Here is a 72,089-nt window from a genome sequence, read left to right on the forward strand (position 1 = left end):
AGAAATCTGGCATACCGGAGTTTTCTAGGTCTGACAGGTTTCAGAATGTTGCTCAACCACTGGATAATCCAAACGCTGGAAGACCAGTAAGGCCTTATGAACTAGGACGCTCACAAAGATATATGTAACTACAAGAAAGCTTTATAAGAAAGGGATCATCTATAGAATATTATTCATTATAAAACAAAATTCAGGTTGTTTCTGAAAATCTTATTTTGTTTCCTGATTGATATAGTCCTAATTTTCTTTCTGAAGACTTGATTATGCAGTTGAATAGCTGTTTCTAAGTAGTGCCCTAACTGTTGCATATCTGTCAAGACAAAAAGATCTTTTGTGTTCATTAAATGCATTTTGTGCATGTGTGACAGGAAAGGCCACATAAGGCCACATGCTCCCCTCCTACAGAAAAACTCATGAGAAGGAAAAAGGTGCTTTTAGGTTAACCTAAAAATCCATGGGAAATCCAACATTCTTCCTTTGAGAGGAGGATCTAGAGTCACATGCAGGGCCAACTCTAGGTTTTTTGCTACCCCAAGCAGAAATTTTTTTGGCTGCCCTCCCCCTCCCGCCAGCCCTGGGCTCTCTCTCCCCCCCACCGCCCCCAACTGCACCCTCCTGCCGCCCCCAACTGCACCCTCCTGCCGCCCAAGCCCTGGGTCACTGATAACTCGCTCCCAGGGCGGGTCATTCAGCAGGAATTTTGGATGTGCACAGAACACAGACAGGATTGGTTCCCATATAGTTACAGAACTGCAGTAAAGTGAAACAATTTTCAGCTTGTGTGATTGAAGGCTATCTGGATGCATATTATAAGACTGTCCTACATAAATGAGGAAAAGTTGAGGTGCCTTTATTATTCTTTTGTTCCATTCTTTGTTTCTATGGGGAATTTGCCAATGCAATATCACTGTCTTCCTTTTAAACAAATAAAACTAAAACTAAAAAAAAAAAAAGCAATGGCTGTTGAAAATAGCAATTCCAGTCCTAATAACCACTGGGAAGCATTTCTTGCTCAATTTATTCTACTTTTTCTACAGCAAGTTACAGTGGATCAGTATATTTGGTTTGGGAGAAATGAAGTAACAGCTGCTCAAATTGAGCTTGAGCACTCCTGAATTTTGAGGGTGTTCAAATCTGGAAGGCAGGTGCTAGATTCCCTTTCTGAATATTAGCTAAATCTGGAAAAGAAAAGTCAATTTCTGCTTCCATGGCTCAGAAGTGTAAATCCTCCTACGTGCCTGGTACTGTATCTAAAGCTGCCCAGGTCCTAGTAGAGCCTCCCCTCCCTTACTTTTCATTTTAAATTCTAGTGGGATCCATGTACCTCCCTTGCTAGGCTTCAGATAGAGAGGTGCACTGTCCATTTAGTCCACCCAATTCTTTCTTTGGGGGAGAGCCCAGGGCTGGGGCGGCAGGAGGTGTGGGGAGGGGGGAGCCCAGGGCTGGGGCGGCAGGAGGTGCAGGTGGGGGCCAGAGCTGGGGCAGCAGGGGGTGTGGGCAGGGGAGAGTCCAGGGCTGGGGCAACACTGGGTGCGGGGGGAGCCCAGGGCTGGGGTGGGGGCGGCAAAAAACCTAGAACTGGCTTTGTCCCTACCATTCACAGCAAGCTGCAGCATGAGGTTTCAGTTCCACATTCCTTCCCCCTTCCTTTCTTGTTAATTGTGGCAAAGGGAATGCTGGGAAATGTAGTTCTTTCCCTGCTCCAGGGCTGGCTCTATAGGCAGGGAGCTAACCAAGGAACTACAGCTCCCACGGCCCCCTGTTCGTTCTCAGCTCCCATGCTGGATTCTTGCGCCCCTGCAAATTTGCCACCCCAAGCAACTGCTTGCTTCGCTGGTGCCTAGAGCTGCCCCTGGTCACATGGAGGAGACAGGGGTCATGGCGACCAATCAGCCCATTGTTCCACAAGAAATCCTGTCACTAGCTAGGGAGGTTGGAGCAGACACACAGTGGTCTGCATCTCAGTGCCGCTTTCCATCCCTCTCTTTCCTTTGTAGAGTTTGTTCCACAGCCATGGTGTCATAAGGTGCATTTCTACTCCCCTAAGGGGGACTGAAGACATTGATCAGAAGTTAATGTACTGTGATGGGCATTAACTCCCATAAGATTTTGTTTTCTGAAATTACACAGGTTCCTCAGGACAACATGGCATGTAGAATGGCTGCTCCCAGACTCTCTCCACATTCCTCATTTCCCTTACAGCAAAAAACCTAATTACAATTTGGGATTGTAAATTAAACCTTTAATTTTGTACAATCTGACTACTTACAGAATTGGGGGGCCAAATTCTGTTCTTAGTTACCACGATGCAACCCTAATGACTTCAGTTAATTTTGCATGAGTGTATGTGAGAGCAGATTTGGCTAGAGATTTCAGTAAATGCAAGATGAAGTTCCACCAAAATTCTGTGTAAAATCCCCACTTTGTTCCATGTTTATGGATCCATTATTCCTCTCCTGGTCTATCACAATGGGCAGATGTTTCTATAATCCAACCACTGCTGTGATTTTTAGGGCCATATTCTCTCCACCAACATGAAGCTATTCATTTCAGAACCCCAGGCAGAGTTTCCCTCTACTCAAAATCAGTGATGTCAGACCTCCATAGTAATTTGGGCATAGGACAAGGAGAGGGTAGAGTTGGGGAACATGTTATGCTATAGCCTCTACCGCTATCTATTTGGAAGTTAATACTGTTTCAGAGTTGACATTAGCTCTGTCTGGCTCCTCTCTATGGTTGTTACTGCACAGCCATGAAGGAGGCAAGTAATTATGGTCCAAATGCATGATGGCATGAGGAAAGCATCATGTTGAGACACTGAGCTTCCAAGTGTCCTAAGATACAGTCAAATCTTGGGACATCCACTAATTTAGGGAGCTGAACCATCTGATGTTCCATTGTGCTGCCCAGTCTCTCTTGTACGGTCTCCCTGACATCAAGTCAATTTCCCTGATCCTAAATGTTCAACTCAAAACTCTTCAGTTTTCCCTTTAAAATATGGCTTGATTTTATTTGTAACTTGTATGAAAGACATCATGAAAATATAGTAGTGTGATTTCAACCCTTTGTTTTACCCTTTATAATAAATCATGCTCTTCATTAACTTTATGAAATCAGTAAAACCATAAGGTAAATAAACAAACTGCAGATAAAAATGTTGACATTTCTTTTGTGTAGTCATAGTGCTTTTCTCTCAACAGCATACACTTGTCTATATTCTGGCATCTTGTGTGTTTTCTCTCAGCTTTCAGTTATGGCCCAGTTTGTGTGCATTTCCCTGCAACTGCATAAGTAACAAAGCCAGAGGCATATTCAGAGTCCCTCACTTCATTTCCTGCTCACTTGAAAGAGTTTAGCTGAATAGGCATAGTTTCCTATAGGGGGGAAAAAGAAGAGTGACCATGAGGTTGGCAGCTTTTCCTGTCCATGTGATGCCTCTCCCCTTTTAGCTGGCAATCTCCCCTGCTGCTATTGTTTTCTCTCTTCCCCACACTTTTCTGTGCTTCATGCGCCATCAGCTGGGGCAGTGTCAGTTTTGCTATTCCTGCTTCTGCTGGTAGAGCAGACAGGTGATAAAGGATATTTAAACAGCCTCTTTTACGCATCACCTACCTCTGGGAGGCAGACTGGCTAATGCAGTTGAAACAAGTCATCTCATGGCATCTTAGTAAAGCCAGTACTTCTCTCATGTGGCTGCAATCTCATGCTACAGAATCTAAGATTCCATTAAAAAGAAACCAAAGTCTCTAGCCCTTGTGGTTGTGAAGGAAACCTTCCAAATGTGAAATGAATGTAAACCAATGCTGCAATGTCTGTTTGAGATTACAGATAGCCTGAAATAATAGCTTTGCATGTCAACATTAACAATTTCAATCACTGCTGATCAAAGTACACAAGAACAGAGAGGATCATATTGCTTAGATCTGCACAGAATTTTGAGAGAGGTATTTTGTAGGCATCCCTAAAGGGCAGAGCTTGGTTAGGGACAGAGCTTGCATGAGTGTCGCTGCTTTTAGTTTTGTTTCGGATCTTTGCTGGCCAATCTTTGCTGGCCACCATATATAACTAAAACATACTGATGTTAGCCACTTGCACTCCCAACTCCCCTTATAAATAAGAGAAAAATAGACATCTTTCAGAACTATCAACATTATTCTTGGATGTGTACAAACAAGGCAAGGAAATTTGGTTTTGGTATGTATGTTATATTTGGAAAAAATAATTGAAAAAGTAAGGCAATTTGGCAGTCCTCACCACATAGATTTAGGTCAAGCAACAGAAACACAAATTGTCATGACTCTAAAAAGTCAGGTCCTAATGTGTGGGTGAGTTTCACATCTGTTTGCCCCTTTTTTCCCTCTCATTCCTCTAAACCAGTGGCTTTCAACCTATGGTCTGTGGACCCTGGCGGGTCCGCAGACTAAGATTTCCAAAGGGGTCCACACCTCCATTTGAAATTTTTTAGGGGCCTGAAAATGAAAAAAGGTTGAAAATCACAGCTTTAAACAGTAGAGCGATCTGCCCATTAGCCTGCAAGCAGCCAATTGCTATTCCTTAAATTCATGAACTCTCAAAATGCCTCCAACCAATGAGCTGCTATTGGCCTTCAGATCCACCTACCTGTTGGTAACAGTTGGGACAGTCAGGCTTTTTCAGCCCCACCACTCAGTTGAGAAAGAGACTGACTAAGTGGGAGGAGGAGACACTGGGTAATCCTGCCAAAGGAAGGGTAAAAAGGAACAAATCCTGAGGGGTTAGTGCACATGATAATCCACAAGGTTGAGAAAGAAAAAGGGCTAGGAGTAACAATGATGGAAGGTATCTGGGACACAGTAGTGAGACTAATAACAGGGTGAATGTAGTTTTCCACAGAATGAAGTTTTCCTCATCAGACTTCATCTCTTGTCCAATATCCTTAGGCAGATCAACAATTGCAGGACATCAGTCCTGTGTGTAAGTACTACTCCAGAGAAATTTAAATACTCAAGGATCATCACGGGTGAGAGAGATATTAATATGAAGAAACTGCATGATATACTGTGACTGTCCCTTTTAATACTGAATAATAGTTGTGGAAAGATTCCAATTCACTGAGAATCTCGCTCTTGATCTTTGCCTCTTAGTTTGAAACCAAGTGAAATACTATAATTCATTAGGTCTTTTGCACCTCAAGTAGCAGGGTGAGGCGCGATCTAGGACCTCTAATGGCTTTTATATGCCACATCCCTGCCAGCCATAAATGCTGCACACCACACATTACTGTCAGTTCCTTCTTGACTAGGTTGGTCAAAAAGCTTCCTGAAGGTAAGTAGTTCTCATTGGTTATTGTTCCTGTTCATTCACAGATTTCAATGAAACAAGCAAGCTGTCCTTTTACCTCTGTACCCAGCCATCCAACTAGACCTGCTTGGTTGTTGAGGTGTTTACCTTGGGCACTTTGTCACATTTCCCATGGCGCTCTGGCTTGTTTTTTCTTGGGGTGCTTCAGAAACTTTTTTTGGTATTTTGATGCCTTTCAGTGCTTTTTCCTGTGCCTCTTGCCAATTTTTGCATGGCATTTTCCTCTGTTTGCTGTCTGACTCAGCAAACTTGAATGTTGTCTTATGTTGTATGTTGTGTCACACTGTTGGCAGTAGCCTTGTTGCTGCTGTTCATTGCAGCTTTATGCTCATTTTGCTTTTGAGGCATCCCTTGAGCTACTTCTTCTCCAGAAGTACGAATACTGCACAGATGGGATTATTTTAGAAAGAGATAATTAATCATTTTGTAATTGTGCTCCTCCGAAAATATCCTCTTGCAGGACTCTCACTCACCTGCCCAAATATCTTCAGAATTTGGAGATTTACCTATTTTTGAGGTTTTTCTTTTAAACCTCATTTGCTGATCACTTTGAATTGACTTTCCTTCTGGGATCTTTGTCTTCAGCCTAGCTGACTGGAACATTTGTAAGGTAGGGTATATGATGGTCACTAGCTCTACCCCACCACTGCTACCCTCCAGGGTCAAAACAACTTCAGAACTAGAAGAGTTCTCCTAGATTTGCACTAAGAAGCTAAAATCCAGAAGTGAGAATCTTGCCAGATTCTCTTCAGAAAAGGAAAACTACATAGTAAGTAATGTTCCCATTTATTCTGTAACTATTTTTTTTAATTGTAAATTAAATTAAATGGTAGTTTTGTAGTAAAAGATTAAAGAGATATTAAAAACTTACATTTGTTCCAAAATATAAGTTTTTTTTTATAAAGACAAGCTTTCACAAACCTTAAAACCATTACAAATGTTTCCATGATTAAATACAAAAACCACCTCTTCCCTCCCCTTCCCAATTAAAACAGTTCATTAATAATTCCTTCCTGGGTTGAAAAATAAACATTGTACCACAGGGCTGGTTTATACACAGTTTGTGTACTGATTTTAACTAAATTGGCTTAAGAAACTGATTTAGTTAAGTAGGTGTAGCCCTTTTGCCTTAAATAAAATTAAACTAAATCATCATAAGGCATTTTTTGAACTATCACCGTTTTTGAGATAAAGGTACCTCTCTTTTGTTGCCTCTATCCACCACCTTTTTCAGGGAAGAGTCCCTCGATTCTCTTCTTCTAGGCTGGGGATTTAGGGTGCAACTTCCTCCCACACTTCAGTGTGATCTAACAGACACAGTCACTGCGTCTGACTTAGTTCAGCATCTGCAGTCTGTTCTGTCAGTGACAATGACAGGGCTAACCAGTGACCAGACAGCCTTTATTAAGCAAGTATTATTTGTTCAGAATAAAAGCATTACAGAGGAAACATTTATTTAAAATTATATAGAACTTACATGCAGTCCTTAGTTTACCAGGTAGTCATTCATTTTCCACATGGAGATCCTGATAGGCACAAAGGACCTTTCTACAGGGTCTATGTCTCTTGGTCAGTTTCATGTCAGTTCTTGAGTGAGTGTGAGCTCCCTTCCTATGTCAGGCTGATCACTTTTATTCAGTTTTCAGTTCTTTGGGCTTCAGATTTCTTGAATCAGGTTAAATAAATACATGCAATTTCCTCCAGGAGCTAAGACTCCTTCAGACTTGCTGCCTGCTTAGGGATTCACACTGATAATCCCTCCAGCCCCCGCTCTCAGTGATTTTAGTTCCTTCTGGAAACACCTGTAAGTCCCTCATGGACCCAGAATACAAGCCCTAGCCTATAACGATACATACAACATTTATAAAATTGATACAATAGCCTTTGAATATTCCATATTGCAATATAATCTGTTGTATAAACCAATTTAAAAGTGTCCACACAAAGGGGGTTGTTCCAATTAAGTGAATTGGTTCTAAACCACTTTAGTTAAATCAGTGCAAAACACTGTGTATAGACTAATCCAGCGTTTCCCAAACTTTTTCAGACACGGAACACTTTTTAGCCTATTATGGAACACTTACAATATTATTTTGTAGTCATTTGGTTTTCAAATAAAAAATTGTGTTATTTATGCTCAAATATATTTTATTTAATAAAACAAAGCAAAAATACAAATTTAAAATAACTTGAACTAACAATTTTTAACTGGAAAGCGTGTATAAAGTAGCACAAAACTCAAGTGCAAGAATCAAAATTAAAAAGTGTTCTACTTAAAAAAAACCTGTGTTTATATATACACAAACACCAAACAAATTAGATTTTTACTAGGAAAATCTATTTTTATAAACAGAAATACAAATTTGGATTTAATGGGATTGGTGTTTCTGCGTTTTTCTATCACAAATTCGCTTAATTTTAGGAATAATGCTGGAAAGTTGAATCCTCATGTCAGGCGCAGCATCAAGTCTATTCCTATATTTGGTTTTTGTTGTAGTATAATACGAAAATCCCGTCTCACACAAATAAGTTGTAGCAAAAGGAAGCAGCACTCAAACTGCACATTTAGCCACATTAGGATACTCTTCTATTCGGCTCCTCCAAAAATTATTCAACGGAAGATCCTTAAACTTTTGTTTCAAATCAGAGTCAGAAATTAAGTCATTTAGGCTTTCATAATTGTGCGCAGTAAAGCCGACTGGTTTGGCTGTAATTACAAACTGATTTTGAACCCAAGCATTATCATCAGTAGTTGTAGGAAAATATTCTAATAAAGAGGCCTGCAAGTCATGTAAGTGCTGTAAAATGGTGCTGGAAACTTCTTCATGGACTGTAGAATTTATTTCAGTCAGAAATTCATGTACTGTAGGGAAGCAGTCGAAGTTATTCTGTTCTACAGAAGATGCCCAGAATTGCAGTTTCTTTTTTAACGACAAAATTTTATCCATTGTAGTAAAAATAGTCACATTCTTTCCTTGCAGCGACAGATTAATTTCATTTAATTTTGCAAAAATATCTGCAAGATACGCAAGTCTCATTAGCCACGAGGAATTTGTCAGACAGTCATTAAATTTTCATCCTGAATTATCTGAAGTGAAGAATACCAGTAGTTCACTACGAAGCTCAAAAAGCCTCACAAGCACTTTTCCTCTGGATAGCCACCTCACTTCCATATGTAAAAGAAGCGCTTTGTGCTGACTACCTATTTCCTTGCACAAGATTTTAAATAACCTGGATTGAAGTGGTCAAGATTTGACAAAATTGATAATTTGTACTGCTTCATCGAGCACAATTTTCAGATATGCTGGTACACCTCTACCTCGATATAACGCTGTCCTCGGGAGCCAAAAAATCTTACTGCATTATAGGTGAAACCATGTTATATCGAACTTGCTTTGATCCACCGGAGTGCGCAGCCCCGCCGCCCCCCCCACCCCGCCAGAGCACTGCTTTACCGCGTTATATCCAAATTCGTGTTATATCAGGTCACGTTATATCGGGGTAGAGGTGTATTGTTTTTAACTGCACGTGCTTGTCTGCGTAGAACACAATGGCTCTCAGTGCTTTCTGATGCCACACTTATGATTCGCGTTACAGCTCCCGTCATCTTCCCAATCATTGCCCGAGCACCATCAGTACATACATCAATACATTTTCCCCAACTAATTTCATGCTTTCTGATAAAATTGTTGATGCAGTTGAATATTTCTTCTTCAGTTGTGTTGCTTTGCAGAGATTCACATAAGAGCAGGTCCTCTTCAATAATATTATTAAATCTATATCGGACAAATACTAGTAGCACAGCAAGTCCTGAAACATCAGTGGACTCATCTAGCTGCAATGAATACTCATGGCAAATTTTCAGTCGGCAAACTAGCTCTTTTTCTATGTCATCGGCAAGATCTTTAATACGGCGTGCAACAGTATTATTTGACAACTGTACAGCATCAATTTTTTTACCAGACTGCTCGCTCAACATGCACGTTACAGTATCTTTCGCGCAAGGCTTGATAAGCGTTTCTCCAATAGTGTGAGCTTCTCTGGCAAGCGCTATACAGTAACTTACTCGATAAGATGCCTCTGTTGCACTTTTGTTGTCTGTTTTAGCAATTTTAATCATCGAAAGTTTACAATTTCCAAGTGAGTCACGCTGCCTCTTGAAAAAACTTATATCTTTGTCTTTGTATTCAGCATGCTTGGTTTCCAAATGCCTTTGAAGTTTAGCAGGAGCCAATGAACTGTTTGCTAGTATTTTGTTGCACACGACGCACTGCGCATCAGGAACATCTTTATTTCCAACACATGTAAAACCAAAAGACAAATAACTTTCATCATACTTTCGTTTCAGTCTTTTAACACCTGCTTCTTCTTGTTTTTTGATATACTTCGGTGGAAATTCTTTCACCTTGGATAACTCACTAGTACTAACAGATTTTTCGGCAACAAAAGACTGTAATTGTTCATCCTCACTTTGAAGTGTCACAATATTTTGCTCGTTTATTTCGGCCACAGTTGGAGTACCAAAAGAACTTGCTTTTTGTTTCAAAGTTCCTTCTTTTAGCCACAAATCCATGGTGATTAGGTTTAGTAAGAATATTTAGAAATACTGATTTTTGTCAAATTTTGTTTGTCACAAATATTTATATTGTTTTGAGCGAAGCTAGTTTAGTTGTGCTTATCGCACACACAGTAAAGACCCACAGGTTTGAACGTGTTGAGTGAATATGTTATATTCACCATGGCGTAAAGAGAATGGTGTGTGCATACCGCTGCAGTTCGCGCAGCCTCAAGCAGAAGGGGTTCGACATCACTAACTGAAATGTGCCCGAAAGGGGTAGACGTCAACATGCTTGCATGCCATGTTCTCTTTACGCCATGATATTCAATACAAGTTGTAAACTATGCTTCAAATATGCCAAATTTAAAATTTTAAAGACGCTTTTTTTTTTAATTACGATTCTTTCACGGAACACCTATTCACATCGTGTGGAACACAGTTTGGGAAACACTGGACTAATCCTAAAGACTTATCTACACTGGACAGTTTTACCAGTATAGTTATAGTTATGAGTGGCTGTTTTTTTTTATTTTGTTTAAACCCCTTCTTAAATGACATAACTGAAAAGAGGAACTCCTATATTGGAATAAGAATGTGTACATGAACTATGGCTACATTTACCCTATGAGTTAAGGATGATTCCCAGCATGCATACACATACTTGCACTAGCTTGATGTGAGCTAGTGTGAATAAAAATAGCAGCGTCACCAAGGTGACGTATGTTCCGATAGGGTTCGGGTGGGTGTGTAATGGGGGCATCTATCCTGTGCCACTGCTGCCTGGTCTACAGAGGCTACACTAAAAGAACAGGAGTACTTGTGGCACCTTAGAGACTAACAAATTTGTTAGTCTCTAAGGTGCCACAAGTACTCCTGTTCTTTTTGCGGATACAGACTAACACGGCTGCTACTCAGAGGCTACACTACTATTCATACCCGTGCTAGCTTTCATTGAGTTAGTGCGAATGTGTGTACACGAGCTGGATACAAATCAGAACTCCTTGTAATGGGAGAATATGGCACTTTCTATAATTAAAATTTAATTATTTGTTCAGTGCCTTATTGTCTAATTCAGTGGGCTGTAGCCCACGAAAGCTTATGCTCAAATAAATTTGTTAGTCTCAAAGGTGCCACAAGTACTCCTGTTCTTTTTGTCTCATTCAGTATCACTCAGTGAGAAAATATGTTCCGCTTTAGGCCTATCACTAATTTTGCCCTTTGTTTCTCTTCCATATTCTCCTTTCTCTTTAAGTTTACCTTTGTTCTTTTATCTGTGTTTCCTTCTTTGCAGCAATTACATGTGTGCTTTGCTTCTATCACATTTTTTGTTTCATTTGCTAAAATGATCAGCAAAAGGCTACTTAGTGTTGACAAGGAAGTGCCATTACTGGGGGTTAGAGATGACACTATGTTAAAATAATAAGGATCAGGGAAGTTCACACAGCCTCTGAGCCACTATTTCACGCTGTCTACATTGTCAAGCAGACATCAGTGAAGTCACACATGGACTCCCATTTGTAAGCTTATCAATGCAACCATGACAGAGATTTGGAAACTTGAGTTACCTAATAAAAGCTGAGGTGCTGCATCATGTGCATGCAGCCTCCAGGCCATAAAACGGCATCTTTGATACCCCTGCGTGTGTGTATGGCTGTAGCTTTAATGCCACATCCCTGTGGGGGGCAGCACAGGGCCACACTATGCACCCACGATCACAAGCCTGCTCTGCATTGGCCCTTTCACTCTGTCCCCCGCTCTCGCCCCTTTTTCGGCTTCTCCCATTTATCCTCTCTCCGCCTGACCCATCCCCCCTGCGCCCCAACTAGCCTTTCTCCCCCGCGGCTTCCATCCCCCCGCTTTGCTCTCGGGGCACGGTTGAGAGCAAAGTAAGGGCACCGACTTCAGCTGCGGTTCCTGCGCATGCTCACATCTCTGGGGCACGCTCCGGCTCCCAGTGACGTGCGTCAACAGCGGCAGGGCTGGTCGCGAAGCCGGTGGGGGAGGGGGTGAAGGCCGCGCGCGCTCGCGCCCCGTTTCCTAGCCCAGCGCCTGTGATTGGTGCAGGCCCCGGACCTGGCGGCCCCGAATGCAAGGCCCCGGCGGCGGCGGAGTCCTGCGGCCCGCCCGACCCTCAGCCGGATCCGACCCCGCGGCACGGCGCAGGGACCCGCACAGGTGAGCGGAGGTGCTAGAGCTGGGCCGGCGGGGGCTGGGAACAATGGAGGCGGCTAGGCCTCAGTGCAGGCCGCGCCCGGGGCCTGCGCGCTTCGCTACCGCCGCCGGGCTTGACCGCCGCCTCCCTGCTCTAGGCGTGTGGGCTCCGCCCGCCGGCGGCTGTTCCTCAGCTGGGCCGGCGCAGGACCCGGATCCCGCGGCCGAGCGGCCTCTCGGGCGGCCATAAAATGGCGGAAAACAAGATGTCGGCGGCCGGGGCGGGAGAGGCTTCGCTCGCGCGCGCCCCGGGCTGGGCTCTGTCTGCCCGCCCATCCTCCCCGCACCCTGGACTGGGGGCTGAGTGGCGACGGCTCCGGTGCCGCAGCTGCCTGGGCTCTGAGCCTCTCGGCGCCGCAGGGGAGGAGTGGGCCTGACGGCCCGGGAGTGTGGGGCTCTGCACGGGCCTGGGGAGCGCTGCCCCGTCCCCTGCGGCGCAAGGGGGAGTGTGGCTGTGGAGGTGCGGTGCCTGCCGAGCTGCAGCACTGACTCATCACGAGCTCCTTTGTCTTCACGGCTTTGCTCTCGCACCCCTCCCCCCACAGGCACACGGCAGGGGGCGCTGGCGCCCTGGTACAGCCCCGCGGATAGTGAGTCCCGCGCCTGCACGCTCGGGAGCTGGGGCTGCAGTTCCCGTTCTGAATTTCTGCTGTTTGCTCCTAGCGTGCCGGGATCCAGGGCCGAGAGCTGCGCACAGGTCCCCTTTGCGCTGTCCATCTATTATTGCGGCAGTGTGTGCGCCAGCCCTCTGCGCGCGCACTCCCGTCTGTGGCTGCAGTGCACTCGCAGTTCGTCTCATGTGCTGCCGCTATTCAGCGCGCACACTGCGGTCTGGGATGCACATGTATGCACCATTGCTAGTACCCATCATGCACCCCTGCCAGTGCTCTGACCACACACTGATGACTTGTCTTTGTGGTGTTCATGAGCAGGCCCTGTCAGTAGTTAGCGCACACACCTCTGTCTTTCTGGTGCCTAGGCACATGCCCTGACAGTGTTTAGCATGCACACTCCTTTCTGTTATTTTCATGTGTGCATTTATATGTCCTTCTGGTACTCTCACATTCAATCCCATCTGTAATTGTGGATTGTCTCATGAACATGCCTGTCTCCTTTTGTGCATATGCATACAGCCTTCTTGTTTACACTGTGCTCTGTCATGGTCTGAAGTTTTATTATTTCTTTAGTTGTCATATGTATTTAAAATATTCAGGAACTATATGTAGACCTAAAAATTAATTTTTAGTACTTCTTGCCTAGGTGGGCAATTTTTTTATTTGGATGGGCAATACAATTTTTTTTTAATTTTGTTATGATAAATGAAGGTGAGGGAAATAGATTTCATACCTAACTGGTAAATTTTCCTGACTATTTTGCAGGCTGATATTACATATAAGACTGTGTTCCAATATACATACTAATTTTTATACTGCACCCTACATTGCTGGGTAGGGTTTATGTTAAGCTATGCATTGTTTGGGGGAGGAATAGATCAGTGGTTTGAGCATTGGCCTGTTAAACCCAGGGTTGTGAGTTAAATCTCTGAGGGGGCCATTTAGGGATCTGGGGCAAAAATCTGTTTGGGGATTGGTCCTGCTTTGAGCAAGGGGTACGGACTAGATGACCTCCTGAGGTCCCTTCTAACCTTGATATTCTATGATTCTATTTTCTAGTTTAAACTTTCCTTTGCAGGCTTTTTGTCTAGACAAGTTAGTTCTTGTTACATTTACATTTTTTTAATGTTGCCATGTTGCAGATGTCTACAATACACACAAGGAAAAAAGAGAATGCGTTTGGAATGTGTTAGAGCAGTGGTTCTTAAACTTTTGTATTGGTGACCCCTTTCACACAGCAAGCTTATCAGTGCAAATCCCCCCCATATTAAAAATAAAAACACATTTTTTATATTTAATATTATTATAAATGCTGGAGGTAAAGTGGGGTTTGAGGGTAGAGGCTGACAGCTCGCAACCCCCCACGTAATAACCTTGCAACCCCCTGAGGGGTCACAACTAAAGCTGTGCTTCTGAAACCGAAGTCGTGGAAGTCACGGTTCCATGATCTCTGTGACTTTCGCAGCTGCAGTGTTTGGTGTGGCTGATCCCAGAGCAGTAGCCCCAGGGCCAGCTGGTCGGGTGCCCCACGGTCAGCGGCACTGGATGCAGCTGGAGCTGTCCCGGGGGCAGCCACACCAGCCGCTGCTTGGGCAGCTGGCCAAGGGGAGTACCCACGCAGATGTCCCAGAGCCAGCCGCTGCTTGGGCAGCTGGCCCCGGGGAGCACCCAAGCGGTGGTCCCGGGGAGCACCCGAGCAACTGTCCCCAAGGCTTTGGAGCAGGGGTGGCAGGGGGCAGTCAGCCCCCGTGGCCAGTGCAGGGGCTAGCTCTCAGCCCCCGGACCCTCATAGCAGTGGTGTCCTGGGGCCCCCCAGAGCGACAGGGTCCAGGGCCTCAGGAGCTGCTAAGTTTTAGTCAGGGGTGTGTGTATGTATGTGTGTGTGTGTGTGTGTGTGTATGTGTGTATATATATATGTATATGTATATGTATATGTATATAGCAGGGACAGGTTACAGGCCATGAATTTTTGTTTATTGCCCGTGACCTGGAGCCTGGCCTTTAGCACACAGCTGAGCTGGCCTGCAGCTGTGTGCTAATTGGGCCACATGCGGCCCACGGGTTGAGAACCACTGGTTTACACTGAAGTGCTACAGCAGTTCAGCTGCACCACTTTAACATTTTTGGTATAGACCAGGGTTAGGCAACCTATGGCATGTGTGCTGAAGGCGGCACACGAGCTGATTTTCAGTGGCACTCACACTGCCCGGGTCCTGGCCACCGGTCCAGGGGGCTCAGCATTTTAATTTAATTTTAAATGAAGCTTCTTAAACATTTAAAAAACATTATTTACTTTACATACAACAATACATCTCTACCCCGATATAATGCTAATTTGGATATAACGCGGTAAACCAGCGCTCCGGGGGGGCGGGGGGGGGGGGCTGTGCACTCCGGCGGATCAAAGCAAGTTCGATATAACACGGTTTCACCTATAACACGGTAAGATTTTTTTGGCTCCTAAGGACAGCGTTCTATTGGGGTAGAGGTGTAGTTTAGTTATATATTATAGACTTATAGAAAGAGACCTTCTAAAAATGTTAAAATGTATTACTGGCACACGAAACCTTAAATTATAGTGAATAAATGAAGATTCGGCACACCACTTCTGAAAGGTTGCCGGCCCCTGGTGTAGACTGTCTGCTTTGGAAATTGCTCCAGTTTCAACAGTTGATGGCCAGCCTCCAGTGTAGTTGTGCCAATGAAAGCCCCAAGAGAAGATAAGGAAAACTAATTTGCACCAGCTTAAGCTCTTTCACAGTGCACATTGGTGCAAATCACCGCCACATTGTTGGCTGGACACAAACTGGCAAAATACCAACGTACTTAAGGCCTGAGTGTCATCAGTTCTCTTTGACTATAGCGGAAATTGAGGAAGCTCAGCATTCTGTTTCGTTGGAATCTAAATCTTACTCTTCCTAATCTTTCTCAACTGTTAACAGGATTGGAAATTAGTCTGTCTAGCCTGGACTTTCTTCTGATTTGTCTTAATTTTATTAGTTAACTTAGTTCTAGGCAGTATTTGTACTGGGGAAGTTTCTGTGTGTGTGTGTGTGTGTGTGTGTGTGTGTGTGTTTGTTTTTAAGCACCTTCCCTAGAATCTAGTTAGCTGTTATTTAAGGTAATTGGTGATTTTTTCATCCAAAACTTTTCAGGAGGTGGATGGAAAAGTATGGTCAGGTAATTGCCAGGATATTATATTAATTGTCATTGCCATTCCATTGGCAAATACCAATTGCCATTTATAGTCTAGAATTAAATCTGATTTAGTTATAGCAAGTTATACTGTAGCATCTGTCACAAAAATAGTTTGTATGACTTTAGCTTACTTTGAGAATAATTTTTTTCAGTCAAAAATTGGAAGATTCCATAGCTGTTTTTTTATTTAGAGAATAACTAAAGGCCCTAATCCTGCAGTTACAACATTCAGAATTACCACTGAAGTCAGGAGAAGTTGTAGTGTGAATTGATTGCAGGATTGGATGCTTAAATATTTTTATTTTTCCATTAAGACTCTGTGACTTATTATTTTTGATAGTATTGTCGGTGGTGTTAGGAATCTGGGTTGGGGAGTTGTGGGGGCCAGGCCTCCTTACTAATTTTAGGGGCTGCCTTAGTTGTGTTTAATTATAGGGCATCAGGGTGCTGTGTCTGGCCCCCTTGTTTCTCACCTGGGTGTTGCTGAAGAAGCACCCTGACACTTGAAATCCAGGATAGAACTACAGTGCCGCACTTCAGAAAACTATGCTTTGGCAACAGTGCTCTGTCATTTTCTAGCAAGGCCACTGACTGGCTGCAAGGCAGTGCTGCCAATCGTGGGAGGCTGGGGACATTGAATCCTCCCCCACACACACCCAAGGCTTTTGCACTTGCTCAGAGTTCAGTGGGAAGGAATGTGTGGCTGGACCACTTTTAAACTGAATCAGTACAGCTGCTTCCAGAGTGGTCTGAAGCATCACTCCAGTTGCAGTGCCACTGAAATTTGACCCATCTGCTCCTCTGAACAGATGGAGGGGCGGCCTGGCCAAGTTTTTGTCAGTGGTGTTGAGATTGAGCACATGGGGTCACAGTACCACTCAAATTTGGCCCAGCTGCCCCTCCTGCTAGATGAAGGGGTGGCCAGGCCAAATGGTATTGCAGCCTGGCGCACAGGAGTCTGTTTCTGTATGGTGGACTGCAGGTGAGTCTGCCAAGAGCTCAATTTCTGGTGGCACTGGCTCATGCAGTGTGTGGGTAAGAGAGAGGGCAAATCTGCTGCCTGTGGGATGGAGGGGATTCCAAAATGGGGTCAGTGAGTATGTTCCCTATGAGAAGGTCCCTTTTCACTGAGGTGGTCATTTGGGGAAGCTATGGAAATTCTCCACCATGAGCTCTCCTGAGGCCGGGGATGGGTATTGATGGGAAGTATGTTGAGCCCCTTGAATATCCCCCCTCATCTCTGGTCTTGGAAGGGGGGATGTATGGGGAGACCCCTGGAATATTCCCCCTCACTTCTGGTCAGGGAAGTGGCGGGAGACTTCTAGAAATACCTTCCTTCCTTTTCCTTTCTAGGCAGTGGAGTGTGTAGGAGGGATCCTCTGCAATACATGCATTCGCAAATACGCACACCTTTTTCTAGGCTGGGGGAAGGTGTGTGATGTGAATACAAAAATAAATAAAAGCAAATAGGCAAGTGTTATACCCCCTTCCCCAAAACACAAAACAGCCCAAAAGGTATAGCTGGGAAGGAGCATCAGTTCCAATGTTAATATTGGCACACAACTTTTTGCTATTTTGTCAATATTGGCACTGAACTTTACTATTTGTAAATATAAAAAACAAAAACACATTAATTGAAAGTGGAGTTAAACAAGCTGGGGACAAGTGTCCATGCTCATTCCCTTGGCTGTATCCCTCTCCCTGAGCCTTCATCTGTGTCTCTGTCTGTTTAGATGGGAAGCTCTTCAGTCAGGGACCTTGTTTTTCCTACATAAAGAAAATTTAGCAAGCTTTGGGCATGATAAAAATATCCCTCTTTGACGTAAGGAGAGACTCACCCCTTTTCTGAATATATTTGGGGGAAAGCCTTTAATCCTGGGGGAGTTGACTGTTGCTTTTGGGAGGATATGGGTAGGTTGTAACTTGAGGATAGCTTTTTTATTTATTTTATTTATTTATTTTGGTAGCTTCTGCTGAGATTGCAGATGTTTTATGTTCCACAATTTAAATAAAAAATGATGGCATCCACTCTAATGAGCAAGAAATCCAGGGTAGGATCGTAGGAAATTCTCAAAGGCCATTATCCTTTGCTACAGGAACTTGAGCCTTTCTTCTAAAAATAGTTCCCATCTTTCATTAAGGGCACTCCTAAAATTTCCTAATGATTCAAGCACTGATTGTGGGCCTATCAAAATATTATTTCTATTATACACCTAACGTTCCCAATCAGGATTGGCACCCTGTGGTGCTAGAAGTTGTACAAACAGAATACAAGAATGTCTGTGTGTCTGAGACTTTATAATCTAAATTTAAGACTACATGCAACAAGTTGAGTTGAACAAATGGTAGGAGTGATAAGGGAGAGAAAGGATATGGGTGACATTGTTCAGGTGATATGATTATCTTCAATTGGCCTCTGCACATTCCCACGTGTGGGATTGGTGCCTCCTGGGGTTGAGCTGCAGAACCTTCTGGTAAACACCCTCTATGGGGCCACTTAATCCTCCCTCGCTCTTCACCAGTATGGGCCTCAGTCACCCCTCAGTTCCTTCTTAACCGCTGAAGGTGCAGTAAACTCGGATTGCATGTGGTGTCCTCAAGACTTTTTGACAGATTCTTTTTCTTTGGCCCTTTCATACTATTTTTGGTTTGGTTAGTTTGCCAGTTAGTACAGATTTCTGTATTTAAAAGAACAGAAAATACATGGTACCATCTGTCACAGGTATCTGGACCTGCTTTGAGCAGCAGAGCTGTCTTATCAGTTGAAGGGGAGTCTCCTCACATCTGGTCAAATAAGTCTGGCAAATGTAAGTCCAGAATTGACTTTGGAGATCTGCTAGCCTACGTTACTCAGTGCCCAGATTGGGCTGCATGTAGTTCCCCAGTTTTAACTGGCTTATTGAGCTCAGTGCCAAGGGTCTACCACAGTAGACACAGGAGTGCTGCCCCTGGATCTTTCTGGGTTTACTTAATCTGACACCAAGGTCCCTGGATTCTTCCATGTTAACCCAATTTAGTGCTGAGGTCCTGGCATTGTTGACACAGGACTGAGTCCCTGGATCCCTCCAAGTCAACCTAACCTGGTGCCAAGGTTCCAGCACAGTCAACTCTAATGAACCAGAAGCGGCTTAATGCCCACTCTAAATTGCATTTACAGTCCCCTGATCTATCAAAGTCAATTTTCTTTGATCTGGTACTGTGGTCTCTAGTGAACTGCTTGATGAAGAGGTTCAGTGCCCACTATACCATTAGTGTTTCCACAATAGTTTGAGTCATGTGAGTCCAATACCCAGGTGTCTACACCATTGACTAGTGAATCACTTGCTTGAAGTATTCCAGTACCAATCTAAGTGATTAATCTGGTTTAATCTGTATCAACAAAGTCTGGTGCTGAGCATCCAGCACAATTAACTCTGAGCCATTTGCTTGAAATGGTTCAGTGCAAAGAATAAGCAGCCCAAAGGTCCAATATCCTTGATGAACCATCAATTTAGGTGGTTCTGTACCTAACACAAGTGGCAATAAGATGTTTGGATCAATGTAAGTCAACATAGGGGGTGATGAAATACATCCTAGAATACTTAAGGAACTGGATGAAGAAATCTCTGAGCCATTAGCAATTATGTTTGAGAACTTATGGAGGATAAAGGAGATCCTAGAGGACTGCAAAAGGGCAAATATAGTACCTGCCTATAAAAAGAGGAAGAAGGACGACCCAGGGAATTATAGACCAGTCAGCTTAACTTTGGTACCCGGAAAGATAATGGAGCAAGTAAATCCATCAATTTGTAAACACATAGAAGATAATAAGGTGATAAGTGTCAGTCAGCATGGATTTATCAAGAACAAATTATGTCAAACCAACCTAATATCCTTCTTTGGCAGGGTCACAAGCCTTGTGAATGGAGGAAGCTGTAGATGTGATGTAACTCAAATTTTAGTAAGGCTTTTGATACTCTCACATGACCACCTCATAAACAAACTAGAGAAAAATAGCCTAAATTAATCTACTGTGAGGTGGGTGCAAAACTGGTTGGAAAAGCTGCTCTGGAAAACTCAGAGAGTAGTTATTAATGGTTCACAATCAAACTGGAAGGACATATCAAGTGTCCTGCAGGGATATGTCCTGGATCCAATTCTGTTTAATATCTTCATAAATAATTTGGATAATGCCATAGAGAGTACACTTATAAAGTTTTCAGATGATACCAAGCTGGGAGGGGGTTGCGTTTTGGAGGACAGGATTAGAATTCAAAATGATCTTGACAAACTGGGTAAATAATCTAAAATAAATATGATGAAATTCAGTAAGGACAGGCAAAGTACTACACTTAAGAAGGAAGAATCAGTTGCACAAATATAAAATGGGAAATGACTGCCTGGAAACAGAGGTGGTGCTAGTCCATTAAGTGTCCTAAACAAGAATATTCCCGCCCCCCTCACTCCCAAACACAACACATAAAAAGCGAATAGGGGACCCCCTTGAGCTGCTTTGAGCCCTAAGCAATTGCTTAGTTTGCTTATGCCTAGCATGGGTTCTGCCTGGGACGGAGTACTGCAGAAAAAGATCTGGGGTTTATAGTGGTTCACAAACCTAAATATGGGTCAGCAGAGTAATACTGTTGCAAATAAAGCAAACATCATTCTGGGATATATTGGCAGGAGTATTGTAAACAAAACACAAGAAATAATTATTCTGTGCTACTTAGCACTGATAAGGCCTCAATTGGAGTTCTGTGTCCAGTTCTGGCCACCACACTTTGGGAAAAATATGGACAAATTGGAGAAAGTCCAGAGAAGAGCAACAAAAATGATTAAAGGTCTAGAAAACATGATACATGAGAAAAAATTGGAAAAACTGGGTTTGTTTAGTCTGGAGAAGAGAAGACTGAAGGGGGACATGATGATAATCTTCAAATATGTAAAAGGTTGTTATAAAGAGGAAGATGGTAAATTGTTCTCCTTAAACACTGAAGACAGGACAAGAAGTAATGGGCTTAAATTGCAGCAAGGGTGATTTAGGTTGGACTTTAGGAAAAACTTCCTAACTGTAATGGTAGTTAAGAACTGGGACAAATTACCTAGGGAGGTTGTGGAATCGCCGTTATTGGAGGTTTTTAAGAACAGGTTAGACAAACACCAGTTAGGGATGGTCTAGATAATACTTAGTCCTGATTCAGTGCAGGGGACTGGACTAGACGACCTGTTGAGGCCCTTTCCAGTCCTATATTTCTGTTACAGTTTGATGCCAAAGATCCAGCGCTGTTAACTTAGAGTAAGCTACTTGTCAAACTATTTGACATTGGTTTTTATATTACCTCTTTTTATAGGACAAACTCTAGACCTGTTGCATACATTTTAAAGTAAAAAAAAAAAATAGAATCCTGATCAAGTTCCTTAATAGCATAACTGGATGATAACTATCCACTCTGTTTGTGGCCTCCATAAGACTAATTACAAAGATACTACTCTTTCTTGACACTTCTTACACCACTTATGTCTCCGCTCATACAAGATGCAGAATGGCAAAGTAACAAGTGCCCATCAGAGAATTTCCATCTCATTTTCTTACTATCGTAATATTTCCAAAAGTGGACTGTAATGTTCACCTTGTTTTCCAGACTTTCCAAGGTCTGTGGATTCTGTGGGAAATGAAATCTCCCCATCAGGGCTCTAGGGGTGAGAACCATTTGTGTAGCCTGAAAAACTTTAATCAGGGCCAAAGACTTATGTGCCAGAGAAAGTGTCCAAGCAGGTTCGAGGTTTTGTACAACAGCACAAATGTCTTTCTTAGGTCTTAGTCTGGCCTTATGTGTTAAGCAAGGAAGAAAGTCCCAACTAGGACTGTTTATTAGAGAACACTCCTTATGTCCAGTGTGATCCTGAAGCAAAACAGGACCCAGTGTCATTGGCAGACTGCCCTATCTTGAACTGGAATGGGGAATTCCTGTGTGTTCCCTTATTTTGTTGGCGCAGGAGATCTCTCTCTGAAGGGCAGTTGGAATGGAGTCAAGATGTTGACGATAGCTGTAACCAGGTCTTTGCAATTTTATCTTCAAACTACTTCGGTCTCATGCTAGCATCGCTTTCCAGTTTACTAACAAACTTCTTTCTTTAATGTTGCTATCTGTTACAACTTGAACATTAAAAACTGCATTTTGAATTTCACCAGGCTGAATGGGTTGTGATTTCAGCTTCAACCCTCACAAGCTCTGTCAGCAGTCTTCATTTGCCTTACGATAACCTAGTTTATGGATGGGTTGCTCCATGTGCCCATAGCTTGATGGCTGCACTCAAATAAACTGCATTTTTTCTTAGCAATACACTTGGTTGTGCTGTGAATATATTCACAGTGTGAATATATTCGTTTAGCTGCCCTGGGGCTTTCCTCGGGTGCATGTATCTCTTTTCCTTTGGGGTCAAGTCTTGTATCGCAAAACTCTTGGGACCTCTGGTCTGCTATTTGCAGAGTATCATCTGTTAATAGGGCATTCATCTTAACCATAGATATCTTAGTGAGATACAGGCCAAATAACTAATTCTCTATATAAACGGTAGCCCATATGGGAAATGTGATTTGGTCAGTGTCATACTCCCCATTTTCAATCTCAAGTCATCTCTGTTTCCATTTTATCAGGCCTTTATTATGTTTGTGTTTCCCCAAGTCTCTCCTACATCCTTGTTATGACTCATCTGGTCTTCAGTCATTTGGAACTATCAAAAACTAATCCAAATGTAGCATCCCTGTCTCTTTCATGGAATTTGTAAAGCTGTTGCTTGAAGCAAAAAAATTGTCCTTGGGGGAGTGAAATTGCACTTCCTTCTAAGTCTCTCTTAACTTTCCATTTAGAACTCCTCCTTGCTTTTGTAGTTTTTACAGTCCTTGTTCATCTAGAACTCCTCAGCCAACTTTCCTAACAGTTGTACTGCTCTAGTCTCTCACAAGTAGTAATGTACTTGGGGCCACTAGAAGAAAAAAAGAGAAATTACTTACTAGTATCTGTTCTTCAAGTGTGTTGCTGCTACATATTCACACTCCTCACCCATCTTCTGAACCTCTTTGGAGTCTCCGATCAAGAATTCTGAAATTAGGGAAAAACTGAAGGGCGGTTTGAGCCCCTGCCCCTTTTATACTATTAAAATCCTCTGCAAGGGAAGGCGAGAAGGAGGGTTGAGTGGCCTCAACAGGCACTGTTCTCCAGAAGATTTAGCAGCTCAACACCAGAAGGGGCCAGAATATGCAGGTCAACGCTCACAAAGAACAAGGCTGTGTCTAGACTGCCACTTTCAGCGCTAAAACTTTAGTCGTTCATGGGTGTGAAAAAACACCCCCCCTAAGCGACCAAAGTTTTAGTACTGAAAAGCGCCAGTATAGACAGCACTTTGTCGGCAATAAAGCTACCACCCTCATTCGGGGTGGTTATTTTTTGTCGCCAGGAGAACCCCCCCCCCCACCCCCCCCCCCGTGATAAAACAGGACTACACTGCCCGTGTCACAGCACTGCCGCGGCTGCGCTGTAACATGGGCAGTGTAGACATATCCCAAGTTATTGGTAAGTAACCTCTCTTTAGTATTGCACAACTTGATAGCTTCTGATTATGGTGGTTTTTAAGATTTTTGCCTGTGATTATTTGTATATTTATAACTCAGCTGTTACTGAACTTTGTAATTAGGTGATAACCCTTCTCAAGGACCAGGAGTTACCACCTGTCCTCCAGTTAGATAATTACCTTTAAAACAAACACCCATAATGGACAGTAGTGAAGTCACTGGGCTTCTGAAGCCTCCTGCCTCTCCATCAAAGTCCCTTACAGCCAAACACTTCCATCAGCAAAAGTTCAGAAAGGGTGGAGTATACGGATATCACAGGATTGTGAAGGTAGTTTCTGCGTCCAGGGAGGTAGTATTGGGGCCCCTCACTACAACAGTTGTCCTACCCATGATACTGCAGTTCTGGAGGAAGTTTTCCAGTATGGTACTAGAGGAGTATGCTAGAAGCCTACTGCCCAATTGCCTTTCCCCTTAGTATCTGGATCCAGGAGGCATTGTGGGCAAAAAAGTACCTAATCTAATACTGAGGTTGTGGTGCACGCAAAATGCTGTGGAATCAGATTACTAAGCAGGATCATTATTGTCATTGGCCCAAGAACAAATTTCAGGAATGACAACGTAGCACTTCTGATTTTTGCAAAGCTTCAAATGAGATCCTGTCCTCAAAAAGTAAGAGAGACTTCAGTCATAAGATTTCAGATATCCATGCCCACAGAGGCCCCGTCTTGAAGTCCTTAAAATGTTCCTAACTTGGACTACATCTGCTCAGTTTCTGCAATATGTTTCAAATGGGTGCTAGCCAAATTATTTATTATTTGTATTACTATAGTATCTAGGAGCCCTAGTCATGGATCAGGACCCTGTTGTGCTAGGTGCTGTAGAGACAGAACAAAAAGACCATCCCTGCCCCAAGCAGTGTACAGTCTAAATCAACAGATGGATACAGACAGACAGAGTAGAAGGAGTCAGCACTGATAGGCTGTGGTCTCCACACACTAAAACCATTCTCAAGCTTTTTGTAGGCTTCACAGCAAAGGAGATTTGAGAAGGGACTTGAAGGTGAATAATGAGGTAGCTTTGTGGATGCTAATGGTGAACATCTCTCAAGTATATGTCAGCAATGGAGAAAGCACAAGGGGGTTGTTTGAAAATGTTATAAGGAGAAATGGATGCTGGCATCATGGGTAGATTAGAAATGGGCATTGATAGTGAATGAGAGAGAGAGAGCGTGGGGATTGATCCTGAAGGGCCTTGGAAGTGAATACAGGCAGCTTATGGTTATTGCTTTTTGTCCTGACCTGAATAAAAATCCACTGTACATGGTGGATAAGTGAAATACCTCTGAGTTGAATCAATGGCATCAGGGGCTTGTAGTTGCTATCATCTTTTTGAACTTAAACAATTAAATTTGTTTTCCAAATAAAGTCCAAATTTAAGATTGGGTAATATTTTTTTGAGATCCAGAAGTCCCGAACTCTGGCAGGTGCCTCCCATGAGACTGAAGCCCCGAGTCCCAGCAGGCACTTCCCACAAGGCTGCAGGCATGGCCTGGCTCTCAAACTTCTGAAGATTGTCGTAGCAGCTCGGAGGGTCAGTAAGTTTGGCCACCCCTGCAATATAGCTACATGAAACAATTTGTGAGCCTATTTGAGCCAAACACAATCCTTCAAAATTTGGAAATCTGACCTTAGTGAAACCAATAGACAGGAACACAAACTACAGCAGGCAATAGATGGGAAAATAGAAGGGCTGAAATGGATTTCAAAGAACAGACCGTTAAAGGTGTAAGAACAAAGAGATTCTTTAAGTGCATTGGAGGCAGAAAGTCTGCAAAAAAAATTGATGGGTCTGCTGGATCACCAGGAGCTAAAGGAAGCATTTAAAGAAAATGAAGATTTCGCTGAGAAGCTAAATGATTTCTCTGCATCTGTCTTCAGTGCCAGGAATGTTGGGAAGATACCTACCCCAGACTAGTTCTTTTCTGGGAATAAATGTGAGGTGCTATTGGAGATTAAGATGTTGGAAGAAGGAGGTGCCTGGAGGAAATTGATAATTTAAAAAGCAGCAAATCATCAGACCCAAATGATCTACAGAATTTTAAGTATTAAGTAGCTGAGCCGCTAACAAAAATATGAATTCTCTCATTAAAAACAGCCATTGTTTCAGAGGATTGAAGGCTATCAAATATATCTATGTGTTTAAAAGTGTGTAGTGTTGAGTAGTGAGATAGAAAATTTGTAGACAACACCAACTTATTTAGGTTAATCAGAGAAGATGGCGAGGAATTCCAGAGACCTAAAACAAGCTAGGCAAATGTGCAAATTTAAACTATTCGTACAGCTTACAGGATTCTAAATTAACTGAATCAGCTCAAAAGAGGTGCCATTATAGACAGCTCTATGAAGAGCTCCTCAATGTGCAGTTGTGGTCAACAAAGCAAACAAGATGCCTTAGGAATGGGATAGGGAATAATACAGAAAATATTATAATGCCTTTTGTATAAATCAGTGGTGCAGTCTCATCTGGAATACTTTGCAATACTGGTCACCCCATCTCAAAAAGATACTGCAGAATTGAGTGGGGGTCAGAGACAGGCAAGAAAAATGATCAAGGGCATGAAAAAATTATAAATAGAGGTTGGGATTATTTACTTAGGAGGGGGATTGAGAGAGGACATGATAAAAGTATATAAAATAAAGAATGTAGATCAAGAATGTTTTTCTCCCTGTGTCAGAACACAAGAACAAGGGGACGTTCAGTTAAAAGGTGGCAAATTCAAAACCAGTGCTGCTTTACACAACATATAGTTAGACTGTGGAAAAAATGACATAGGAAATCATTGAGGCTAGGAATTTAGCAATATTCAAAAGGGATTGGACATTTGTATAGATAATATCCAGAGTTGTTACAATTAATTATAATTTTGGAAGAGATATTAAAGGTTATGCATCAGTGCCTAAACCAGTCTCTTATTATTGGAGACCTAATGTGGGAGGCAGATTCTCTGATCTGCCTACAGAAGGGTTCTTACGCTTTCCTCTGAAGCATCTGAACCCAGGGCCACTGTCAGAGAAGATGTCTGTTATTTAGATATATTATTGTAGCACCTAGGAGCTCTAGTCACGAATCAGAATCCCATTGTGCTAGGTGATGCATAAAGATGAGCCTTTCCCCCCCAATAGTTTATAATCTAACTATAACAGACCGACAGGAAAGTACAAGAAAATGATGAGACAGAATTGGTCATCATGATAGGTAGTGGTATTAGCAGACTAGTGACCTAACCATTGCCAAATTTTTTTGTATGCATCTAGTTGTCAGCTCAAGCTCTAAGCGGCTAAAACAGCTCTTAATCCTCCCTTTCATCACCACTACTCAAACCCCAGGTTATGGGCAAGAGTATCTTCAACTAGGCCCTCTCCTTTGGTACTCGCCTCCAGGCTATGTCTAAGTTTTGCATATTCTTTATGCTTAACTTCTCTAAGGTACAGTCTTCCCTATTTATCCACAGCTAAAACTTTTGTCCAGATTCTCATAATCTCCTCTCTCAATTATTGTGACATCCTTTTCTCTGACTTTGGCAAATGCAATCTTGCGCCGCTGATATCCGTTCAGAATGCTGTTTCAAAGATCATTTTTCTAGCCTGTCACTTTGACCATGTCACCCTCTCTTTGCATCACTTCACTTGTTCCCTCTTTATTATATCAAACTTGTCTTCATTTTCATGGTCTTTTATGACCTATCCTCACCCTACTTATCTTTCATTCAGTATCAAAATGTTGACTCCCACCTCTGACGAGCCCATGATGTCAGCCTCCATAGCTCACTTGTTTAATTTTCAGACACCTTTGTGCTTTCTCCCATGCTGCTCCTCATGGTTGGGAGAAGCACTCTATAAACATCTGCAAAACTAACTCATTTTTCTCCTTTATAATTCTTCTTAAAACCCCTTTTGACACAAGGCTTACAAAAAACTTAATAATGGGTTGGCTATTGGTGCGCTGAGACCATTGCCGGTCATGCTAACTATGAAGGGGCACACCCACACACTGATAGAGGGGACTAAGGAGCTCCTCTGGGCCTGTTCAGTGGCAGCAAAGCACAGCTGCAAAGATTGTTCTATCTGGGGGTGGGAGCTTAAAAGGGAAAACCTGCCACAGGAAGGTTCCCTCCCCAACCCCCACCGTCCAGACAGGCCTGCTGAGGAGACAGCAACAAGGCTCCCTGCTCCCAAAGCTGCATGAACCAGCCTCCAAGCAGCAGGCCCTAGAGGAGGGGCTGGAGGTGGACCCTGTGTAGGCTAAGCCAAAAGGTCTGACCCAGGAAGACTGCCTGAGTTCCAGGTCACCCTTACTTTTTTTAAATTTCCCACAGGCTCCCTTCCCCCATAAGGGAGGAAAAAAGGGAGAGGACTTTTCTTGTTTGTTCGTATGCTCCAAGACTCCCTTGGGTGTCTGCCGGAGGTGGGGGGGGGGGCAGGAGAAAAGACAGTACAAGGACCTGAAGCAGAGACTTGAGGGGACCCTGACCCCCACCCTGACCTATATTGTGTTATTGTTGCCTTGTGCTCCCCCATCTGTTTGTATCCATCTGTTGTCCCTTGTCTTATACTAAGGCCTTGGCTACACTTGCATGTTATACCGCAATAAAGCTGCCCAGAGCGCTCTAACTCACTCCCCGTCCACACTGGCAAGGCACGTAGAGCGCTCTGACTCCCTGGCTAGAGCACTTCTGGTACTCCACCTCTCCGAGAGGGATAATGTCTGATGCACATCTGATGCGTATTGGGTGAGACGCTGCAGCTCCAGTGTAAACGAGAAGTTACGTTACTACGCTCTGATTGACCTCCGGAAACGTCCCATAATCCCCTTAACTGAAGTGGCCTCTCTTGTCTTTGTTGTGAACTCGAGAGGAATGCGGAAGTGCCCTTTTGGAGTGCCTGCTGCTTATCTGGTCCGAAAGAAAAAATAAACAGCTACTGTTTGCTTTGATTGAGTGAGAGAGAGGCGGGGCAGGCAGAGGGGTCTGAATTTACAAGATAGCACGCTGACACACTCTCAGCACCCCAAAAACCCACTCTCCCCCCCACACATACACACAACACACTCCCTGTCACACTCCACTCCACCCCCCCATTTGAAAAGCACGTTGCAGCCACTTGAATGCTGGGATAGCTGCCCATAATGCACTGCTCCCAATGCAGCTGCAAGTGCTGCAAATGTGGCCACGCCAGTGCACTTTCAGCTCTCAGTGTGGACAGACTGCAGCGCTTTCCCTAGTGCACTCTCCGAAGGCTGGTTGAACTCAAAGTGCTCTACATCTGCAAGTGTAGCCATACCCTTAGTCCCTGCCTATATGAACTTTCAGTCTGTCTTTTTGTTCTGTTTGTATGGCGCCTGGCACAATGGGATCCTGGTCCACAACTGGGGCTAGATACTATTGCAATTCAAATAAAAATAATGCCTGTTCGGCTACTATTCGTGTTAATAACTTACTGTCTTCCCTGCAACAGCTAAATAGTTAGCTCTAGTTGGTACACTAGAGTTACTCCAGTGGAGCTAGCAAGCTGGAGTGAGAGTGACCACACTGCAAAACAACACTATGCAGAGTGATTTGATTAGCAGCACAGAATGATTGAATTAGCGGGGTAGTTGGATTAGCCATTGAGCTGTTATAACTTCATTTCCACAGCATTACTAGCTCCAACTTCATCACCATTTGAACTTCAACCCCTCATGCAGCCCCTCTCCAATCCCCTCCCACATCTCTGATGGATGAGCTAGTTTACATCTTAAAGGCAGTGGTCTCCAAAGTGGGGTGCGCGCAAGAGGATCCTTGGGGGTGTGCGGCAGGAGGAGCCCTTTTTTTTTTTTTTTCCTTTTGCTTCGGCAGTTCGGGCGGGAGTCCAAGCGGCTTTTTTTTTTTTTTTTTTTTTGCTTTGGCGCGGCAGGGGGTGCATGCTCAAAAATTTTTACTGATGGGATGCGCGATCAAAAAAGTTTGGAGACCACTGTCTTAAAGCACCACTTAACTCCAGCTAGATATTTTCTTTGTGGACAGAAGTCGGGTTAGGGGCAAAACTTGAGTTATACAGTATACCTCCAGCTAACAAAGCAATGAAAACAAACCCATAGGAGCTACACTTTTGTCAGATTTTATTCTACAAGAAAAGGGTTAATGTGCAGCGACTGACAGATTTTTATTTTAAAAAATCCCTAAGAAAGTTATACAGAAGCTCCCTGACTTACGCAAGTGTTTCTTTCTGGAACGCCTTGCATAAGTCGAATTTTGTGTAAGTCGGGAACGTATCTCCAACAATTACGCCCCCCCCAAAAAAAAAAAGCTTACGGAACTTTTTCCGTAAGTGCGGATTTCCGTAAGTCTGGTTTGCGTAACCCGGGGAGCATCTGTATATAAAAAATTTTGTGAAGCGCACACAACCTACTTGGCAAACTCTCAAAAGCAAAGATATAAAAAGTCTCCTACAGTACAGACCTCTGCTCCACCTTACTATTATTACAACTACAATATGCCACAGACCATGCCCTGATAACTTAAACCAGGATTCTACCTGGGATGTGAGCTTCCATCCTCCCCTTTAACTGCCTTTACAGCCACAACCCTTTCCCAGACTACCCTCTCTCATCACTACCTTTTGCTACACCAGCTGTCTACATGTACTAGTGTTGGGGAAGGGAAGAAATAATCAGGTAAAAAGTATGTACAGAAGGATGGAAATGGGGCAGAGTTAAGGTTTTGGTGCATGATCTGTAGTATATTGCAGTTGTAATGTTAAAGTGTGTGCTTGTGGGTTGAATGTGTGTTGTTAGGTGGCTTACCTTTGATTTCCTTATTTTTGTGGGTAGGTAAGTTGTAGCAACTCAAACTGCTTCATAACAGATTTTTGTGTGTCTAATAGGATCTAGGTAACTGTCTTCAGTTGCTAACTAATACTTGGCACATAATTGGTTGCTATTGTCAGTAGTGCTTTTGACATTTTAATGAGCTGTCATTAGTCATGCTATGGAGAGAATTTCAGAGCATATTTTTATATTCTACTCCGAACAGAGATACAAAAAGTTTGGGCTCAATTAGTACCCCTTGGGGTAAAGCTATGTGTCTGTCTGGAGTTCTGAGTGTTAAGGATGTTCTAGTAGCACATTCTAGGTAAATCCTTACAAGTTGTAACCTAAACAGTGCATCACATAGTTTTTACTCGTTTGTTTTTGTAACTAAGATCCAGTCCAGCAAATACTTGCACTTGCTTAATTTTGCTCACTTTGTCCTTTTTGACTTTATCAGGCTACTCATGGATGTGTTTGCAGGATTGAGATCTAATACAGGATTGTAAAACGATATGACAGTGAATTGTGTAAGGTAGCATCTTTTATTTTATTTTTTTTCCTTCAGCTTTTCAGGGACACATTTCCATGTCTGCACGCATGGACTTATACAGAGTGAATCAGACTTTAGTCCAGTAGCACTAAACCAACATTAATGTAATATGCATTTAATATAAGTTACAATTTTGTTTTCACAGCTATTTGTGAAAGAGCTTAGCTGACTATGGATCCAGGTGGTGGAAGTCTTGGATTGCAGACACAAGAGTCCAAAATGCCTCACACTATGATTATGCAAGATTTTGGTAAAACATTTTATTTTTAAACACTAATGCATAAAATGGGAGAGATCTTTTAAATAAAACATATTTTCTACATCATTGAATGTAGTTCATGCTCAAATGTAAGGTTAATTAACAGTTTATAATAATATTTAGTATGTATTTAATTTTGTCTTCACAATGCCATACAGAGGCAGTCCTCAGGAAACAAGCTATCCATATTTGAATTCCCACTTTTATCAGTGTACACTTTAGTTGCTGATGTTGGAAAAAGTCTGCATCAATTTTTAAAATTGCAGCATTAATTCTGGATGAAGTAGAACTTCAGTGAGTTGACTAAGGGGCAGTTTGTAAAAAGTTCTGAACGCCTCCTCTGTAGTGCTGAGTACCCTCAATCCTCATTGATTAAATGGTAATCAAGGCTTTCAGTAGCTTACAGTATGAGATCCTTAAACAGAGAGGGTGGTTCAACAAGATCTTTATCTTAAAAGGCAGTGTGACAGTTTTTTTCTTGTGTGCTCAAAAATTGCTGTTTCCTTCTGATCTGTTAGGATGGTAGAGGGACAGGATTTAGCCTTTCTCCCCCTTGTGGAATAGACAAGGCCTCTGTGCTCCATGAATGGCCAGCGATCTGTACGAAAATCTTAGATCTTGGGCTTCCACATTACATCTTAGGCTTTCCTGATGCATAAAAGCTTGAGTCCCTTTAGATCAGGGGTGGGCAAACTCTTTGGCCTGAAGGCCACATCTGGGTATGGAAATTGTATGGCAAGCTCACAAAATTGGGGGTTGGAGTGCAGGGGGGAGGCCGGAGGTCTCCAGCTGGGGGTGCGGGCTCTGGGTTGGGGCTGAGAGGTTGGGGGTGCAGGAGGTTGCTCTGGCCTGGGATGGAGTGGTTCGGAAGGCGGGAGGGGGATCAGGGCTGGGGAACGGGGTTGGGGCATGTGAGGCGGTGAGTGGTGCAGGCTCCAGGCGGCACTTACCTCAAGCAGCTCCCAGAAGCAGCGGCATGTCCCCGCTCCGGCTCCTATACAGAGGCACGGCCAGGCGATTCCGCACGCTGTCCTGTCCGCAGGTGCTACCCCTGCAGCTCCCATTGACTGCAGACCCCGGCTAATGGGAGCTGCGGAGGCAGCACTTGGGGCGGGGGCAGCGTGCAGAGATCCCTGGCTGCCCCTATGTGTAGGAGCCAGAGGGGGGACATGCTGCTGCTTCCAGGAGCCGCGCAGAGTGGGGCAAGCCCCCGACTCCGCTCTCCAGCTGAAGTGCCGGAATGGGGCAAGCTGGCGGGAGTTCGAGCGCCGGATTAAAATGTCTGGAGGACTGGATGCAGCCCCTGGGCCGTAATTTGCCCACCCCTGCTTTAGATCCATGTTCTTAAGGCCTCCCCACTGGCTGCTGTCCTGAATTCCCCCTGCATGCATGCCTGTGTAATTATGTTCAGAAGCTCCTAAATTGAAATGAATGTCCATCCAAGATGTTGCATTGATTTAACTAAAGCAGTTTCTAAACTAATTTAGTTAATTTGCTACTGTTTTCTCATGTAGACAGGGCAAAAGTAAGATAATAGTGACTGCACCAGCCTTAGGTATTTGAAAGGAATGGTACAGTGGGCAGTCTTGACTCTCTCCTGGACCTGCAGGTCCCTAACTCTGCCATCTATCAATAGAGGTTTTTTTTTTATTACACCTCTACCCCGATATAACGCTGTCCTCGGGAGCCAAACAATCTTACCGCATTATAGGTGAAACCGCGTTATATTGAACTTGCTTTGATCCACCAAAACACGCAGCCCTGCCCCCCCGGAGCGCTGCTTTACCGCGTTATATCCGAATTCGTATTATATCGGGTCACGTTATATCGGGGTAGAGGTGTATTATTATTTGTATGGGGAGGACCATTCTGCAGAGCTAGTATTAATGGCATAAGTCCTTTGACTGTGCCAAATTAATTACAATAAAAATGGAAAATATTATTTACCACCTTCATTTTAAAAGGGCTTATGTTCTTGAATATTTTATCCATAAAGATTAAAATTATTGTTTTTATTTAGGCTTTAAATAATTGGATATTTCTAACATGGCTTCTCTTGCAGCCCAGATCCCTGTCGGCTATGTTTCCTAGAAAGGAAAATTGTTAATATTTACTAGAGTGAATAATTGAAACCTCTGGCATAATTTGATACGCAAGTAAAACAAGTGATATTTTTAACAGTTTGAACTCTACAGTTTTTGATATGTTTAAAGAAACTGTTATCTTGTGTCACAGCAAAGCCACCCAGCTTCATGCTGTTTAGTCAGCTTTGCTGTTCGGGCTCTGTTGCACTAACAAAATAATGCAGCGTTCAAGTTGCTAGCATAATAGAAAAATGTTTTAGCTTTTTTAGAATACATATAATGGAATCAGCTACTGACCTTCTGGTTTTTAAATCTCAGCTTTATTAAATCTAAATTGGGGGGCAGATTTGACCTAATGTTTCTTTTAAAGAAAGATTTGGGTTTTTTTGTGCTTTTGTTTTGTTTAATTTTAAAATCATAGACTATTACAAGATGGTGTTCATTCTTATCTGGAGGTATGTGAAATGTAATGAAATTTGTTAGAAGGCAAGGGAGCACTCTTCTATGCATAGCTTGTACCTTAGTTATATTTCTTAGATACAGTACATGTGATACAGTAGTGTGAATGTTAACATTTTCTCTCATTCACAATTGTTTCACAGTGGCTGGAATGGCTGGCACTGCTCATATTGATGGCGACCATATTGTTGTATCAGTCCCTGAAGCTGTATTAGTTTCTGATGTTGTCACGGATGACGGGATAACTCTTGATCATGGCTTAGCTGCTGAAGTTGTCCAAGGACCAGATATCATCACTGAAACTGATGTTGTAACAGAAGGTGTAATTGTTCCTGAGTCTGTGTTGGAAGCTGATGTTGCTATTGAAGAAGCTTTAGATACCAGTGATCATGTTTTGACTTCTGATCTAATAACGGAAACTGTTAGAGTTCCTGATCAGGTTTTTGTGGCTGACCTTGTTACGGGTCCTGATGGACATTTGGAACATGTGGTGCAAGACTCTGTGTCAGGAGCTAACTCACCCACAATGGTTTCAGAAGAAGTTCTTGTAACTAATTCAGATACAGAAACTGTGATTCAAGCAGCCAGTACTGTTCCTGGTTCTACGGTTACAATAAAAACTGAAGATGATGATGATGGCAAGAGCACTTCTGAAGACTACTTAATGATATCTTGTAAGTGAAATAAAGGTAGATATAAATAGGAGATTATTTCAACTAGAAGTGGTCCAGTAGGGAGAAGTTATTAAAACTGAAATCTTGCTAACCTGTGCACCTGAACTCTCTGAAAGAACAGTCTCTTGCCACATTAATTACTTGGTGCCAAGAGTTAGATTTTTCGTGTGTGTGTAATTTCTGAACAATGAGTGTTTAAAAAAAAATTAACCTTGCAGTGATACAGTAAATTTAAAAAAACATAATTATCAAATTATCGAAATATGTGCAGAAAATAGCATTTTTCGAGTTTCATCAATAGCATCAAGCTAGAAAAAAGAACATAATGTAAGAATGGCCATACTGGATCAGACCAGTGGCCCATCTAGACCAATAATCCTGTCTTCTGATAGTGGCCAGTGTCAGAGGAATGAACAGAATGAGGTAATTCCCCTGTCATCCAGTTCCATCTTCTGGTAGTCAGAGGTTTAGGGACACCCAGAATATGGAGTTGTGTCCCTGACCACATTGGCTAACATAAAAACGTTAAAGGCCATACATTTGTCTGACAAAACAAAAAGATAGTAGCCAGTTTGTTGTATGTACCACTGCCTGGTCTGAACTAAACTTAAAAAAAATATGCATTTATTGACTGACACCTCTGATCTGAGGCTGAAAATGAAAACTGGCTTCTTGCTCTATAGTGCACTGTGGGAAGTGCACATAGATTATTAGCTACCTGCAATTAGGGTACAGCTGGCTGAGTGAGAGCAACTGTGGGAAAACTGCAGACTAGGCAAATAATACTTTTTTTCTACAATTAAATGATATTGACAATTGGATGTCTGGTACCAGTTTTCACTCTCACCCACAGGACTTCCATGTAGGTTAATTAGTATACAAAATATCTGTCAGTGAAAACTTTTCGGAATTACAGCTAGTGAAATTTGACTAGGCCAGAATAGGTTTTGATTGTCCAATAACCATTTTATATAGCTGGTAGCAACCCATCTCAATAAATGATGGGAATGCCAAGTGTGTCAAAACTTCAGAGATCTATTTTCAATAAACTGCTTTTTTTTTTAAATTTTCAGGATAAATACAAATCACTGTATTCAGATATGTCTTATCAAGTCTACATTTTGAAACATGTCTGTGATGCTATTTTCCAAAACATTTTTAGAAGTATTACATGTTAGCTTTTTTTCCAAAATTGTGGGAGAGACAGAGCTACAGTTTTCATCAGTCTGTCCTTAATGTAATGTCATGTGCTGCATGCAAGGGCACTTTAAATATGTCACTTAAACTAGTGAGGGTTTTTGAACAAGAACACAAAGAAACCATTATGAAAGCAAATAAAACTTTCTACAGCAGTGGTATTCCTGTGTATGTTTTATGAGTAAAGGAACACCATTATAATGCTCAGTTGTTTTCACTGAAAGAATTCCTCCTTTCTAACAGAGTACTTATGATGAGTTGTGTTCTGTAACTGCGATATTTCCAACTGCATCCTTGTAATTGTAAGTAAAGTCATCTTTGGAATTCCTTCTAAGGTAGATAACTATAACTTGATGGTAGTTGTTGTGACTGTGTTTTAGGCACATCATGGTCTGAATAAACACAATTGCAACCTGAGTTATAAGAAAATCTGGTTTTTTGAAGAGTCATTATTAGGCTTTAAAGTCATCATCTCATTTAGACCAGTAGGACAGTTCTCACCACTTATGGGGCTTGATCCTGTAATGTGCTGAGCACTCCAGTTCTGGTGCAACAAAGTATATGCTAACTTTAAAATTAATCGTAAAGTTAAGCATGTACTTAAATGTTTTGCTTGATTGGGACTAGAGTTCTCATCACCTTGCAGAATCAGTCCTATGGAGCTGTTTTTTCAGATTTTATAAGATGGTGCTGAATTGGTTATGCTTCTGAAGATAATATGTAAATCTTTACAGCTAGATAATGGTTCTTTTTGTTTCCTTAAAGAAAATGAGAACTTGTATTCTTCAGAATCTGACTCTGTCATGCTGAGACAGATAAATATGTCTAGTGAGCCAGGAGTTTGAAACCTCGGATTAGTATAGATGTTTTACTGTATAGTTAAATATGCAACATATATTAAAGGAATATAATTGTATGCTATGATTCCCCATGATATATTACCAGGGTTTTCAAACTTTTTTGTAGTGTGGACCACATCTGAACAGAGAGATTATCTCATGGACATTTTTCTGATTCATGAACGCATAACATCCTTTGTCAACAACAGCAATTGTTTATATGGAACCATAATCTTAGAAAAGTATTTATAATATTTGTAAAGCTGTCTTTTAATGAAGTGTAACATCTTGAAACAAAGAGACCTTACATCATATGACCTGCTAGCTCTTCATGGATCACCACTAAGTGCTCTGTGGAACACAGTTTGGGAACCCCTACAGTATACAATGTTCTGGGACAAAAAGCTGGGTTAAAGCTTGCAGCTTTATTTCAAAATTACCTTATCTTGTCGCTTTGTGTTACAGTGTTAATACTGCTTAAATGTAGTTTACACCATTTTAAGATTGTATCTCCTTTGGCTATGCTACAAATTTATAAGGAAAAATCTTTATTTTAATGGTAAATGTTACCTGGAAACTAATAAGTATAGTCTGATCTTTTTGCTCAGAAGTTGATATGCACAGAAAACTTTGTAATAGTCAAAGTTTTCACTAGAAGTTTGTCACCATTGATCTGTTTTGTTTTGTGCAGATGAATTTAACTTCTTACATTAAAGGAAGCATTATGAGCATATCAGGTAAAAAATCATAAGGTTGAAAACTCAATTCTTAATATACTTACAAATCAAGCCATGGCATATTGGATATGTCAAATCACAGTTTCTGGAGACTTAAAATGGCCCAATAGGACACGTTAATGTCACCAAAAAAAAAAAAAAGGACATTTAGAAGTTAAGATAGAAAGTTTGTTTTAAATATAACCTTCTTTTAGATTACTTAAAACAAACAAAATGAGATTTTAATCTGTATACTGTACACACTAGATAACCAGGGTAAATGGGACAACTGGCACACTTGTAACTTAAAACATACTTTTTTGTTTGTTTGTTTTTCAGGTTTGCGATATTCAGACCCACAGGGGATTGCCAGCTTCTGGTCTATGTGTTGGCCCTGTATGCACTATGCGGGGGACCTCATACCCACCAAAGAACAACACTGGAGCTGGCCTTTAGGGGTAAGGTAATGTTCCACCACCACCTCCTTTTTAGTATATTACAATACAGTGTTGCATAGTTTGCTAAAATATTTTAATATATATTTCCTATATTGTACCATATGGTATATAAAGTAAACATATTGAACTTTAGAAAACTTTGCAAAATTGTAAAACCGTGGGACTTATATTGCCCTAATTTCATCCCTATGGGCTTCTTTGGTGGGTGTGGTATCACCAGCGTAGTGCATGCTGAGATATCACATGAATTGGGAGCTGGCAATCCACAGTGAATCTGGACATCACACACCTGAAAACAACTAAAAAAGGTAAGATTTAAGTTATAAGTGTGCTGAATGCTCCTCTTATTGTGCTTATTTAGGAGGATTCAGCATATATTTCTAAAGCAATCTGTTTGTTTTTTAATAAATGGGGAAGCAGCGTTATCTAATGTTTATAGTGGAGAACTCAGAGCCAGGAGACTTGTGTTCTGTTCACCATTTTTACTGACTTACTGTGTGATGTAGAAACTTTTATTCCTGACTTAAAACAAATACTGTGAATTTAGTATTCCTAAAGGCACTGGATTAACAGCCTATGTAACTGGAGTCCTTTTAAGAAGTCCATGTATTGTGTATGGATGGTGTTCAAGCAAGCATCTAGACACTGCCTATCATCAAAGAGGAAATCTCTGGGAATTAGAAATTAGTTCAGTTCTCAGTCTCTGCTAAGACTGCGGACAAAAATTAATTAGTGCTAACTATCTTGATTTTTTTTTTCTAATATGACTGTTTCTGAAAAGTGGACTTATTTCATGTAAACTAGCGAAGTAGATGGTAGAACTTATAGTTAACTTTTTAATTGCTACTGAGGTTGAGCTAGATATGTTTCATCATTCTAGAAGTGAAAACAACTATATTCCATTACCATTCCCTCAAAGCATCCAGTTTCCCTAAATTTATCTATTATGTTGCAGATTTATTTCAGGAGTTGACTCCAAATTTTGTTACATTCAGTTTAAGCATTTTGAGCATATTTCAGCTCCACTTATTAAAAGAGGAGCAGCTTGATTTTCAGAGAGTCTAGGTATATATGGTTTAGGACAAACTTGTTGATTTTTGGTTTCAGTTCTATGTGCTTAGCCCCTCTCAGAATCAGGCTGAGGATGTTTGTTGGTTTAGAAATACTTTAATATTTTAGTTATTGCAATAATGTTGCCTGCTAGAGCAGGGATTTAGAATTTTTAACAGATGTAGTTAAAAGTAAGTTGTATATTAAGAGATAAGATACAATATACATCAATATACACTATATGAATATTTCACTTCATCCCTCACTGAAAATATTTATTTATTTATTTATTTTACAATGAAGTATTTTTTTAACAGGGTCTTTGTTTCATTGGCATTGGTGCTCTGATAAAGCAAGAAAGCAATCAACCTCTGAAATATTATATTAGTTCTTAGAATTATATCAACAGACACACAAGGACATTTGGTCATTTTCATCACTCCATACCTTGAATATTTTGAAACTTTTTAAAGAAAAGTCATGTAATTGATTATTCCACTGTTCCTGATAGGAGGAGGCCTCCACTTTTGAACAATCTTTAAAGTATTAACATGTTTATTTGTCGTATTTAAATTAATTTTGTGTAAAATCTGTAAATTAAAAAACAGAAAACTAGATGATGCTTAAAGTCGTCATCTTGAAATCACATTTACCTCAAAGTTTTATACCTATTATACTTACAAGTAACCGCTTAAATTAGTGTAAATTTTTTTATACTTTTGTTTTATTTTGTACATCTAACAGCACTTTGTGTAGTCAGTTTCATTCTTCTCCTGTATAGTCAGTTTCCAATACCGCAAAGATTTACAAATGGAACTACTCACTTTGGTAGAACAAATCATGTGCAGAAATCTTTGCAAGATTGAGGACTTAATTGGAAAAACATCAAAAATGGAACAGAAAATCCTGTGATTTTTAAAGGATTTTTTTCATGAAAAGAACCAGGTCATTAAAGATGCTTTATCAGAAAATTAGTCCATTCCAAGATATTATAAAATAGTCAGATTCAAAATATTTAAGTTGATAGCACCTTTTAATAGACAAAACATTGGTTGTCTAGCTCTCCCTTCCTTCCTTCCTTTCCTTTAAAAGGTACATGGATAGTTGGATTTAGTTTTATCTCTGAAACACCATTCTGATAACATGAGCATGCTCTAATAGTACATGCTATAGCTGCTTCATATAAAAAATTTGTATTAACAGCCTGATACAGGTAAACTTATTAATCAAAGGTATTTGTAGATTCCTTTCTAGTTTTGCTATTCTTGATATTCGTTTTCTTGTTATGTTGGATATCATGCAGTCATCTTGGGTGGGAGGCGGTAAATGTTATACAGTACATTTATTCAGGACATCTTTAACAAATAAGGGCTTGATCCTGCTCCCACTGATTTCAGTAAAGCAAGATCAGCCATAAATTCTTTAAATTAAAAGGAAAAAGACCCTGAAAGGTTTAAGCTCATCCAGAAGAAGAGAAACTTAAACTTGGATCACTGAAAGCAATTGTGTCTTTCGCAAACTCCCTTACCATTTACAACCCAATCTTTTTTTTTAAAAGCTTGAAATATGCAAAAGATTATGTAGCCTACTATTATTTCACATTTTCTTTTTTAATCTATATTAAATTACAGAAATTTAATTTTGCAATACTTTACATTAGTATTTGTTGATTTTTAATGTTAATCAATTAGCTGCTTTATGTCTATTTAGTTCTGTTTTCAGTAGCTCCAGTATTGTTCTGACTCATTCAAAGACTTCTGAGATTCACAAGTTTCATCAGTGACACCAAAAAAACCTGCTGCAGTTGAGTAGGTATCATTAAAATGACTTTCAGAGTAGATTATGCCAAGTCATAAAGAAATAACCCACTGTCATATCTTTTAAAAAAAATTCTCACAGCCTTTGTATTTCTAATATAATACACATATTTTTTTACGTGGAAGATGATCCAGTATGGGTTACAGCTTATTTCAAAGTGTGGAATTCATTCCTCATTTGAGGGCTTCAGTGGGTATTTAGTGTTGCATTAACCTTATGCTGCCCTGGGCTAAGGGAGTAGGTAGTGTTCTGTCAATACATGAGTAATAAAAATGCTTTCTGTTGTGTGCCATTCTGATCAGGCTTTAGTGTCCTTTGCTATGAAATCAGCCCTATATATGTGAACATTTACTTTATCAAAAATCTGCTCTTCCACTTAATAGTAGTTTGAATGTAATGATTTGATTATATTGATAAAAGTACATTTTGAGTAAGTAGATTGAGTAGTAGGTGACTTAATCTCTTAGTTATAGACATGAAGGATGGCGGGTAGCTCAACTTCAAGTAGTTGGACATAAATCCAAATATTACTATCTCAACTTTTAACTAGCAAGAGACAAAATCTCACAAATATGCTTGCCCGGATAATAACTGACCCCAAAAACTCACAGCCAAACTAAAACACATTTGATAAGAATAACAGCTGTTAGTTATTAGTAATAGATATTTTGGACAGTAGAGAATTTGAAAATCTCAGAAGAATTAAAATATCAGGTTCTGGGTTTGTTTTTTAAATTATATTAGATATGTCTTATGTTTTTACTTTTTGATCAATCTATACCTTCTAGGCTTAATAGTTTACAATAGAATAAATATCAGATACTTTGTAATTACTTAATGAGTCTGCTTCCTGTGTGATTCATTTTACAACCATGTTTGGCCTTCATTTACTAAGTTTTGATAATGAAATTGAATACTGGACTTTACTAAAATAGACTAAGATATAAAAGGAAAAGGAACCATCTGTATAACTGCTTTTATAATAGTAGTTCCATTGGATCTTACATATTGAATATGTGAGGAAAACTTGCTAGAGATCACTTCTTGAGTCTTAACAAAATTTGTGTGTGAACCTCACTGTCCTTTTTTTATTTTTACAGTGGATGATGTTGGAGAAAAATTAGACCATATTGGAAGCACACCTTTAAAAATCAGCACTGAGGTTTCACACGATGATGTTTCTAAAGACGACGGGTTTGGTTCAGAAGTTATAAAAGTGTATATATTTAAAGCTGAAGCTGAGGATGACGTGGAAATAGGCAAGTTCTTACGTTCTGTTTATTGATTCAGGAGTTTGAAAATGTTTGTTAGTTTTGTGTTCTTTAATAAAATCTACTGTTTTGCAGTATGTGAAATAACATTTTTGTAGTGGTCTGTTGGGTATGTCAACCCAATTTAACTATTCCTTTCTCAAGGAAGAATCTCAAGTCTGTTTTTTGCCAGCACAATATTCAAAACACGCTTAAAATAGAAGCTTTGGGGGACACATAATATTTCTGTTCATATTTAACACACTGTTAGCATGCAAAAACTGACACCGTTTATGCCTATGATATCACTCGAATAGTACTATCCAACTGTTCAGCCCTGGTTTTTGTCAGGATACTGGTGAGAAAGGAGGGTTTTGTCTATTGTGCCACTAATGAGTAACAAATTTGAAATTTATAATGGCAAGAAAATATTTATTTCAAAGCATTTAATCAGGGTTTTACTAAATGTCTGTCTAAAACAGAAAAAAATACTGATATAAAACATTTTTCTAATTTAATTCTCATGAGATGATATTCTAGATTATCTTGTTTACATTGACTGTGTTTTTCTTTTTCAAGGAGGAACAGAAATTGTCACAGAGAGTGACTTTCACAATGGACATTCTGTAGCTGGAGTAATTGAGCAGGGAGGTGTAGGCAGAATGCAGCGAGAGAAGATGGTTTACATGGCTGTTAAGGACTCTTCTCAGGAAGATGAAGATATTAGTAAGAATTCTTTTTTAAAAAAAGTACATTTAAAAAATAGTACCAGAAATGAAAACTGTGTGCATAATATTGGTCACTTTCTAAAAGGAATTTGTTCATGTTTGTGAATGATTGTTCTCAGATTTCAACTAGTAGAAATCATATCTTGTCTTGCCCACAAATAAGAGTAGCCTATAATTATTATAAAATACATATTGTGCCTATCTTATACAAGCAGTTGATTATTTGTATTGAATTTAATGTGATCATTGATTGAGTCAATGAATAAGTAATTGATTTTTGCAACTTGCTAATTTTTCAGTTTGCCTAACAAACTAACTTGCTAAAATCTTTTTTACCTCATTTAAACAGCTTTATTATTGAAAGTGTCAAGACCATTTTAGATCACTTTTTAAATTTTATTAAGTAGAGCAGAACTTATTCTGGCAAAGTGGCAAAGAACCATCAACAGTTACACATTGACAAGGTCCTTTTGGTTGATAGTTATTTTTCCTATCTCAGGTCTAGCAATGTATATGGATAAAGCAACATAACCCTGTACAAATATTTTGGGGAGGGAAGAGAATTGTTCAGTGGGTATCACTACTAATCAGAATAATCATATGAAAATAAGCAATGGAAAATTTAGGCTGAACATACAGTAACATTAATTCAAGAATCACAACTTCTCCTCCTTAAATGTAGGTTGTGCTGAAATAGCAGATGAAGTTTATATGGAAGTCATTGTAGGTGAAGAGGAAGCAACATCACTTCCCGACACACAACTTGAAGACACTGGTGTGAATAAAACTTTTGTTCCTGTTGCTTGGGCTGCTGCTTATGGTAGGATGCTAGATTCTTCTTTTCCTGGGAATCCCCTCCTCTTTTTTTTTCCCTAACTTAGCTCCCAAATCTTTTAGAACATGACCTTCCTACCTCTCAGCTCTGTCTAAGGAGAGTTGTAAACAGCTGTCTCTGGAGCCAGTCATTAACTTACAAGAGTCACACGCTGGGGTTGCTCAAAGTGATATTTCAGCAGCTGTGCATACTTTCTCTAGAATGCCCTCAGACTCTTCCAACTAAGGAATGAAGGAAAATGCTAGTCCCAAACTCTAGCGTTTTGTTTCACTAGCCTGCCAGACAGCCCTTAAATTATTTTAATATCTGTTTTTTCTTAATCATAAAAAATACCTTGCTTAGTGTTGGGTTTTATACAAGGAAAAGCATAGTAGTTTGTAAGGTTTTGATACTGTTGTTCGAGGTACTAGTTCAGGGATGTCTAGCATGCAAATTTCCCTTGCATATCTTGAAGTCAGCTACTGAGCATTATAGAATCTTGCATAAGCTAAAGGAATTTGTTCAATATACATGAAGCTGGCTGGTGAAAGGTTCACACAAGTTTTATCTGAGAAAAGGAAAATGAGTGTGAGAAAATAAGCTTAGGGTTTGTCATGCAGACCTCTTCCTCTCTCAGTCCTAGGCCATGTCTGCACTAGAGAGCTTAGAGTGGTGCAGCTGTACCAGTGCAGCTGTGCCACTGTAAGATCTCTAGTGTAGCCAGTTTATGCCAATGGAAGAAAGTTCTCCTGTCGACATAATTAATCCACCCCCAACAAGTGTCGGCGGGAGAAGCTCTTCTGCAGACATAGTGCTGTCCACACTGGCACTTACGTCTGTGTAACCAGTGTCGCTCGGGATGGGGGTGGGGGTTATTCACACGGGCTGAGCGACATAAGTTATACTGACATAAGTGGTAATATAGACTTAGCCTTACAAGTCATAATCAAACTCTTCACCCTCTGACAGAAAACAAATTGTGTGGGGTTTTTTGGTGGTTTTTTTTAAAGTCTTTTGTATGTCTAAATAAGTTGATCTTCATTGAATAGTATGAACATTTTATTAGGACGTTTTAATGGTGCAAATTCTGTATATTCTATTAATATCATATATATTTACTATACTGTAGGGTTTTAACTTATAAATACATCATATTTAAGGGAGTATCCTCTCAGATCATCTCTGAGTCATGAAAGAGAGTGTCAGTTGTTTAAGGACGGAGTTCTAACTGGAGTTGGCTGGAAAATGGAAATCCCTTCCTGTGAAAAACTTTGCAATTTTGAATTTTTTTCCATGCTGAATCAGGATGAAAAGTTAAAACTGCTTTTAAAAAAAAAAAAAAAAGTGGGAAGGGATGAAAAATTCCATTTTGAAACAATAACAAACATTTTCTGCTTGCCCACAACTCGCTTGGAAGACTCTTGTTAATTTAACTTTCTCCCTGCAGGCTGAAAATGAAATTGACGAGCATTCCAGGCAGGCAGCCAGAAGAGCCATCAATTTTTTTGTTGAAAAATTTGAATGTTGTGAAAAGGGCATTTCCATCAGAAAATTAATCTGACAGAAAAGTCCTGGCCAGATATACTTCTAACCCCATTAGCTGGCAGACAAAAATGTGTTTGAACCATAGAGTCCAAAAGCATAGCAAAAACTTTTTCAGTCCAGAATGAGAAAATGAGAATACTGCTAAGATGTAGCCCATGTCATCCCATAGAGCTTCAGCATTCTTCGTGCAAGTGCTGAATGACCACTGTATCAAGACATGGTAAAGTAGTCCAAAACTTATCATGCACCAAGTTCTTGATAGGGAAGTAAGATATTTGAACTTGCTCTCATGCAAAAGAGAATCGCGGAACTTGGTTATTTTGTACTAGGTGGTGTTTATCAGAACCTAAGAAGAAAGCAAGTTTGTACAGGTATATGTACAATATGGTCATTGTCTGGTTTGGCATCTCTGTAGAGAGTGGTCAGGATGGTGAGGACTCTGCAGTAAATAAAGTTTGCTAGCTAGCTAGCTGTTCTCTCACACGAGTTTCAAACCATCATTGTCAAATACAATTTCAGTTTATGAATTAGTAAAATATTGTGTTCTATAGGAGATGAAAGAAGACTGCCCAGAAGGTATGAAGACTGTCAAGCAGCAGGTGAGAACATATAATTACATTTGATGCAAGAGCTACATTTGCTTTCATATTTTTTTGAAAAAACACAGTTGTATATCAGATTTTCCACTAAGAAATTCATGACTGTCTCCCTTATTTCATGGAATATTGACAAATTCCTGATCCACAGCTGTCCTGGTCAGTGAATGCTATCAAACTTTTCAGAATGCATATGTGTAAGGGTTCTATACACTTGGAACTCATTTCTTCAAGGAATTGCAGTTACATAAACATTGTAGAAATAAGAACAATCCTAAATGCAACAGAGGCCCTCAGAAATGTACATCAGTATCTTTTAGTATAGTTTTGGGTGATCAGGGAAGGGAAAATGAGGCCACTGGGGAGTAAAGGACTGCTAGGTTGGAGGAAAGAACAGGCATAATTAGCTGAATGTTAAGGGTTTGGGAGTGGAGGAAACAAAGGTCCATAATGAGTCCAAATTTAATGAAATTCTTATATAATGCCTTATCAATAACTATGGTAAATATTGACCCTTTGAAAAAAAGCTTGCCCATTCCTTTCTACAGTGAACATTTATTTTTAAGGTAATGTAAAGTGACTTGCTCCCATGTGATTCCAGTCATCTAGTCCCAAAGAAAAAACTTGCTTATAGTTTTTATGGTGTCTGATCTTTGTATTCAGGAAATAACTTGGATACACGATTAGAAAACAAAAATGGTAATGCAGCACAGTACCTGCAAATCTGTGATAGCATTAACACAAATAGAGCGCTTAAACAAAAAGCCAAGAAGAGGAGGAGGGGAGAAACCAGGCAGTGGCAAACAGGTAGAATATTTTTCATTGTTTATTGTATTGGTTTATATGGAAAGATCCTTTTTCCTGCAACTATTTTAAAAAAAAAACCACACCTACCACCACTGAAATTGTGTAGTGCAACTGTTCTAAAACTGTTGTCCCTGGAAAATTTGCTGATGGTCCACAGATTGCTGACTGGTACATCATGCTGACTCTCTTAATTTCCAGCTGGCAAATTGCATTAAAAGACATCTAAAATACATTTTTTCTAATATTACTTATCCACATAAACAATTCCTGTAGTTGTCACGGGGATGTTATGTGATCATGAATGGGAGGTGAAATATACACAATTGGGAATGGGAGAAAGGTTGATTAACAAGGCAATCTCTCCATTAATTTGTGGTCCATTCAGTAAACAAGTGCCACCAGTGCCCATGCATTGGGGTAGCATTGGGGGTTTATGCCTTGCTTCAGTCAACTCTTTTAACAGTATTTAAAATTGTAGATATCTGGGATTTGGTTGTTTAAAGCTACTAAACTATTTGCTCTATCTGTGAAGTTCAAGTAAATGTTCTTGAACAGTTTTTTTAATTCAGCACTTTTATCAGTTTTCTTCATAACGTCTTCTGTTTGTTTGAAAACAGCTGTTATAATAGGTCCTGATGGACAGCCCTTAACTGTCTACCCTTGTCACATATGTGGGAAAAAATTTAAATCCAGAGGATTCCTGAAAAGGCATATGAAGAACCACCCAGATCATATGATTAAGAAGAAATACCAGTGTACGGACTGTGACTTTACAACTAACAAAAAAGTAAGTTTCCACAACCATCTGGAAAGCCATAAACTTATAAATAAAGTTGACAAAACCCATGAGTTTACAGAATATACAAGGAGATACAGAGAGGCAAGCCCATTGAGTTCTAATAAACTGATATTGAGGGACAAGGAGCCTAAACTACACAAGTGCAAATACTGTGACTATGAGACTGCAGAACAGGGACTGCTGAATAGACATCTGCTTGCAGTTCACAGCAAGAACTTTCCTCATGTTTGCGTTGAGTGTGGGAAAGGATTCCGTCATCCATCTGAGCTTAAAAAGCATATGAGGACCCACACAGGGGAAAAGCCATACCAGTGTCAGCACTGTGTCTTCAGATGTGCTGATCAATCCAATCTGAAAACACACATAAAAACCAAACATGGGACTGATTTACCATTTAAATGTGAGCATTGTCCCCAAGCATTCACAGATGAAAAAGAACTTCTTCAGCACACAGAGTTATTTCAAGGACATAAGACTCATCAGTGTCCACATTGTGACCATAAGAGCACCAACTCAAGCGACCTGAAACGACACATTATTTCGGTTCACACGAAGGACTTTCCCCACAAATGTGAGGTGTGCGAAAAAGGCTTCCATCGTCCATCTGAGCTCAAAAAGCATAGTGAAACCCACAAAGGTAAAAAGATACATCAGTGTAGGCACTGTGACTTTAAAACTTCAGATCCTTTTGTACTTAGTGGGCATATCCTCTCAGTTCACACCAAGGACCTGCCTTTTAAATGCAAAAGGTGCAAGAGAGGATTTAGGCAGCAAAACGAACTTAAGAAGCACATGAAGACCCACAGTGGAAGAAAAGTGTATCAATGCCAGTATTGTGAATATAGCACTACGGATGCATCAGGCTTTAAACGACATGTAATATCAATACACACAAAAGACTATCCACACAGGTGTGAATACTGCAAAAAGGGATTCCGTAGACCATCAGAAAAAAATCAACATATAATGAGGCATCACAAAGAGGCCATAATGTAATATATGATGTTGAGAAGGAAGCAATTTAGAAACTGTGATATGCTAATTGGGGAAAAAAATCTCATGAACTGTTTCTCCTGGTTTCAAAGCTTGATATTAAATCATAACTTTACATTCTTTGTATTAAAAGTCTTAAAAGTATTAAGGTTGACAGGGATCTCATAGTCCTATGATTGTGGCTTACCAGAACCTAAAGAGCACTATAGAATGCAGAAAGATGGATGAATGTCTGAAAGGTTGCAGAAGGATTGCTGAATGTCTTCTATTAATAGTATTATACATTGTTAAGCTACAGAAGAGAAAATGAAGACGATTGTGTTATCCATTTCATCAGTAACAGCATTTGTCTCCAATATGAAAACTGTTCAGTTGTGGTGGGGTTATTTACAAACTTTTTGTCAAGGCAACCAATTCAAACTTCTTATTCAGTTTTGAAAAGAATATAAGTCAATCACTTGGTCATTATGTTTTTAAATTGTGCCTGGAAATTGTATTCCAGATTTGGTCAAATTTGGGGGTTTCTCCCCCCCCCCCTTTTTTTTTTTTTTTTTTTTTTTAACATTTCATTGGGAAACCTTTTTGTTTCCTTTATTAGTCTAGGTTCAGTGAGTAATTTTTTAAAACTATTTTCAGAGCTGCTAACCTATTTTATGGCAGGATATGATGTTAAAAATATTGCATTATGTTATGAGCTCAAAGGTGGTGTTCCGGTGCTAGGGTTAAAAATATGTATGTATATGATTTCCCTTTTTTATCTGAAACTGCAGTTGAATGTTGTTCAGTATGGCACATGACAAATGCCTTTGAATCTGTCATTTTTTTAAAAGGAAAAAATGAATGCAGCTGATAGTGTTGTCTCAACACAGTTTTTTTTTTTTTCTTGCTACTTTAAGATCTTCTCTAAAAAGAGTATTAAAAAAGATTCAAAGAACACAATAGTTTTTTTGAATTAAAATACAAAATACTTAGAGGTTCTTTAGGGCAGTGTTTATAACAGGTATGGCTATTCTAGTCCTACCTGCTAATATAAAATTTTCAGTATAGACATAAAATTGCACCTTTTAATCAATTCTTTAAAAATCTCTACCATACTATAAACATGCATTTTCAATCTGTAAGAAAGTATATATGCAGTATTTAACCAGAAAAATATGCTGCCACTAGAGTTTGGAGGTGGATCTTCAGTTTACAGTGTATACATTTAAAATATGCATCCCTTTAAACAATGCTTTGTGTTAGCATGCTGCAAATCAAATGGCGCTTAATATAACAAGCTGGTCTAGGGCTATTTAATGAAAAACCTGTTCATAAATGTTATGCATATAATGTGTACTTTTTTACTTTTAGTTGCTTCATGTTTGCACACAGCTGTTCACATGATAAATTGTAACTTTACTTCATGCTATATTGTGGCTTTGTGTTTCAGATAATGTTCATATTTTGTTTTTGCACCAGATGAGAATCAGTTCCTTGAGAATAAATTTTTTTTATATTTCTAAACTTCAGAAAGCTAAATTGGGAAATCTCTTAGAAAAATAAGTGTTTTATGTGGCTGTAAAAAATGATGTACACGCTGTAAAATAAGATTGTCACTGTTACGTGGGATTATTATTTCTAAATGTGTTACTCATCGTAATGAGCATACAATAAAATGCATCTCTTGCACTCCAAGTTTCTTTGGAGTCTTTGTTTCTCATTTATGCTGATTCTGGGAATGTTCTTCTTGACTGAAAATGTGCCTGATATTTTAATTTCATCGTTCTTTTCAGCTTTGTATGAGTTTAATCATCTGGACTGCGGTAAGCCAATTAACTAACAAGTGTTCAAATAGGCTACCACTTTTTTATTGTTCCGTTTAATTATTTTCATTGTATAGTGCTGGCATTAGAGCTGGGTGAAATTTTTTTGGCTAAACCTTTTTTGCCGAACATTGCAGGTTCAGATCAGCCAAAACATTTCACGAATTTGTGTTGACTGTGACAAATTGTTTTGGTTGAAACTCCTCCCATCAGCCCTCCAAAAAAAATTTCTTAAAAAATAAAAATGTTTTGTTTTGATATTTAATTAATCAAACTATTTTCATTTTTTCTATTCAAAATTTCTTTGTTTCTAAGTATGCTTCAATTTTATTTTTCTTTAAAAACTCATAAATTAAGTGTTTCATTTCATTCAGAACATTTTGTTCAACCCCAGTTTTTTTTTTTTTTTTTCCAACTTCTGTTGGTTCACCAACAATTTGTGGGGGGAATTGCTTTGATTGGCCTGAAGTGAATTTGTTTTTTAATATTTTTGGATCAGCTAGCAAACCAACAGATCAGTTATTTGTGCAGCTACTAATTAGCAGTGAGACTTTGCAGTAAATTTAATTCAACATATGTACTAAAATAGTCAACAGATATGGAAAGTAATTGATGTTCCTTTGAATTTCCTTGTTTGGATTCTGCAAAAACATAATTTTCCACACATTGTGGAAAAACCACAGGTAGGTTTAAATTTTTCATAAGAAGAACAGTTCACAATTTAAAATACTAAATCCTTTTTTCTTAATTGCGTTTCCTCCCTCCTAACTTCATGTTTTTTCAGTGGAATTATGTAAACTATAATCAAATATACAAAAATATATAATTGAATCAGAGTTTCCTGTGTGGAGATGTTTCAAAACAAAACAAAAGCCTTCAAGTAGTGGTATCCTGTAAATACTTCAAAAGGATTCCCACCAAAATGTTCCCCCTTGGCTTGTTACAAATTCAGTGTATCCTGTGGGCATGTGCTCACAGATATGCGAGATGGGGACTGGAGAGTCTCTTTTCTTTTTCTTTCCCATTTAAACCAAATACCTTCTCGTAACCATTCCCTAACTAATCTAAGTTAAAATCTAGTTAATTGAAAATGTTTATATTTTTTGTTCCTAAAAATTATACTGACTATATTGACACAGCATGGGTTTTCCCTTGTACCGGGATTGAAGATCTACCCCCAATAGACTGAAGATCTTGCCACTGTCCTGGTCTGACCATCTCTTCTACCAGCAGATATCAGCGCTTCTCATCTAAAAGCTGGACCATTCAGGTAACTTGGAGTATCATTGAATTTATACTATATAAAACTTTACAAAGAGATTCAGTCCCACACAGGAACAATTTTTTGTAGGTAAAAATGTCACAAAATTAGTCTGACATCCTCACAGGTGATTAGGGCTAGAAATAGGAGAACTTATCCTCATAGAGAAATATTTCCACCCCCTCAGTGGAAGCCAGCATTTGCATCTTGCATATAACCCTGGAAGGGCCTAAAATTCTGGATTTTAGCATTGTGACTTTTCATATACAGAAAAAGTATTTGAAGTCGTTTTTATGTCTCCCTCTAATCCTGTACAGTAGCACTGTTGGTAGCTAAAACGTTCGGCTTTACAAACAGCGTCCTTTGGTGCACACTGGTGCCCCTGCTCTCCTCATGCGCTGCACTGAGAGTTTAAGGGGTGGGGCAGACCAACCACCTCTCCAGTTCCTCCTTACTGGTGCATGGCCTGCATTGGAACCGAATCTAAATATTTAAATTTTATCTTTAATGTAGCTAGTGTAAATAGTTTTAATAATGTAAGTCATGTTTAATTGGATTTCCTACCCCAGGGAACCCTTCTGACTCCCTTATGGGAATTAGATTATGCCCAGAACACTGGGCTTTTAAAATTGTCTCGTCAAGCCCTGCTCGTTCTTGGTCAGCGACAGCCACCAGCACTGCCTTTTCGGCCTTAGGAAAGTGCATATGTCGATCAGGTGAAATATTTGTCGTTGCTTCCCTAGCCATGCCAGCCTGCGCAGGACTTCTTGCTTAAAAACCACCTAATGGAAAAGACTGTGAGACGCCAGGCAGACCCAGCCTGGGGGACCCTCTCCCTGCCCTGGTACATTGGCCAGAGTCAGTGAGGTGCACTCCTCCTACCACACGGCTGATTTAGGAGCAAGGGAAATCAAATCTCTAGAGTTCATCAGGAGAGCAGGAAATGTTCTCAGAAACACAAGAGCAGATCCCCCTGTAAGTCCACTCCAAAGAAGACCTGTCCAGGTAGTACAATCCTCCATGCCCAGCCCCCAAAGATTTAGAATGTCCTAAGTCACAGAACCATCATAAAAGGAGGAGGGCTTTATCGGAACCAGACTCTGCACCATCAGTAACAATGGCAGCAATACCACCTAGGTTGAAAGACCGAGAACTGCTGGGCTATGGGATAAGTCCATCTGCCATCCTGTCTGTTAGCTGCAGCTTTGGTCTGACAGAACCGTTGAGACTGCTGATTGACGTGGATCTGGCCTTTTTGTCATTGAGGAAATCAAAGGAACCGTCATTGCCTCCTCCAATGGAGATGTCCACACAGGCGATCAAGAGCTGGAACCAACCTGTACGCAGACACACACGCCTTGGAACTAATGGTACCCCATGCCTTGGGGCTTCCATGATGCACCTTTGATCCATCCTACTGGGGCTAGTGGGCCCCATACATGATACCCATGGTTGGTGGGATCTAATAAGGAATCATTCCACTCCTCCCCTCCAAGAGAGCAGCCAGACCTTATATAAGACTACAAGCTGGATCCACTGGTTCCACCAGTACTGGCAAGGCTATCCTTAGTTCCCAATGAGGCAGTTACCCCAGCTTTGCCATCCCCTCCAGATTATTACAAGCAATTTCAAAAGCTGCTACGCAGGGTGGTGGAGGAGCTCCTAATCTCCCTGATAGAGGTCCAGGATACACAACACAAGCTCCTAGATATCCTGCAACTCACAGGGTTCAGCCCGATAGCACTCCCAATGATTGAAGCCATACCAGAGCCAGTAAGAGCCATATGCCATAGACCGGGAACATGCGCCCTTACCCCAGAGGGCTGAGGTGTGTAACTTTGTCCTGGTTAAGGGAGTGGAGTTTCTATTTACCACACCAAATTCCCTGGTTGTTAAGGCTGCCACGGAAAGATCTAGGCAGCAATATCCATGAGCCAAACCCCCCCAAGGAAGCCAAGCATCTGGATCTGGTGAGAGACAGTATAAACATCTAGTAGCCTCCAGTTCAGAATATATAATGATCAAGTGCTGTCGGCTAAGCATGATTTTCTGAATTATTCAAAGTTCTTAGATTTTAAGGGCAAATTACTTCATCAAGATGGGCTCTATTTCAGGTCCTTATTGATGAAAGCAAGTTCGGGGCCAAAACTGCATTACAATTTACTGCTGATGCAATGGACACTGCGTCAAGGGCAACACTGACATGGTTACACTTATGGTTTCTCAGGGAGGTGCAGAATGCAATGGAGACCAACCTTTTCAACTAAAAGACTTCTGAGTCTTTGCATTCACTAAAGGACTCCAGGACAGTCCTCGCTCCCTGGGTATATAAACATTAGCTCCAAAGAGGAAATACCACAAACATCCCTACAAACCCAGGCCTATACCTCAACTATTTTAGCATCAGCAATCCTATGAACTGTCTCGTAAAGGACAGAGGGTACAAAAGCTGTAATACCCTGCACCTTCCATGTCAACCACATGAACCCGGATTCCCCCCCAGCCAAAGATACTTTTAATGGGATGCTCAGGAGTTGCGAACCATTGTTAATGACATCTCCACCCAATGCTCAAATATCCTTTGGTGTTTAGCACTCTTTCCCACAATTGAAGTGCAATAACAGTGGACAAGTGAGTGCTGGAAATCATCCATTCTAGCTATGCAATCGAGTTTCTTTCCCTTCCCAATCCCTAATCAGGGACCATTCTCACAAGGAGATCCTCTGCCAGGAGGTAGAATCTCTCTTCCAATGGTTATACTGGCATCAATACCATCCCTGGAAAAGAACACATGGCTCACCGCTCCTAATATAAAAGATGCGTACTTTCATTTGCGCATTCACCCTGCTCACAGAAGATTCCTCAGGTTTATGGGGGTCATGACCACTATCAATACAGGACACAGGATGCTTCCATTCGGTCTAGCAACTGCACCTAAGGTCTTCACAAAAGTTTCTAGTAGTAGCAGCGCCGTTCAGATGAAGCTTCTTCACCATCTTTAGATGACTGGCTTCTCATTGGCAGGACACATCTAGAAGCCCTCACATCAACATTTTAGCTCCTTCAGCTTCTATCATCTCTAGGAGTCTGTGTGAATTTGGAAAAGTCTATCTTGACCCCAGTGCAGACCATAGAATTTATAAGAGAAACCTTTTGACTCAGTCAAGGCAAGATCTTATGTCTCAATGGAGAGATTTCAGACCATGACCAGCCTGCTAGACCAAGTTTTGTACATTAGTTGGGATTTGCCTTTCTGCCTTGGGGCACGTGGTGCTGTGTGCTTATGTGACGCTGTTTGCCAGACTCCACCTCTGTTGCCTGGAGGTTTGGCTCCAAAAATATATATATAGACCAAGCAAACTTGGTATGAACACCATAGTGACAATCCCTACCAGGGTGAGGACCTCAGTAACTTGGGGAAAAGATCCAGGTCAAGTGTGTGTGGCTGTTCCTTTCTTATCCCACACGCCTGACCACATGATAATTATGGGTGCCTCCGTGACAGACTGGGGAACGCACATGGATAGTCACACAGCACAGAGCAGTTGGACTCTTTGAGATACCAGAATGCACGTCAATCTTCCAGAACTCAGGGCAGTCCAAGATGTTTGCAGAGCTTCTGCATCATTCGTTCAGTTTCACTGTGTACTCATAATGTCAGATGTTACAACTGTATTCTACACAAATAAGCCAGGAGGAATGAGATCCATCTCCCTTTGTATAGAAGCGATTATCTTATGGAACTGGTGTATCAAGAACAATATCACACTATTGTCAGTGTACCTTCTAGGAATCCAGAATTTGCTGGCAGGCAGACAGGCATTTAGTCATCGATCACAATGAGTTACACAACTCAGTAATGAACAGCATTTTCACTCAATGGGAACCCCCCACTTGGTACATGTTTGCCTTGACAAACAGGAAATGCAACATGTAATGCTTCAGGTGAGCTCAAGGAAAGTACTCCAGAGGCGAAGCTCCCCTACTACCTTGGAACTATGCCTTCAGTCTCCTCCCACTATTACCTTGGGGTCTATGGAAGATTCAACAAGACAGGGCACAAGCCATCCTCATTGCCACTGGGTGGCCCAAGCAGTTCTGGTTTCCAAGGCTCCTACAAATGTCATTCTGTCCACCAATCAGCATTTGGTCCTTCCAGAATCTCTTGACCCAGAAGAATGGCAGTGTCAAGCACCCAAACCCTGAGGCACTTACTTCACGGTTTGAATTTGGAAGGACATCAAGCCTAGAATCTTCCTGCTCTGAAGCCACAGAGACTATTCTTAATAATATCAGAAAGGACTCCACCAGAAGATGTTACCTAGCTAATTAAAAATGTTTCTTTATCTGGGCCTAGCAAAATCATATATCTTCAGAGACCGTGGATATTCTTGCTCTTTTAGTTTACCTTCTTACTCTCAAGGCAATGGGTCTTTCCCTTAGCTTGCTGTGGGCTCACCTAGTAGCAATCAGTGCATCATCTGTCATCGATGGTTATTTGATCTTTACTCAACCAGTAAGAGAGAGATTCTTGAAAGGTCTGATCAGACCCTTTCAACCAAAAACCCGCACTTAGGACCTTTACTTTCAACACTCACTAAGTCAACCTTTCTAATCGCTAGCTATGTGGTCTGCATCTTACCTGTCAATGAAAGTTGCCTGCCTTATTGCCATCACCTTGGCCAGAAAAGTGGGTAAACGTGGGAAAACTTGCTATGACTGCACCCAAAATTCACTCCTACAATAGTTTCAAAATTTCATCAGTCAGTTCACTTACCTGTTTTGGGGTTTTTTTTGGTTTTTTCCCCAAAGCCCTATCCCTCTGGCAAGGAGAGGAGACGTCATTCCCTTGATGAGGATTGGCATTTTATCTGCTAAGAATGAAACCGATCAGAAAGTCCCCTAGACTGTTTGTTGCAGAATGAGTCTGAGGTCAAGTTACATTTTCTCAGAGGATCTCAGAGTAGGATCCAGCTAGAGATCCACTTAATCAGTTGGGCAAACACTACAAAGGCACGAGGGGCTTCAGTGGCATCACTGCAAGAGGTACTCCTGCTCGATATTTGCAGGGCAGCCATGTGATGTTCTAGCCGCATAGTCATGAGACATTATTCCTTGGTCCAAGCCTTCTCTGCTGACACATTGTCTGGGCAGCAGTTCTACAAGCAGCCATACCACCTGCATCCTCACTCCGTCATCCTCTCTGAGTACTGCTTGTAAGTGGAATACACGCAAGGACCAGCACTTGAAAAAGAAAGGAAAGTTACCTTATTGCAACTGGAGTTCTTCTTCGAGTGCTTGTTCATGTCCCTTCCAATCAAGTGTGTGCGCACGCATGTGCACAGTAGCCAGAAGATTTTCTCATAGCAGTATCCATCGGGTCAGCCTGGGCACCCCCTGGAGTCGCACCTTTATGGCGTTCAATATAGAGCCCTGCCAACCTGACACCTCCTCAGTTCCTTCCGCCAGTGACGGTTAGCTTGAACTTCCCTATGCTCTTGTCTCGGCAAGCACATTTAGCAGTATATATACATAGTTTTCATTAGCTCTATAGTGTTAATTAAATAGTAGCCCTTATTGTTAAATTAAGTTTCCTTTGGGGTGAGGGGTTTTCCTCCTGTGCTCTTTTGACGCCGGGGCATGCCGGGGTCTCCGGGCTTCAAAGCCTGCGAAGCCTGCGGGCAAGTGAATGCCCAGAAGCGTTCCTCACGCTTCGTGTTTGAAGTGTTTAGGAGAGAGCCATCAGAAGGATCATTGTGCCATCTGCAAGACCGTTCGGCCCACGACATTAAAGGATAGAGATCAGTGCCTGAAGGTGCTGTTAATGGAGGCTGCACTCTGTCCCCAGTCCAACCACGGGTCGACAGACCCTGCACTGAGTACTTCTGCCTCGGTGCGGAGCGCTCCGGCACCGTCAGTACGAGCACCGGGGGCAAGTAAGGACTCATGGCACCATCCCAGTTCCACTCTTGACTCACATGCCGCACGCAGGTACCGTTCTCAATCACTGGTGCCGCAGAAGAGGAAGAGGCCGGAGAGGGTTGGTTCTCCCCCTGCTAGGTCTAAGGAGCCAGCTGTTGAGACCTGAGTTAGGCCACGCTACTTCTGCTCCACCACCGGTGACTGTCGCATTGACTCCTGCCCGCGTGGAAGGGCAGTTGAGTCCAGACCCTCCTCGTTCGCCAAGGCCGAGCTGGAAGCTGCGCCTCCCTTCGACTCCAGAGGCATTTGAGGCAGCCCAAGAACTGCTCTATCTCACAGCACCGTTCTCCCCTGCTAGATGGGGCAGGTTGCCGGCACCAGTTGCTCCCTGTGCACCTTCCAGGGGAAAGCCCGCCATGATGCCCCTCTGATCTCCAGCCCCGGCGCACCACTCTCCAGCACTGGAACAGACCCAGCAGCCGCACTGGTCCCTAAGCCCTGGGCGCGAATGGTCAGCACCTGGAAATACCGCTCTTCCGTGGTCCTCTTTTTCAGACACGTCGGAGTCGGACTCCTGTCGGTCCCGTAGGAGGAGGAGCAGACGGTCCGCGTCAACACAGGACCGGTACCCTTACCCGGCACTGTGGCCCATGCAATGGCAGCTTCTTGCGCAATGGCCCTTTGGATTCCCTGGGCTTTTCATCAAAGCCAAGGTCAGAGTCAAGGGTCACATTGCAGGGTGACGTCGGTGGCCGCGGTCCTGTTCGTACCCCCTCCAGCATTGTTGGCATCAGCAGGATCTGGGGTAGCCCCATTGCCACCCGGCACGTCCATCCTGACGCCGCCGGCACCAGCCCCAGTTGTTTTAGCTCCAATGTCTCTGACACCAACAACGGCTTTGGCACCAACTGCAATTCCGGCATTGACGATGGCCTCAACACCGATGACACTTTTGGCACTGGCGGCGGTGTATGCAATCCCGACACTGAGGGGCGTGACACCATGCGGGTTGGCACCAGCCCAAGAAATCCAGGTGCCACAGGACCCCTTGCGTGCAGAAGGAAGGGAGCAGCCACCTCTTACGGGAGTCTCTTCCTCTTCCTCGTCCTCACCGGACGAGGCACTGCCAGGCACAGCTATGGCCCCAGTGCTAGAGGACAGCAGGGTGCTACAGCAATTGCTGCAGCGGGTTGCCCAGGGCCTGGGCATTCAGGTGGAGGAGGTAGTGGAGGACACAGATCCAATGGTAGACATTCTTGCCCCCTCTGGACCTGCACGTATTGCCCTGCCTCTTATAAAAGACCAACTCTGACACCACAAAAACTTTGTGGCAGACCCCAGCTGCATTGTCCCTTACGGCTAAGCGCAACGAAAGGCACTACTTTGTGCTGTCCAGGGGCTACGAGCATTTGTATACCCCACCTAATTATCTTGTGGTTGATGCTGCCAACCAACATGAATGCTAGGGCTCCAGGGACTCTCCCTGAAGAATCGGGAGGCATAAGAACGGCCGTACTGGGTCAGACCAAAGGTCCATCTAGCCCAGTATCCTGTCTACCGACAGTGGCCAATGCCAGGTGCCCCAGAGGGAATGAACCTAACAGGTAATGATCAAGTGATCTCTCTCCTGCCATCCATCTCCACCCTCTGACAAACAGTCTAGGGACACCATTCCCTAGATGCAAAACAACTCGACCTTTATGGGAGAAAGGTCTATTCCACTGGCAGATTGCAGCTCCGCATCTTTAATCAGCAGGCCATTGTCAGCAGGTACTGCTATAACACATGGGGGGCAGTGGCGAAGTTTGCGGAGATGATGTTGCAGGACTCCCGCGCTGAGTTTTCGGCTCTGGTGGAGGAGGGGAAGCTCATTTCGCGAGCTTCACTACAAACCGCACTGGATGGAGCGGCTACCCGCATAATGGCTATGGTCATAGCCATGAGAAGGGTCTCCTGGCTCCAGGTCTCAGGCCTGCCGTATGAGGTCCAACAGACTATTCAGGATCTCCCATTCGAGGGTTCAGCTCTTTTCTGAGAAAACAGACAAAAGGCTACACAGCCTAAAGGACGCGAGAGCCACTCTCAAATCATTGGGCCTCCATACTCCCGCTACACAGCGGAAGCATGTTAGACCGCAACCTCCTCCACGCTTCTACCAGCAGAACTATCAGGACGGCTCCCAGAGGAGGAACGGTAGTGGCAGGAAAAAGCCTCACCCATCCTCAGGCTAGGCTCTGGCCAATCCAAACCACCTTCCGGTCCCAAACTGGCCTTTTGAAGGTGCAGTTGAGGACGGTGCCACAGAATAAAAACTGGATCTACCCCACCTTACCTTTTCCTCCCAACTGTCCCCTTTCTACCGTGCATGGTCCCGTATCACTTTGGATCGCTGGGTGCTCCGTACGGTAGAGAGGGGATACTCCATCCAATTCTGTGCCCTCCCACCCCTCTTCCCCGTCCCTCTTCAGGGACCCCTCCCCCGAGCAATTCCTTATACAGGAGGTGCACTCACTCCTTTCGCTAGGGGCAGTGGAAGAGGTTCCTCAGGAACAGAAGGGCAGGGTTTTCTATTCTCGGTATTTCCTAATACTTAAAGCCAAGGGTGGGCTCAGGCCTATACTAGACCTGCGAGAACTCAACAAATTTGTGAAGAAGCTCAAGCTCTGCATGGTCTCTCTGGCCTCCATCTTCCCTTCATTGGATCCAGGAGACTGTATGCCACCCTCGACTTGGAGGACGCATACTTTCACATAACGATAACTCAGTCCCACAGAAAATACCTCAGGTTTGTGGTGAACAACACCCACTATGAGTTCACAGTACTCCCGTTCGGCCTGTCGGGCACCTCAAGTATTCACCAAGTGCATGGCAGTCGTGGCCACGTTCCTCCACAGGCGACAGGTACAGGTCGACGACTAGCTGATCAAAGGCCGATCCAGGACTCAAGCCTTCATAAGAGCTTCTTTCGACAAACTGGGTCTGCTACTGAACAAGGGGAAATCAAAGCTGTCCCTGGTTCAGAGGATAGGATTTGTGGGGGCAATACTGGACTTGACACACACCAGGGCATTTCTTCCAGAAGTGAGATTTCGAGCCCTGGGTGACATTATTCGAGGTCTTAGACAATTCCACAGCACGGAACTGCCTGAAACTTCTTGGACATATGGCAGCTTCTACCTATGTAGTACAGACTCACACTTTGACCTCTTCAGTCATGGCTGGCGTCAGTGTATCGGCCAGCCCAGGACAATTTGGACAGGATTGTACCCCTGCCTCGTCCGGTACTTGACTTCCTCCTGTGGTGTCTCGACCCGCAGGTAGTATGTGCAGGGGTCCCTTTCACCACCCCTCAGCCATCCCTCTCGCTAGTGACAGACGCCTCAGACTTGGGCTAGGGGGCACATTTGGGAGACCTCAGAACACAAGGCTTCTGGTCTCAGGTGGATCTTGCTCTCCACATCAATGTCAGAGAGCTGAGAGCAGTATGCCTGGCATGCCAGATTTTCCAAGCACATCTAGCAGGGAGACATGTATCAGTCATGACAGACAACACCACGGTGATGTTTTATAGCAACCAACGGGGCTGCATGCTCCTCTCCCGTGCCAGGAAGCTCTCATGCTGTGGGACTTCTGTGTAGAACACTCTGTACACCTGCAAGCATCGTACCTCCCTGGAGTACAGAACGAGTTGGCGGACCATCTCAGCAGGTCGTTCCATGGACACGAGTGGGCCCTTCGCCCAGACATCGTGAAATCAATTTTCCATCAGTGTGGTTTTCCCCCAGATAGACCTGTTCACCACGCGACGCAACAGGAAGTGTCAGCAGTTTTGCTCTTCTTGAATCACAGCCCAGGCTCCATCGCGGACGTGTTCCTCTTCCCATGGGGAGGCCGTCTCCTATACGCGTTCCCACCCATCCCTCTTGTTCACAAGGTGCTCAAGATACGGAGGGAAGAAACTTTGGGATTCTGATAGCTCCAGCCTGGCCCCGCCAACACTGGTACGCATCACTCCTGCAAATGTCTGTGGAAGCTCCAGTCACCTTGCCGCTCTTCCCGGACTTACTAACTCAGGATCACGGCCATCTCCAACATCCGAGCCTAGAGTTGCTGCACCTCACAGCGTGGAAGCTCCATGGCTGAAACCAGTGGAGCTCTCCTACTCAGACTCGGTTAGGCAAGTCCTCCTGGTCGGTAGAAAGCCCTCCACCACCAGGGCTACCTACCTTGCTAAATGGAAGAGATTTTCAATCTGGTCGGCGCAGCATCATCCATCCCCGACGCTCGCCTCTGGGCCACTTATATTAGACTATCTCCTCCATCTCAAGCAGCAGGGGCTGTCCATGTCGTCAATAAGGGTTTACTTGGCCATCATCTCTGCCTTTCATCCAGGTGCAAAAGGCCTCTCGGTCTTTGCCTACCCTATGGTCAGCCGTTTCCTTAAAGGGCTCAATAGGCTATACCCGCATGTCCGGCAGCCTGTCCCGGCTTTGAATCTCAATCTGGTCCTTTCCAGACTCATGGGACCGCCCTTTGAACCTTTGGCGATGTGCTCCCTGCTCCATCTCTCATACAAGGTAGCATTTCTGGTAGCGATAACCTCAGCCAGGAAGGGTGTCTGAGCTCAAGGCCCTGACTTCAGAGCCCCCTTACACTGTGTTCCATAAGGACAAGGTCCAGCTGAGACCTCACCCAGTTTTCCTCCTGAAGGTTGTCTCCCAGTTTCACATCAACTAGGACATCTTCATCCCAGTATTCTATCCTAAACCTCACTCAAGTGGCAGGGAGCAAAGACTTTACTCATTGGATGTCTGCAGAGTGCTAGCCTTCGACAGAACGAAACCTTTCCGAAAGTCGGTGCAGTTATTCGTGGCAGTGGCGGACAGAATGAAAAGTTGTCTTGTCTCTTCTCAACGGATTTCGTCATGGATCATGTCCTGCATCTGGGAATGCTACAACTGGCAGGGGTCCCTGCTTCTTCGATCACTGTGCACTCCACCAGAGCTCAGGCCTCTTCAACAGCATTCCTGGCACGGGTTCCCACCCAGGATGTCTGCAGAACGGCGACATGGTCCTCCATTCACTCTTTCAGCATGCACTATGTAATAGCCCAGCAGACCAGAGGCGATGCAACCTTTGGAAGAGCGGTGCTCCAATCAGTGGACGACTCTGACCCCACCTCCTGAACTTGAGCTTGTGAGTCACCTGATTGGAATGGACATGAACAAGCACTCGAAGAAAAAACGGTTATTCACCTTCTCATAACTGTTCTTTGAAATGTGTTCATGTCCATTCCAATACCCAGCCTCCTACCCCTCTGTTGGAGTAGCCATGAAGAAGGAACTGAGAGGGTGGCGGGTCGGCAGGGCTCTATATTGAGCGCCATAAAGGCACAACTCCAGGGGGCGCCTAGGCCGACCCGACGGATGCTGCTATGGGAAAATCTTCCAGCTACCGTGCACGTGCGCGCGCACACACCTACTTGGAATGGACATGAACAACACATCTCGACGAACAACAGTTACGAGAAGATGAGTAACCATTTTTTCTTCGAGATGTGCAGGCCTTATCTGTATTCCACTACTCTAGGCCTCATGTCAGTCTGTCATTCTGAGGCTATGTAGTCCAAGGAAAAGTATGGCAGGCATATTCCATAATAAAATATTTTTGTTAAAGACTGTTGGGGAGACCCAAAAAAGATATGTGATGTTTACAATATATCACTGGTCAAAGCAGAGCCAGAGAATGGATTGATTGACAGGATCCAGTCACTGCTTTTGCAAGTTGTTTCTTGACTAATTTGAGATCAGACAGGACGAGCTGGATAGTTCAAGGGGCTGAAGGTACTGGAAGTTTTTTCACAACTAGCATGTTGAGGTAAAGGCCCAGGTCCTCAAAGCATTAGGTGTTTAATTTCTTTTGGGAATGGGAGTTAGGTATCTAAATAACTTTGAGGATCTAGGCCAAGATGTCTTTTTCACTAGCCATCGCTCCTCAAAGGGCATGAAAACTTTCTGTGATAGGGGAATTCTGTCCTGTCTCATGCTGGGAGCACCAGACTCAGCTGAATGAAAAGGTTGTAGTGGATGTATTTTTAAAGGGAGAATTTTACCACCTTTTGATAATTAGTTGGCCATAATGTGGGTATTTTAAAGTATTGGCTACTTTGGAGCAAGGCTCTCCAACTGGATGTGACAGTGGTCTGTCCCGCTATGTTCAGTGTTGTGTAAATTGTTGAGATTAAAGTTAATGTCTTAAACCTTTAAAAACAACATAGTTTTTTCTTTAACTGTTGAAGTGTGTTTGCATGAGAGAGAGACAGAGCGCAAGAGCAAGTTGAAATAGTCAAATTAGAGCAGCAGAAGTGTTGAGTATAGTTCCTGGGTTCCTCACCAGAAAGGAATGGTTGCAATCTGCTGGTTAGCTAGAGGTACACCTCTACTTCGATATAATGCTGTCCTCGGGAGCCAAAAAATCTTACCGCGTTATAGGTGAAACCGCGTTATATTGAACTTGCTTTGATCCACCGGAGTGTACAGACCCCCCCCCCCGGAGCGCTGCTTTACCACGTTATATCTGAATTTGTGTTATATCGGGTCGCGTTATATCGAGGTAGTGGTGTGCAAGAAAGTATCTCTTCTTGTGTGACTTAAATACTTTTGCAAAAATAAAATATGAATGTATTAAGTATATAAAAACTGTCAAAATGTGATGAAGCAAATAGTTGCAATCTAGCAGGCTCTTATGTTCTCAGTACCTCAAATTTCTACTTTTGAGTAGAACAGTGACCCCTAGTAGGAGATGTTAAAGTAAACAAACAAACAAAACCACTGTATCAAAAGTAGGGAATGGGTTATTACTTTAGCTGAAACATTACATAGCTAATAAAACTTTCAATTGTTTAAATTTCTGCACAGATTATAACATTCACTTACACACTCCATGATTCATAATGTATTTGCATGTAGCCATTTTGCCACAGTGAGCATATAATTAATTGCATTTAACACAGTGCAGTTTAAAAATACCAAGAACAGATTATTGATCTTTATCAAAACATTGACATAATTACAATAACTAATTTAGGGTTTTGTATAGTCTGTCTCATCTACCAAAAATTAGATTTAAAGTATGGAATTTTGATGGAACATTGAGTGGACAGATACTGTCCATCAGTTTAGAGAGCTGAGTTTTCCATCTCAAGCTAATCCCCAAATCTCTTTATCTTAAATGTCTTGGAGTTTCAGCACTTTCTTCATGTGTTAAAGTTTAAAAAATAAAGCATAAAACCATTTTTTGTAGTGGGAAACGGTTCAGTCCTTCATACATTATATACAAGCAATTTTCCCCTTGGCAGGTCAATATTAAAGAACCCTCAGCAATCATCCTTAGTTATTCTGTCATTCTCCCAGTGGCAGCTGGGCTAGCGGTGGGGTCTGTCAGTACTACTTGCTGCAGAAGTAGTAAGGCTGGTGCAGGTAACCTCTTGGGTTATTCTGTGGGAGTGTAGCCAGACTATTTTATGAATATGCTTTACAAGATAAGTTTTAATTTAATCATCTAGATGTACTTTTATATTTAGTCCTACAGTTTATTTTCTACATATCCCCATAATAAGATGCATAAATGGTGCCAAACATTGTATGGTCTGCAGCACTGCATATAGACTGTAATGGGATATCTGCATCCAATAAATTTTGAGAAATTGGCCTGATGGCAGAAAGTATGCCAAACAGCCTATCTTCAGAAAAGTAAAAGATGTTTCATAACAGCTGAAATGAAATACAAAGTGGCAGGACAAACTTCTAGTTACAGAAAATGAAATCAGGACTAGGATTTAACAAATAATGAACACTCCATATATATTGCATTGTGACTAGGTAGCAACGAAGAGAAAGTTCTAAAACTGTTTTTGTTAAATCCTACTTGCAACAAAATTTTAAAACATGGTTAATGAACACATTTTTCAGCAAGAGAGCTTACCTTAGGAGGGAGTGGTTCTCAACGTTATCAGAACAATCATTTCATTTGCAAATTGAGTTCCTACTGCCTATGAAATGCAAATATTAGAATGGGGTGGCGGGCTGGTAGGGCAAGTGCTGATCGTGATACTCCTTTGTGTGTGGGGTCTCATATGAGGCAAAGGTGATGGTTGGAGGAATTAAGGTGTGGTGCTTAGACCCATGGTTGGAGGAAGCTTCTCCTGTTTTTTGATAGTGCACTGGACTGTTGGACCCTGAGATGATGGCTTGGTGACCCTACTTTCTCCTATTTCTAGGTTAATTTTTTAAAAGTTGGGGCCATTGCTTTACCTGTACCTGTTGGTGGCTGACTTATTCCTGGCTGTGCCTGGTAAAAGGAAATCGGTTTAGAAGCAGGCTTGTGCAACTCTATCCGACAGATGAATGTGTTACCTAGGTTCTTTGTCTTCCCAGGATTTTGATCAATATATAGGGTATGGTCAGATTTCCGTCATATGGGAAATCAAGCTACTGAACGTTTCATTGCTTTAAAAAATAATCTAATACTAAAAATAAGGGTTTGGAGCATGTGCACTTTAGCTGAACAGCTTTTTAGAAACTGGGAGACAATTTTTATTTTAATGTGAGCACTTTAATATTGTCATCTGACCTCACAGGCCACTTCCCTCACCTCCAAGAGCAGGCTCTGTCATTGCCCAGCTCTGGCCAGCAGAGCAGACAGTGCTGCTGCTCTCCCAGCGCTACCCTCCACCAGCTCCCGCCATCTGGCTGTGAACGGACACGGGGACAGCATCTGGCTCACCTCTCTTCTGAGTTGTTTGTTGGATGTGCAGACATATTCACTGGGCAGCAAAGGTTGGGGACACAAGGGGGATCCCAAGCCCAGTAGAACAGGGACAGGCACAGACCTGGGGAAGGGTGGGAAGTAAATGGAAGGACCACGTGGAGAAGAATGGGAAGGAGCCAGGAGAGAATAGGCTCCCAGGGTGGGGTGGGAATCCTGCAGCAGAAGGAGCAGAATGGGATTCTGGAAGGAGAAAAGGGAGTGCTGGAATTGAGCTAGGAGGAAAAAACAGGGAAGAGAGAAAAGAGCGAAATCTAAGAGCTGAGTTTCTCTTAAAATTCATTTATGGAAATGAAGAGGCCAAAGTATTCCAGAAATTACATGGATAGATTGCTTCTGTAGGATGAGATGGAGGCACTGGCAGACCAAGTTGTGAATGGGGGTGAACAGGGCAATTCTACAGTTCACTGTATGGAAAGGAAATACACTGCTCTTGTTTGCTGCTTATTTTTACTCTGCTGATTGTGGGCATTCTGGATATTTGTATGTAACCCTTGTGTACTACTGGAGAGTTCAGTTGTTTTTGCTGGGATTAGTGTGCGCACTTATTGCTAGTCCAAAAAAATGCTCAGCTGTTCGACTTAGTCCAGTATTCCAAATAAGTACCAGGTGGGCATTCACTATTTTGGGGATAAACTTTTTGCTATAAATCGTTTTAAAATGCAGGATCCATGTTGTCACTCCTAATAGAAGTACTATTCACTAAACATCTTTATCTTTCAAGAAACAAAAATAAGGAAGATTTAAGCTTTTAAAAAAAAAAAACACAAAAAGGAGTTGTGAACAGTTTGACTAGCAAGGGAACATGGATAATGTGCAATCCAGGCATGTCAAAAAGTTGTTGGTGATATACAGTACTTATGCTTTCTGCTAATTCAAGAATTGCAGATGGTATTCTTAACAAACTGTCAGTGAGTATCACACAACAAATATGGTGACGTTTTTCTAAGCAAATTTGATATGACACTATCCAAAGTAGCACACTGTGTAAAGTGAGCTCTGCTGTAAAGCTGTACTCCGCCCTGTGTCATAACACTAAGGTGATGCAAATGCTATTGGTCATGTATATGCTTCTTGTGTGCCTGTTAATATAATGTTTGCTCATGCAAGAAAGGAAACTTATAAATACGCAGATGGGGTTGCTTTAAAATGTCAGACTTTTTTATTGTACTTTATTGATTAAATGATGTAAATTTAAAAGTGATTTGTGTTTATCTCATAAGTTTTGTTGGCAGTTAACCATATTCAGAGAACCTTAATATTACATGATAAATGAAATGTCGAATACTATAATCAAAGGTGGAAAGAGCCACAATAGAAAAGACAAAAGTCCATATTCCCGTTTCCCACGCTCCTGGTATTTGAACAATGGCTTGAGTACTTCCTACACCTTTAACTGTTAAGAATATTGGCATATGGTCAATACACAACAAAGTTTTATGTCTGAATAGAAGACACTCCTACTAAGTAAGACAATAGCTAGTAACTCTGCTTCATTAAACAGCATATACAAGCATGATATTTTTGCCACCAAAACTATGAAATTTTGTTTAAATGAATTTTTGTTTCGCAAATTTTAAATGATGTAAGTAAGGGAAAAACTAAAAGCTTGGTGGCATGATAATTTTTCTTGGCCATGTACTGTAATTTAAAATGGGCTTCATAATAAATATAAAGTTAAATCTGGAAAACAATTATCCCAGTGTTGCATCTAAACGTTTGTGATCTTTTAGAATAAACTCCACAGCTATAGAATTAACTAAAAAGTTAAATAAGTGAAAAACGCCTTTTTGGCAAAAGAACGTCAATTTATTTTTAATATGTACTTCCTTTTTATCTACTGTTGTTTCCTGTACATGGACAAAATACATATTAGCTGTTTTAAAATTCATGTTTTAATAAAAATAGTTCTGTAAAAATATAACAACTTTGAGTGAATTATATGCATTTAAAATACACAGTACTTAGTTATCAGGAGGACTGTCAATTAATTGCAGTTAACTCATGTGACTAACTCAAAAAAATTAATCGTGATTAATCACACTGTTAAGCAATAGAATACCAATTGAAATTTATTAAATATTTTTGGATGTTTTTCTACATTTTCAAATATATTGATTTCAGTTACAACACAGAATACAAAGTATACAGTGCTCACTTTATATTTTTTATTACAAATATTTGCACACTAAAACGATAAACAAAAGTAGTATTTTTCAATTCACCTCATACAAGTACTGGAGTGCAATCTCTTTATCATGAAAGTGCAAGTTACAAATGTAGGGGTTTTTTGTTACATAGCTGCACTCAAAACCAAACAAATGTAAAACTTTAGAGCCTACAAGTCCACTCAGTCCTACTTCTTGTTCAGCCAATCGCTAAGAGAAACCAGTTTGTTTACATTTACGGGAGATAATGCTGCCCACTTCTTAATTACAATGTTACTTGAAAGGGAGAACAGGTGTTCGCATGGCACTGTTGTAGCTGGCGTCGCAAGATATGTATGTGCCAGATGCGCTAAATATTCATATGCCTCTTCATGCTTCGGCCATTGTTCCAGAGGACATACTTCCATGCTGATGATGCTAATTAAAAAAATAATGCGTTAATTAAATTTGTGACTGAACTCCTTGGGGGAGAATTGTATGTCCCGTGCTGTTTTACCCACATTCTGCCATATATTTAATGTTCTTGCAGTCTCAGATCATGATCCAGCATATGTTGTTCGTTTTAAGAACACTTTCGCTGCACATTTGACAAAATGCAAACAAGATACCAATGTGAAATTTTTAAGATAGCTTCAGCACTCGACCTAAGATTTAAGAATGTGAAGTGCCTTCCAAAATCTGAGAGGGATGAGGTGTGGAACATGCTTTCAGAAATCTTAAAAGAGCAAGACTCTGGTGCAGAAACTACAGAACCCAAACCACCAAAAAAGAAAATCAACCTTCTGCTGGTGGCATCTGACTCAGATGATAAATATGAACATGTGTCGGTCTGCACTGCTATGGATCGTTACCAAGCAGAACCTGTCATCAGCATGAACGCATGTCCTCTGGAATGGTGGTTGAAGCAGCAGGGATATATGAATCTTCAGCGCATCTGGCATGTAAATATCTTGCAACACTGGCTACAACAGTGCCATACAAATGCCTGTTCTCACTTTCAGGTGATATTGTAAACAAGAAGCAGGCAGCATTATCTTCTGCAAATGTAAACAAACTTGTTTATCTGAACAATTGGCTGAACAAGAAATAGGACTGAGTGGACTTGTGAGCTCTAAAGTTTTACATTGTTTTATTTTTGAACGCAGGGGTTTTTTGTACATAATTATACATTTGTTAGTTCAACTTTCATGATAAAGAGATTTCACTACAGTACTTGTATTAGGTGAATTGAAAAATATGATTTCTTTTTTTTACAGTGCAAATATTTGTAATAACAATAAATATAAAGTGAGCACTGTACACTTTGTATTCTGTTGCAATTGAAATCTATATATTTGAAAATGTAGAAAACATCCAAAAATGTTTAAATCAAAAGTATTCTATTATTGTTTAACTGCGTGATTAATCGTGATTACTTTTTTTAATCGCTTGACAGCCCTAGTTATCAGTTATGGTTCTGTTATTGGACAGTCTCATTAATTGTCCATTTTTAAAATAAAAATACATATAAAACTATAGTAATATAATGAGAAGTGTTAATAAAAATAAAAGAATTCAGAGAGAATGATAGATTTTTATCCATAGCTCCATCTCTTGTGGATTCTGTATTATAAGTGTGGCTGCATATTTGCAGAGACTTCTGCAAATAAAGAACAAATGAAGATTAAGGAAAGTTTCTTTCTTTAACTTTTCTAATAATTCTTGTTTTAATCCAAACTATCAGTTAGTTTGGTGGGAGTTTTTTTAACCTCTGAATTATTTTTACATTTCTGCTGTTTGTATCACTATTTGAAGAGCATTCAAATAGATCACAGATTGGCTTTTGTAAACCTGAAAGACTTTTAAACGTTATTGCTATAAACATGTCAACATCTCATATTTGATAGAGAGTTTTAGTAATTTTGCATATTTTTTGTTGTTTTTTTAAGGTGTCTCCTGTCTGCATGAAGTATTCAACAGAGTGTTGCAAAAGTCTGGATGTACTATGGAGCCTCCAAAATATTTTTTACTGTAAGTTTTGAATATTTTCTGTTAACTCTCTTGCACTATTTACTGTGGTGTCTAGAAGTATTTGGTCTATTTATGCTAATTTGACAATCTGTAAGAGAATTGTTTTGTTTAGTAGTTTTTAAAGGTTCCATTTACTGTAGCATCTGGGCACAGTTGATATAGGTAAAAACAATACCATACAATAGCATCTCCAAAATGAGGAAAATATACTTTGACTATATAACAATGAACCCAGCAGCAGCAGTAGTCTATGAGGAGATTCCAAGGACAGCATTAATGGAACACTTTGCTTCTCTGGGGTCAGTTTTGGCATGTATCTTGTAGGACTGAATTTCAGGGGTGACATTCTGCTACTAGGAATGCCCTGTACCTGCAGACTTTACAATAGAGATTTGATAGCCTAAGCTTTCCTACCAAATGCTTTTATCATTGGTAGGCACTGGGGGAAGAAGGGATACCAATGCTGATGACCACTAGGAATCAGGAAGGGAAATTTCTTCCTGTATAGCAATGCATGGTTGGATACATGCATAATCACGGTGGGAGTTACTCCCTGTCAAGTTTCAGGGTAGTGCTGGAGGCAGACTAGCAGAGCAAACAAACTTATTCCTAGAGCTTTAAAAATTAGTTTAGCATAAAATAAACTGGCAGTATATCATGATTTTAAGAGTTTTGTATCCATAGACCACTGACTCCACTCATTTTGGATAGTTCTCTGAAAATGTCCACGCAGTGTGCAGACGCGGTCAAAAAAGCAAACAGGATGTTAGGAATCATTAAAAAGGGGATAGAGAATAAGACTGAGAATATATTATTGCCCTTATATAAATCGATGGTACGCCCTCATCTCGAATACTGCGTACAGATGTGGTCTCCTCATCTCAAAAAAGATATACTGGCACTAGAAAAGGTTCAGAAAAGGGCAACTAAAATGATTAAGGGTTTGGAACGGGTCCCATCTGAGGAGAGATTAAAGAGGCTAGGACTCTTCAGCTTGGAAAAGAGGAGACTAAGGGGGGATATGATAGAGGTATATAAAATCATGAGTGATGTGGAGAAAGTGGATAAGGAAAAGTTATTTACTTATTCCCATAATACAAGAACTAGGGGTCATCAAATGAAATTAATAGGCAGCAGTTTAAAACAAATAAAAGGAAGTTCTTCTTCACGCAGCGCACAGTCAACTTGTGGAACTCCTTACCTGAGGAGGTTGTGAAGGCTAGGACTATAACAGAGTTTAAAAGAGAACTGGATAAATTCATGGTAGTTAAGTCCATTAATGGCTATTAGCCAGGACGGGTAAGGAATGGTGTCCCTAGCCTCTGTCTGTCAGAGGGTGGAGATGGATGGCAGGAGAGAGATCATTTGATCATTGCCTGTTAGGTTCACTCCTTCTGGGGCACCTGGCATTGGCCACTGTCGGTAGACAGGATACTGGGCTAGATGGACCTTTGGTCTGACCCGGTACGGCCTTTCTTATGTTCTTATGTTATGTTCTTATTTAGTAATCAGAAATGTTTGTCCAAATAAAAAAACTACATAATCTCATAGTATGTGTATTCTTGTTCTGGAGCAGACTAAAAAAGGACTTGATCAGTTGTCACTCTGCCTCTAATTATCTTACATCTCAGTCATATCTCCTGTATCCTATTCCAAGCGAATTGCTTTCGGGTGTGTGTGTGCGCATGCAATATTTAGCTGTTGTATGGTGCTTTTCATCTGTAGAGCTTAAAGTGCTTTGCAAAGAAAGAAACTCTCTCTGATATTGTAACTGGAGCAAGGTCATGCAGCAGGTCAGTGTCAGAACTGGAGATATTTGGCTCCACGCATTTAGAAGATTTGCAGACACACTAGGTAGAGCTTGCAAGTTTCTTGAATCAGACTCTTTGGTCTGGTCTACGCTATGAGTTTAGGTCGAATTTAGCAGTGTTAAATCGAATTAACCCTGCACCCGTCCACACAACAAAGCCATTTACTTCAACATAAAGGGCTCTTAAAATCGATTTCAGTACTCCTCTCCGACGAGGGGAGTAGCGCTGAAATCGACATTGCTGGTTCGAATTAGGATTAGTGTGGACAAAATTCGATGGTATTGGCCTCCGGGAGCTATCCCACAGTGCACCACAGTGGACAGCAATCTGACCT

The 72,089-nt window shown here is 41.5% G+C and overlaps 1 protein-coding gene and 1 pseudogene across 3 annotated transcripts; one reads left to right on the plus strand and one right to left on the minus strand.

Annotated features, from left to right (window-relative positions):
- Nucleotides 1-7,709: 7,709 nt before the first annotated feature.
- Nucleotides 7,710-9,913, minus strand: LOC112103388 (annotated as a pseudogene).
- Nucleotides 9,914-11,908: 1,995 nt separating this feature from the next.
- On the plus strand, nucleotides 11,909-48,474 carry ZNF711 (zinc finger protein 711). Of its 3 annotated transcripts, XM_024195119.2 has the most exons (9): nucleotides 11,909-12,073; nucleotides 31,015-31,119; nucleotides 33,815-34,345; nucleotides 41,524-41,682; nucleotides 42,253-42,399; nucleotides 43,084-43,221; nucleotides 45,312-45,359; nucleotides 46,020-46,163; nucleotides 46,781-48,474. In XM_024195119.2, the coding sequence occupies exons 2-9, from the start codon at nucleotides 31,041-31,043 to the stop codon at nucleotides 47,956-47,958; spliced, it is 2,424 nt and encodes an 807-aa protein (XP_024050887.1). In that variant the 5' UTR covers nucleotides 11,909-12,073; nucleotides 31,015-31,040; the 3' UTR covers nucleotides 47,959-48,474. The 3 variants fall into 3 exon arrangements, with proteins under 3 accessions (XP_024050887.1, XP_024050888.1, XP_029767705.1); XM_024195120.2 differs by lacking the exon at nucleotides 46,020-46,163; XM_029911845.1 differs by lacking the exons at nucleotides 11,909-12,073; nucleotides 31,015-31,119; nucleotides 33,815-34,345 and adding exons at nucleotides 37,640-37,863; nucleotides 40,316-40,413.
- Nucleotides 48,475-72,089: the final 23,615 nt, after the last annotated feature.

This window comes from Terrapene carolina, unplaced genomic scaffold (genome assembly GCF_002925995.2).
Source record: "Terrapene carolina triunguis isolate 2854851 unplaced genomic scaffold, T_m_triunguis-2.0 Scaffold131, whole genome shotgun sequence".
In the NCBI taxonomy this organism is placed as follows: domain Eukaryota; kingdom Metazoa; phylum Chordata; order Testudines; family Emydidae; genus Terrapene; species Terrapene triunguis.

Bases quoted from the DNA above. Each gene is read 5' to 3' on its own strand.
- ZNF711 (XM_024195119.2), top strand. From the start codon at position 31,041: ATGGATCCAGGTGGTGGAAGTCTTGGATTGCAGACACAAGAGTCCAAA. The intron at 34,346-41,523 runs GTAAGTGAAATA...TTATTTTTACAG, and splicing joins AGACTACTTAATGATATCTT to TGGATGATGTTGGAGAAAAA. The intron at 43,222-45,311 runs GTAGGATGCTAG...TGTGTTCTATAG, and splicing joins TGCTTGGGCTGCTGCTTATG to GAGATGAAAGAAGACTGCCC.